At 40.4% G+C, this 72089-nt stretch overlaps 1 pseudogene; it reads left to right on the forward strand.

The window, feature by feature from the left end:
- The first annotated feature begins 36410 nt into the window (after nt 1–36410).
- LOC131276230 (ubiquitin-conjugating enzyme E2 Q1-like) lies at nt 36411–49864 on the forward strand (annotated as a pseudogene).
- Nucleotides 49865–72089: the final 22225 nt, after the last annotated feature.

The following is a 72089-nucleotide window of genomic DNA, read 5'->3' on the forward strand; positions in this document are numbered from 1 at the left end:
AAAGTATTAATACATCCTACATGTAAATAGTTTTACAATAAAGCAAGAAAAAACGATAACTGCTACTCTCCATAAAAATGCAAAGCACTGACTGCAAGAGGCAGTTTGAAAAGTCAGAACACAACTGACAATAACCATAAAAAATATTCAAACTCAGTATGAATCAAATAAGAGAACAATGAAAATTGTTTTACACACCAAAATAATAAAGATGAAAATATATATTCAATGTTGTCAAAGATCCAACAAGTTAGGTGCACATGTGTAACATAGGGCAGTTTTGCAGTACTGATCAAAAGCCTTAAAAAAAAAAAAATGCATCACATTTACCCACTAATTCTATCACTAGGAATCAAGCCTAAAGAAATATTAAAGGGTATGTAAAATATTTAAATTAAAGTATGCTTATCACAGTATTCAACAATAAAAGTTAAATAAATAATGGAAAAGGAATAGTCTTTGAGCCATTTAAAAAGATGCCCTCATTGAATTCTAAATGGCATTAAAGGAAGTCCATGCTCATAAAGGAGGAAGGTTTGACCCCAGGATTCAAGGAAAGTGCTACTCTTCTGTCCACTTCCCACCTTGATCATATCCTTGCTCTCACTCCTGGAGAGTTGTTAATTGGTTGAATAAAATTCCTGGAGTCTTACCAAGTATATGTAAAGAACATCATACTTGGATCTTTTTACTTTGTGCTTTCATCCCAAATTGCAGGACTTGTAAGTGGAGCCAGGGCTCGTGGTGTCTGTCCAGCTCACAGCTTTCCTTTGTTCACACAAGCATCTTAACTGTGTCTCATTGTTTCAGGTTTGGCAACTGATTGGGGTTAAGATGGGATTTAGCCAAGGTCCACAGAGAAAATGTGGCATTGGTGTGGGAAAAGTGGCCATGGGGACTGACGGGTGCGGGGAATGGGAGGAAGAGATGAGATGTGGAGGCGTTTTCTGGACTTGGAGTTGTCCTGGGTGGTGCTTCAGGGACAATTACCGGACATTGTAGATCCTCCCAGGGCCCACTGGATGGAACGTGGGAGAGTATGGGCCATGATGTGGACCATTGACCATGAGGTGCAGCGATGCCCAGAGATATACTTACCAAATGCAATGGATATGTCATGATGATAGGAGAGAGTGTTGCTGGGGGGGGAGTGGTGGGGTGGGGGTGGTGGGATTGAATGGGACCTCATATTTTTTTAATGTAATATTTTTACAAAATGAATTTTTAAAAATTAAAAAAAAAAAAAGATGGGATTTAGGGTTGGAAAAAGAGGATCTGCTAGAATCTCAGGGATAAGCCATGTGTATAGTTTACCATGCATTTGCTCAGATAAAAATATAAAGTCTGTCCCATTTAGCCCTGTCTCTTTTGTGTATATTTTAGCAACATCTCCCAGGAGAAGTGGTTGTGGCAGATTGAGGTTCATGCTTCCTTTTTTTTTAATTAGAGAAGTTGTATATTCACAGATACATCATCATGCCTTCTTACATTAACATTCAGGATATATTGATAATTAGAAAAAAAGATATTCCAAAACAGTAAGAACTGCAACCATCTATATCAATATGACATAATTATTAGGATAAAGAATTAAGACCCCCTGGGTCAAGATGACAGTTTTTTTGCTCTAATGATTCTCTGCCCAAGAGAGTTAAGACTATAAACCAATAAATAGCTATACTATTTGCTTCTGAAAATCAATTTTTTCTGAGACAAACTTTACTCACTTATGCAGACATGTTACTTATCAAACAACAGTTTACTTATCAAGACTCGCTTCAAGACCCGCACCATTCTGCAACTACCTATTATATCATAAACTCTGCCAAATCCACCTGTTCCCAACTTTGCAAGGCCCACCCTAAATATCATACAGTTCACCTTTAGAAAATTAACTTAAAAAAATAAAGCACTTAGCACAAGCAAAGAAGTAATGCCTGACAAACTACCATTTGATTAGGCCTATTCATTCCCTTCGGTTTGCCCAGCTTCCTTAAATGTACATTGTGCAGAATAAGAAAGCTGCACTCCAAAGCAGTGAATAAACTAGTGAAAACCACCAGGCCTATTAAAAATAGCCAGTATTTTAAATTTTAGACAGCCTCTGATTATTAGAGGCATATTTATATTCTGTTGATTTAACAGGGAAACAAAACAAACCTCCTCTCTATTAAGAATTTGTAACTCTGAAATGTACTTCTGCAGTATGTCACATCTTTCCAGAACTGTAAAAGCTGAAGAGTTTCTTTGTTGCTACTATCTGTAAATGAGTTGGAGTTTGTTTAGTTAGGATGTGGCCATTTTATACATATTCAGAAATAAAGCCATCTTATAACATGACTGTAGAATATTTTTAATCACCTCATGGCCTGTAGTCAGCCTTCCAATAAAGAGAATCATTAAATTAGTGTCATGGGAGAAGAAATAAAAGAGGCTTGGGAATGTGGTTCTTGAATGTCATTTCTAAATAGCTTAATTACTGGGGTTGCTTTTTATTCATAAAGGTATACTACAGTCAATATCAGGATTAAATTGTTCTACCTGACCTTACCATTTGAGAGGTGAGTATCCACAATTCATTCATCTGTTATTCAAGCTACCATGTTGAGATTACTCCTATGGGTACAATATGGATAATGAGATTCATCCTCGAACTAGTGACAACCAGTCTGAAGAAATCAATTTAAATTCAGACCTACCACTAGGAAAATCTATTTTAAATTGAGCTATATATAAAATTTTCACTTACTTCAAATTAGTTGCCAATCTGTGTATATAAAGTGCCAAAAACTAAATATTAGCAATAAAAACATATGATATGTCCATAAACACATTAAAAATAATATAAAAGTGTCTAATTCTAATAAATAGTTGTGAGTACTAAATAACAAAAATAATATCATTTATCCCAGGCCTTAAACCCCATAAATACTTTTCCTAATTTCTCCCTTTGAGCCACAGTCAAGTGTGCTAAAGTGATATCTCCCTTACTGCACTGAGTTCTAGTAAACTTAGCTCTGCTTTATTAACAGGTTGTTTTATGACATCTCAGAAGTTCAACAAGAGTATATATGTTATAACTACATTTGTGAAGAGAATTTGAATATATGGAAGTATAAATCAAGATTATGTCAGATGATGGCATTTTAGGTGGGATTATTTTCATCTTTCTGTGATCTGTATTTTCATATGTTCCACAATAAGAATTATTCCTTTTATAAGAAAAGTTTAATATTTTAATGCACACTTTTTTTTTTAAAGATTTATTTTATTTAGTTCTCTCCCCTTCCCCCTGTTGTCTGCTCTCTGTCCATTAGCTGTGTGTTTGTTCTTCTGTATCCACTTGCATTATCTGGTGGCACTGGGAAACTGGGTCTCTTTTTTGTTGCATCATCTTGCTGCGTCAGCTCTCCATGTGTGTGGTGCCACTCCTGGGCGTGTGGCTCTTTTTTCGTGCAGGGCGGCTCTCCTTGCCCGGTGCACTCCTTGAGTGTGGAGCACCCCTACGCAGGGGACACCCCTGTGTGGCACGGCACTCCTTGCATGCGTCAGCACTGCTAGTGGGCCAGCTCACCACATGGGCCAGGAGGCCCTGGGTATCAAGCCCTGGACCTCCTATATGGTAGGTGGATGCTTTCTCAGTTGAGCCACATCCACTTCCCTTACTGCACTTTTTAAAGTAACTTCCTGAGTCAATTATTTAAACCCATCAGCAAGAATTGTCATTGATGCTGAATCCATTAAACTACTGAAACAGCTTTGGTTAAATTAGTGAAGAAGAAAGAGGAAAACACTTGAAAATTATGATTTCCTGAGATAATTTTTTAAAAACCCTCAGAATTCAACTAGCTTTGGGTTACCTTGGGATTATATTTTGGAATAAAGTTGACTCAGTTTTGGGAGTAAGGCCTGTTGCTATTACATAAGGGTTTCTCTGAAATCATGAAAATTGAGTGACATGAGGATCTGCAGCCTCCCTCTCTTCCTTTCAAGACTGAAATTAAAACTACCAACATAAACAAAGAGTGGGAATATATTTTTACTGAAACTACACGCACATAGAAACAAGCAAAACATTGGAAAACAATGTCCTAATTTGAGTTGTTGTTATACTGTTTCACAACCAGATATACTTAAACAATAACCCAAAGTAATATATGGCTCCTAGAAGGTAACAGTCACACACTGACAATTTAACCCTTAATTTCCGATGATGCTTACTGCCAGGTTTGTGTTTGTATTTTTTTTTATTTTGGAGTGGAAGGGGATAGTATTGGTGTTCCTGAGTTTTTCCCTCCTTTTTTGGAAGGGGTTTGTTTTTGGCTGTTTTTTAAGTATTTTTTAAATGCATCATTTGTATTTAGAATTAATATTTTTTCCCTACTTTTAACCAAGTAACAAAATTTAGTCTTTTAAAAAAGAATTAGCAGTTGCTACTCTCTATAATGTGTTACTAACAACTCTATCCATATTCTTGCATCAATGCCAAGCTATACTGTGTTGATAATAGAGGTGTATGGAAAAAGTGTGCCAAATATATGCTATGGACCATGATTGGTGGTAATAGTCTGATGATATTAACTCATAATCAAATATTCCACCATGGAGTTGTATGAGAAATCCGCACATCTGTATGATTGTTTTGCAAGTTCACAACATATGTAACAAAAATATGTAACATATGTAACAAAAATTTTTTAAAAAATAGTATGGGTTGAGGGAAATATCCACCAAATGTAAGATAAGGAATATAGTTGGTAATAATATTTTGATGATGCACTTCCATAGTTTGTAACAAATGTTTCACACCAATGCAAAGAGTTGGTGGAGGGGTGATGTATGAGACCCCTGTGTGATGTTATGTATGTTTATTTTGTAAGTTCGCAATCTTTACTATACACTTATTGTTTATGTATGTTCAGGTATGAATTATATACTTCAATAAAAATTAAAAAAAAAAAAAAAGAATTAGCAGATATAGTTCAAGTGTTTGAATGCCTGCTTCCCATGTACGAGGTCCTGGGTTCACTACCCCATACTGCCTAAAAATAAACAAACAAATGAAAAAAACAACTCTCATTGAAGAGTGGGTATAGCTCAGTGATTGAGCAACTGCTTCTCATGTGTGAGGTCCTAGATTCAATCCCTGGTAGAAAAAAAATTTTTTTACTAAGTTTACTAGGACATTTTCCCGGTAAGCAAAGGAGTACTTCTGAGTTTCTTATTGACACAGAGTAAAAAGTCTGATTTCTTAGAGGCTATTGAGATTGATATAACATATCATTATTCTTTTAAAATATCAAACCCCTCTAAAGACTCCCAGGGCTTTGACTCTTTGGAATCAAGATGCCCGCAAATACCCAAGCACACAAGACAGCCTGGCAATCTGCTGACATGCCTTTTAGACTTTCCTTTACAATGAACAATTTAACTTTAGGTAAGTAAGATGCATATTTGGGACTCAAGGATATTGGATTCCTGGGGTAAATTTTAAATTATTTAAATGTAATCATGACACTAAAGATGTGTCTTTACATATTTTTAAAAAGTCATTAAAAATTTACCATAGAAAAATTGATCTTTATCCAATAAAACCAACCTTCTATGACTAAATAAAGAATAAACTAAAGAGAAAAAATTTTTTAAAGGAAAAATACCAAACTTCTGAGAAAAATGCAAATATTTATTAAAAATCTCTACAATATTCATTGCATCTAATCCAGTAATTCTATTTCTAATGGTCTCATTTAAAGAAAATGATTAAAAATACTTTTAAAATTTTTTACAAATTATTTTATTGAAATATATAACTTTTTAAACTAAAAAGAAATTTTAAACTGTTAACTAAAAGTGATAATCTCTGAAAGGTTTCTTTTCCCTTAATAATTTTCTCTATTTTCCAAATTCTCCTCATTGAGCATTTATCAATTTTATAATCAGAAAATATAAATTGGGGAGAAAATGGGAAGAATTTTAAGAAAATAAAACCATACATACAGGGGCCTGCAATCTAATTCTTCCCACTCTTTGTTCTGCCAATTTATCTTTAGAACATATTGGAACTTTGATATGTTAAATTTAAATTTAAAAGCATAAACAGAATCTCCAGCCTTATGATTCAAAGAATTATAAATCGTAGTATGAGCAGGCACATTCTGTCGCATAGGAAAAAGAGGCAGAAAAAGCCAAATTATATGCAGAACCATATCATGCCAAAATATAGAAGACTTTCTCATAATTCATGCTAAGCTATGTTGAATATGTTCAACCTTACGTATTTCAGGCTTATGTATTTTAGTTTCATAAGCCATCTTTTACTTTTTAAGAAAAGTACAAAAATGTAATACAGCTACTTTTAACAAGGCAGTGCTGTGAACTCGGGAAAAGCTTTATTATCCCACTCAAGATTATTCTTGAGATCAAAGTTCGTTATTATCCTTTCTAAGATGACACCTATCAGTCCCATAGTCCTCTTGTTCAATAACTTCTATTTAAAATTTTCTTTGCTTCCAAATCAAAAGAAATATTAAGGTACATGATGTGTCTCTGAAGATCTAAGACTCCAAATGCTTTGGGCCTTTAGAAGTGCAACTATAGAGAAACCACAAAGGACTATAAAAAAGGATGAAATATTAGCTGTGGCCTTTGTATAGATTATAGCCAAAGGAGTGTACTTGGCTTGAGGGACTCAATGATTTATTACTATTCAACTAACCTCCAATGAAAATATCACAGTATCTCTGAAACAGACTTAAGAAATATCTCTAGGTGTCAATGACAAGAAAGAAGGAGAGACTGGCTTAGCATATAGACTGAGTTTATCATTGTCAATAATACTATAAAAGCATAGTATAAAATATTCTCAAGTCCCTTCTGGCTAGTAGGAGAGACCAGGATGTAAGCTCATAAGCTCATAAGGTCTTGATTTACTGCCACCATTTTCAACACATTGGCTCACTTGCTCATAATAAAGTTGAAATCATGATACTCCTTTTATATTTAGAAATAGTCATTCTACTTTCATGGTTTCTGGTTCAGGCTATGTGGTAGGAATGCAAATGTAGAGAAGGTAACAATGACAAATTGCTGATACACGAAATCCTCTACTGATAGAGAATAGTAAATGCTTTTATGCTGGTGATATAGGAAAAATCCCAACCGGTGATGAAAATTACATCATAACTACTTTTTTAGGAATATAGCTTACTGTTCCTGATAAGACTTAACATGTGCTTTCTGGCTCTTCATTTGGTAGTTTATACTGCTTAATTTTGGGATGTAGCACTAATAATTAACATCTCTTTCAGATTCATTGGCAAATGAAACTGAATTAATAATGGCAAGACATAAGGGATTGATTTTTACTTCTCTGTGATATTTCTGTTGAAGTACATATTACCAAAACAACTACACTGAAGCATCCTACCACAGTCTTTTCTTCATTCCAGCCACATTCACTGAACTTGTACTTATAGAGCATCTATTATGGTTAAGGTCTTTTTGTAGGCCCTGAAGACACAAGAATAAAGCAGAGAGGAAGGAGATTTTGAGTTTAGACTACCCAGATACATGTATTAAAATTTTAAGATTATTATAATTTAAAACAACTACTGAGATGTCATAATGATTCATTGAACTAATTAAGATTTTAAAACATTCTGAACATAAAGAAAATTCACCTTCAGGGAAGCGGACTTCACTCAGTGGTTAGGGTATCCATCTACCACATAGGAGGCCCACAGTTCAAACCCCAGGCCTTCTTGACCCGTGTGGAGCTGGCCCATGTGCAGTGCTGATGCACATGGAGTGCCCTGCCACGCAGGGGTGTCCCCCGCATAGGGGAGCCCCACGCGCAAGGAGTGCACCCCGTAAGGACAGCCGCCCAGCACGAAAGAAAGTGCAGCCTGCCCAAGAATGGTGCCGCCCACACGGAGAGCTGACAACAAGATGACGCAACAAAAAGAAACACAGATTCCCATGCTGCTGACAACAACAGAAGCAGACAAAGAAGATGCAGCAAATAGTCACAGAGAACAGACAACCAGGGCGGGGGGCTGTGGGGAAGGGAGAGAAATAAATAAATAAATAAAATCTAAAAAAAAAAAAATACACCTTCAGTCAATACCAAAAAAATGTTTTATTTCATATCACTGCATGTTAAATTCAAAGAAAAGGGAACTAAAAAACCCGTCGCTCTGGATTTAAGAATAACATTTTCTACTGTTAGGTAACTATAAGAAGAGCATAAGTAATATTATCATAGATGCTGCCAAACAAATCATGGTTTTTTTGCCACTTCATAGAAATTTTCTCTACATATTAATGTCTTAAACTACAGACAAAAGAGGTGATTTTTTCCCCCAAGTCATCACCTTTACTTCTATTTCCTCCAAATAGAAAACAATCGCTAAAATGGTAAGAATGAAAACAAGCATTAATTTGCAGAGAGCTGTTTATTACCATCACAGCTGGAAAACTAATAAATTTTGAAGACATTTTCCACTCTAGGTCAACCCAAAGGGTAGTGTCTATATCTTCATTTAACAGAAAATAAGTCTCAAAGAAAGAGATTAATAGCTACATCCTTGTCATTCATAATCAAGGGCAAACTGGATAACTGCTTGCTTCTACCATTTCAATAATTCATAGGATTCTCCTGCAAAAGTTGCATCATTTAAATCTCTGATAATAAAGTGTCTTTACAGTTGAACTCACAGGAGTCAGTTTAAAAGTAACTTTGATATTTCACAAGGTAAGTTATAGCCAATTTGAATGAGCAGAAGCATCATTCAACTACAAGTTCAGCCCTGGCCAAAAGTAAGAAAAGAGGGACTGTTGCCTGTGAGGTCTTCTCATTTTGCCTCTGTGCCTTCAGTCACTTTTGTGCTTCCTCCACCTTTCAGCTGCCTGGAGCCCCTGGCCATCCTCTGGATAGAAAATGCCTGTACTACAGAGTTAACTCCTGTTTCCCTGGTTCTATTAAGGGCCCAAATTATTAGGGGGGCAGGAAGCTATTTAAGCTGATTCCTACTAAAATGTGACTGACTAATACCTACCTTCCTCTGTTTTTACTCTGCCAGGGATGTTTGCATTTTAAGAGCAAATAGTTGTTAAGGCTTAGTAATCAGTCTTTTATTGTGGCAATTCAGGAAGTATAAAAAAGAAAAATAAAAGAATTCAAGCAGTTAGTGTAGGCAGACAATAATGAACTGGAAGACTTCTTAAGCAGCCTCTCACTCCAACAGGGTTGGTCCTATTCAAGGCTAATAAATAAGTGCAGTTAATCACTCCTTCTATTTCTTTGGCACTGTATGAATACCTCTGTCACTTTACTTACCAATTGGAAAGTAATTCATTTATTCATTCCACACACAAATGTTTGTTGAATGCATATTTTGTTCCATATTAGGCCCTAAAGATGTAGTGGTGAAAGCATAGTGTTGCTGCCTTAGTTACGCTTGCATTCTGGTGACAAAAACCATATGATATAAAAGTAGATAAATAAGCAAACAAAATGATATCTATGATAAAAAGGTCTATGAGGAAATAAACAAGGTGCTGAGAGAGGGTGTGCCTGGGAGGAGCTGCTCGAGAAAAAGTGGTCAGGGAAGCTCTCTGAAGAGCTGACATTGATCTAGACCCAAAGGGTGAGAATGAGCCAAACTGCTGGAGAAAGAGCATTTCAGGCAAAGGAAACAGTATGTGCAATGGCCCTACCATTAGAAGGGACTTGGCATATTCCAAGAACACAAGGGAGACCAGTGTACTGGAGCATCACAAGTGAGACATGAAATTGCAGAGAGAGTTAAGAGCCAAACCTTGGAAATCTGTACCAATGGAGAGGTTTAAAGAGATGGGAGAAGAGGGGCCCTGTCTTATTTTGACAGAGCTGCTATCATAAATACCACAAAGTCGTTTGGATTTAACAACAGGAATTTATTGGCTAATGGTTCTGAGAGTAGGAGAAGTTATAAATCAAGATATCAGCCAGGCTTGCTTCGTTCCCAAAGACTACAGTCTATTCTTCATACTGCAGAAAAAGTGATCTTTTAAAGGCAAAAGTCAGATCACAGTCATGATCTCTTTCTCGTGGTCTATGAGACTCTATTGAACTGACCCCTGCCCATCTTCTGACTTATCTCCTACTGGCTTCCTTCTCCCTTGGAACACTCAAAACTCTTTCCTGCCTCAGAGTTTTTCCATTAGCCAGCCTCTCTACCCCAAACCTGGACTGCTCTTCTCCTAAATCTTTACTTGGCTGCTCTCTTCTCATCATTCAATCCTCAACTCAACCATCACATCCACATGTAGTCCTTCCCTGACCACCCCCACTAAATTTCACCCTGCCCCTTTCTGTCACTCTCAAACTCAGCTATTTTCAAACTCTCTGGTCTCAGGACCCCTTTGCACTCTTAAAATTTATTGAGAACTCAAATGTTTTAAGTGTGTTACCTCAATCAATACTTAGAATTTAAGACAGGTATTTTAAAATTACATGTCTACGGGGGCATTTTAAATAATAATTAACTCATGCATATAAAAAGTAAGAATATATTTTTATGTAAAATAAATTTCCCAAAATAAAATAAAAATTGAGTGATAAAAGGGCACTGTTTTACATTTTTGCAAATCCCTTCAATGTCTGCCATAATTGGAAAGACATGGATTCTCATATGTTCTTCTACAACCAATCTAATGTAAAATGTTGCTTTACTTAAAGTATATTAAGAAAATACCGCTTCAGGGAAGCGGACTTGGCCCAGTGGATAGGGCGTCCATCTACCATATGGTAGGTCTGCAGTTCAAACCCTGGGCCTCCTTGACCCGTGTGGAGCTGGCCCATGCTCAATGCTGATGCACACAAGTGCCCTGTCACCACGCAGGGGAGCCCCACATGCAAGGAGTGCACCCCGTAAGGAGAGGCGCCCAGCGCAAAAGAAAGTGCAGCCTGCCCAGGAGTGGTGCTGCACACACGGAGAGCTGACACAAGATGATGCAATAAACAGAAACACAGATTCCTGTGCCTCTGACAACAACAGAAGCAGACAAAGAAGAATACACAGCAAATAGACACAGAGAACAGACAAAAAACTGGGGGGAAGAAAGGGAGTGTAGGGGAGAGAAATTTTAAAAAAAGAAAGAAAATACAGCTTCACACAGATAGGTAATTGGAAAAAGGGAGGAATTATTTTAATAGCTTTTTCAAATAATTGTGGATATTCTTTCATACTATACCAAAATTCAACAAGTGGAAGTTTCTGAAAGGTTAACTACAACGTGGAACTTAAAAACATATCAATAAACTTTTCTGGTACATGAAAATCCATTGGTCTACTTTGCACTTTGAATGAATCGTTTATGCATGCATGCTTTTGTAACATTATACATTGGTCCTTTAAAACTACTAGTTCATTGACTTATGCAGATCTTCTAAATTTTGTTATATTTTATTATGATAATATCACCACGAATCTTATCATAAAATCCTTTAAGTATTGGAAAGCTGTCACACTCATGGTAATGGATAAAAGTTTCCCAAAATTGAATTTTTTTCCTCAAGATCTCTAGTTTTACCCTTGACAACAGACAGTGTCTATCTTGAAGAGACAGGTTCGATTTGCTCATATTTGAGAAAATGCCTACTAAATTCTTGAATCTTAATAACCACACTTTGTCAGTTTTCTTTCAAGAAAAAATTTTTAACTGGGTAGTTCAGCTCACAACTTAAACAATTTCACTTTTTTTTTGCTCAAGACAACTATCTTATTTTGGAGCACACCAGAATTTCTTTCTACATATGTCTTGTTTAATCAAAGAGAATATTAAAATATATGTATTCAAGGGTCAATATTTAATAAAATTATAATTTTACTGCTTCATCAGTGAGGTGAAACCAGATAGTTTTTCTTGCTAGTGTCCAGAGGTGAAGAATACAATAGCTACTAGCATGTTTGTTTCAATTGCCTTGATTTGTGCTAAGGCATAGCAGTTTTAACCACCATTGCCTTTTTATCACCTTCATCACAAAAGCCTACAGAGTACAAAAGGTAAATTGCATCTTAGTATAATTAGGAAAACAGTTTTGACCTCACAGACCTGCTTAAAGTTCTCAGAGACCTTCAGCAGACCATGGACCACACTTTTAGAAATGTTGTACTAGATTTTAAGAGACTACAGAGACATTCTGGGGAATCTATAAAATTATATTCTTGGGAAATTAAAGAAATAGTATGGATGTTAGATGATATTATGGAATTAATGTTAATTTTATTAGATGTGGTAATGGTATTTTGTTATGTAGGAAATTGCCATTATGTAAGACAATTGGTTATTGTCCTTATTGATTTCATTGGCTATGTAGGAGATAAATACTAAAGTATGTAGGTGTAAAGCGTCATGATGTCTTACAACTTACTTTCAGGTAGTACAGAAAACAATTAGATATGTCTGTCTGTGGGGGAAGGGAAGTGAGTAAGAAGGTGCAAGGGAGGGAGAAAAGGAAGGCAGGAAGGGAAGAAGGAAGGCAGAAGGGATGGAGGAAATCTGGTCAATGTTACAAATATTGAATCTGGGTGGAGATTTTTTGGTGTTTGTTGTACTTTTCTTTCAACTTTTATGCATCTTTAAATTTTTTCATAATAAAAAAGTAAGGAAAACAAATCAAGTCCATAGTTAGGCTTGCAGCATCCATTAGAAACTCAAAAGGGTTTGAATACCATAACATTTTTTTTAAAAAGACTTTAAATTATATACATTTTGCCCAGAAATATATAGTAAAAATATACCAAATGGCTCAGGAGACTTGAATCTCTGGACTGTCATGTGCCAGCTGGATCCTGGGCCTCAGCAGAGTTGCAACACCTACTCTCAGGTTCATTTACTTACCCAGGTCAGCTAACAGGGAGGTGAAGATGATCACCCACCACACTAGGGAACCAAGAGAGTCTACAGCTGTAAGCTGGAGAATCACATCCATCAGCCATGTGGAATGTAAACCCCTCTTGATTTAGAGGTGAAGTGTACATCACCATCCCAGGGTCCACAGGATGGAAGAATATAATATGGATTAGAGTGGACTTACTGGTATTCTACTATAGAATTATTGTGACTCTAGCAATGGAAGAAATTGTATCACTGATATATAGACAGTGGCCACAGGAGTTGCTGAGGGCAGGGAGAGGGAAGAAGAGGTATGATATGGGGGCATTTTCAGGACTTGAAGTTGTCCTGAATGATATTGCAGGGACAGATGCAGGACATTATATATCCTGCCATAACCCACTGAATGGACTGGGAAAGAATGTAAACTATAATGTAAACTATAATTCATGTGGTATAGTAGTGCTCCAAAATCTATTCATCAAATGCAATGAATGTGCCACACTGATCAAAGAGGTTGTTGATGTGGGAGGAGTGGGGAGGGGAGGAGGGGGGTATATGGGAATCTCTTATATTTTTTTAATGTAACATTTTATGTAATCTATGTATTTTTTTTAAAAAGACAATAAAAATAGATAAATATTTTTTAAAAGAAAGACAAAAATATTTATTTATATACTAAATGTTGATCCAATGCCAGAGTGTGTACAGACTTTGTGAAATGTATCCATGAAGCACCATTTTAAAAATAACTAAAAATATCAGTAAGACAGGCCCAAAATAGATCAAGTTACATAAGGGAATTTAGTATGGGACAGTCATTTCAAATTATTGGAAAACATGCATTATTAATAAATGGAACAGGCCTATCACAAACTGTAAAAGGACTAAAGCAGACAGAAAGCAAAAAGGGCCTCCACCCCGATTCCTTGCCTTCAACTCTTGCCCTTTTCCCTTTCCTTTTTTTTTTTTTTTTTTTGCAACCTCCTCCCCCAACCTTCAACTGTCCCAACCCCTAGACCAGCAGACAAATGGCAATGCTTACAAAAATGGTTCTCCAAAGTACTGTTCTGATAATTATCAGGAGGAGATTGGGTGAACCCTAATAACATAAAAACCCAAATCAATCTTCAACCATCTCAACTATAATTTCACCACATGTAGAAATGAAAACTGCTACTGAGCCAAACCACCAGTTATATATACCTCTTTTCTCCTCACCTCACCTCGCCATTTAAAACTCCAACCCTGCTATAACTCAGAGAGTTACCTAATCTTCAGATAGTTCATGATGCACATCTGCTAAATAACACCTTTTACTGCTATTTGAGTCATTTAAACTATTTTCTTTGGACAAGTTCATGGAATAAGACTGATTTCCCTTGAGTAACTGTCACTGGGTTTTTGTAAACTTTGCCATTATAGTTCAAGTGAAGTAGTGTATATCCCCTTATGGAAGTCAAAGTTTTTCCACAAAATTATCTCTTAGAAAAGAGGAAACCCCCCCTTTTTACATATGGCTTTTAAAGCTTAATTTGCAGGCTGCTATCTTAATCACCTCATGTTGAATGACAGAGTATTATGTGAAGAAATTAGCTTGAAATTACCTCAATCACTGTTAGCTTTGGATTCTTAAAAAGATCACGTGACAGAGTTTTATTAAAGTCACTAACCAAAAGCAACAAACAAATACAAAGCAGATTTAATGCATAATTATCCCTGGGAACATAACTCTAATAATCATTACCTTTGGATGTAGTTGGAGGCAAGCCTTTTGAAGACCACTTTAAAAAACTGTACAGAATTTCTGTTTCTAGAATATTGCTGTACTAGTCATTAGGACTAACTCCAGCACTAAAAACAACTAACAATCTTGAAATTTAAAAATGTTTTAAATATTGAAAGCATCAATCTGCTGACAAGAAAATAAGGAATACTCACACTGTACTAACTGAAGGCAATAACACAAAGAGATAAAATGAGTATGAATAGCATTTCTGCCCTGAAACACTTACTGAAACGAGCAAATATGAACGGCAGTTTTCATGACTCCAAGAATAAAGGGAGCCGAAGCTGTACCCAGGGCTCACACAAAATGGAGAATCTGATAACAGGATCCTCTTATCAGTTGGTTTTACACTAGTTGTAAGAGTAAACAGCAATAGATCTTCAACATTATTAGCCATTAGAGAAATGCAGATCAAAACCACAATAAGAAAGCCCCTTCATACCCACAGGGAATACTATTACTTAAAAACAACACAAAAAAAACAGAAAATAAAAAATGTTGGCAAGGGTGCAGAGAAATATGAACCAAGTTTGGAAGTTCCTCAGAAAGTCAAACAGAATTACCATATGACTTGGGAAACCCATTTCTAGAATTGAAAACAGGGTCTCAAACAGATATTTGTACACCAATATTCATAGAAGCATTATTTACAATAGCCAAAAGTTAGAAACCATCCAAGTACCCATCAAAAGATGAATGGATAAACAAAAGGTAGTATAACTATACACTAGAATAGTATTCAGTCACAAAAAGAAATCAAGTGCTGATACATTCTAAAACATATATTGATGAGTGGAATAAAGTAAACTTATAGCATGTCTGATAGGGTCTTTTTATATAATTTGGTTATGAATGTAAATATTTACATAGGGAGATACCTGGAAGTATCCCCATAAAATGTTAACAGTAGTTACCCCTTGTGATATAATTTCAGGTGATTTTTCACATTTCTTACTGTACTTTTCTATATTACAACTTTTTCAATGATCCTACCTCAGTTTATAAAAATGATAAATCTTCTTTTAAAAGAAAGTCACATAGCTTTCAGATATCACACAACCATAATTTCTCAATGTTAGCAGAGCATTATGTCATGGTAAATATCCCTGACCTTAATTTCAGTGTATATTTGTGTTTACAACATCAAAGAGAATAGAGGAAAAGAAAACTATTTAAATGCATGAGATTTTGGCCCAGTGTAGCTCAGTGTGAATATGCTGAGTCTCTTCAAACTATTATTAATATAGCTATTCTTCTGTGCTCACTTCCTGATTTATTGGAAAATATAGACTACATACTGTACTAGATGTCATGGCCATTTCAACCATGCATATATCCTGATCCTTGCTGCAATGTCATGCTCCCAAACATGCAATTAAAGGCAAGATGGGAATGTGTTCTCTGAGGGAATTCACATGTTACAAAGTTCCAAAGAGAAGATCACTTTCAACCCCACTGAGCAAAGGCATTTAAGGAGGTAGTGGTGTCTGAGCAAGCTTGGGAAGGACAGGGAAAATCAGGACAGTAAGACGGACACAGGAATGATGTTCCCCTTCTCCAGCAGAGGAGGAATAAAACCCAGTTCACATATAAAGATGTACAAAAAATGCACATTTATTTTCTCTAACAACTTTTTATTCCAAGCCTCCACACTGTGGACTAATAGAAAATACTTAATGTCAGCCCGACCATTTCCCAAAGTTACCCTAAGTGCCAAGACACTAGGAGGTGGGGAAGAAGGTCGAGGAGGAGGAGAGCAGTCCACACAGGTGGGTTGCTACTGCAATGTCCTTTACCTTTGGAGACATAGTCCCTTCCGTTTTTATAGCTCTTCCCAAATTTCATTCAACAATTAAGGCACAGAAGTCTTTCATGAGGCTTCAGGGTTCCCAGCCTGCCTAAATGTAATAGACAGCAACTTCCTCTCTGGGGTCTGCAGCCGCCCAGATGGTACTGGCAGTGAGCAGGCCCCAAGACCCTCTTCGGATGGGACCCATAGGCCTCAGTCCCTTTCCTCTTCCTACCCTAAAGAAAGTTCTTTCTAGTCTGGGGCTGCGTATAGCCTTGATATCTCTCTAGCTTCTGGTCAAGCACTTGGTGTAGTTCCACAAATATTTGGGATTTTGAAACACAAAGGTCAGAGACCTTCATAACATGTACCCATTTCTTACACGCCACAACCCTCCTCTAAGGCAATGAGCCAAAAATTGACTGCTTGTCTGAGTAGGGAGAGAAAAAAAAGGAAAGTACACAGTGAGAAAAAACATGGAAAAATGTTTCAAATATGTTGTCAATCAAAATGTTTATAAGGCTTTCAGTCAATTCCTTGTACCTAAAGTAAAACTAAAGCTCAGCTATATATCAAGAAAGCCTTCCCCTGAGTGATTACCCTGAACGCCCTCGTCTTGCCCCCATGGAAAGGTCACAGGCAAGAGAATGACTTCCACACTACTCAGTCATCTGAAAGCACAAGAGAAACAGCAAGTTGCTCACCAATCAGTCTTGACTTCAAGTTATATTACTTTTACAGTTATAGGGGAAGTGAGTTCAAAAAATCAGTAAATCACATTCTCTAGGAAGACTCAGATTAAGTCATTTGCAGGAAGCAGACTTGGCTCGATGGATAGAGCATCCACCTACCACATGGGAGGTCCACTGTTCAAACCCAGGGCCTCCTTGACCCGTGTGGAGCTGGCCCAGGAGCAGTGCTGATGCGCACAAGGAGTGCCCTGCCACGCAGGGGTGTCCCCTGTGTAGGGGAGCCCCACGTGCAAGGAGTGCGCCCCATAAGGAGAGCAGCCCAGCACAAAAAAAGTTCAGCCTGTCCAGAGTGGCACCGCACACACAGAGAGCTGATGCAGCAAGATGACACAACAAAAAAGAGACACAGATTCCTGGTGCCGCTGACAAGAATAGAAGTAGACACAGAACACACAGTGAAGGGACACAGAGAACAGACAAGGTGGGAGGGGGGGCACGGATTTGGGGAGGGGAATAAAAAATAAATCTTTTTTTAAAAAAGTCATTTGCTCTAAGAACACTGGCTACATTAGTATTAAATCATTTACTCACAGTGTAGCCAGGGGTCCTAGAAGTAGGATCTCCTGCTGTGACCCTTGAACAAATTGAGCAGGAAAGGGATCACCCTCCTTGAAAGGTGCTTTCTAGTATAGCGAATGCACCATTAGTGCCACCTAGTGGTGGCATTGAAAAAACTCCTGAGGTTTGGTTCTCAGTCAAGACATCTGAGCAATAAAGATCCAGGAAAGAGCACTCCCCATACATATTTTCACCTTCCTCCAACTCCTGAATTACCCACATTTCAAATAGTGATAGGGAGAGCTGTTTTATGGAAAATGCTGCAGCTCGGCAGACTGGAAATAGGACCAAGTCTGATTTTCACCATGATCAAGTCTTAGAACCCACCTTCCCCTAAGTTTCCTCTTCTTTTAATTTTTGTACAGTTTATTCTTTACTTTCATTTCATTCCTAAAATTAATAAATGTTCACTATGTCCCTTTCAGTATCTAAACTTATCTATCACGATAATCTCCTGCCCTTCCTCACCAAATACTAACAAGATCACAGATAAGGAAGAGAGCAAGCTGGGCCCACATTCCTGTGACTAGACCCCAGGCAGTTTCTTTGTTAGCAGGGCTCAAGTGCGTTCTCCTCCACACTACTTGGCTAGAAGAATATGGAGAACGGGGTAGAGTAGAGTCAATCATCACCGAACTTTATTGCTGGGAGGATACCTATGACTTCTTTGATGAGGAAACTTGAGTCCCAAAGAAGTTTTTATATATCCAGTTTAACAAATCTGATTAGTGCACATGTGAAACCAGAATCCATGTGTTTTAATTTCCAGTCCAGTATCCTTTCCATGAAATGCCATAGTACCTAACTTCCCTCTGGAACATCTTCAGTCTAAAGCAGATTGTTTTAGCAGAATGAGAACATGGTTCAAAAAAAATTGCTGTAAGTCTTGGCCCAAGTACTAAACTTAAGTACGCAGTATGGGGATAACATTTAATTTGTAATCAACAAAGCTTGCCTCCTAATGAGGTTTTCATCATTAGGCAATGTTTTACACTGCTTTTTGCTCCTATAGTTATTGGACCATACACCACTGAATTGTATTTGTGATTGTTTTGGTTTTTTTAGTTTCATAGAGTACTCAGCACCCACAAGTGTTCCCACATTTTTCCCACTTCTGTCCTGTTCCCAACCATCCTGGTTTGGACTATTCCATCATTTTGTTGTCAGGAGCTTAGAAATTATCATCTTAGTTGTATTTTTCATAATAGGTCATTCTTCTTGCTTCAGCGGGAAAATTCTCCCAATACAATTACTGCCTTGTATCTTGCAGATGGCATAATTACAAATTCTCTCCTACACAGAGAAACCATTAAAAAAAAAGGAAAAAAACACAAAATTTTGTCAACCACTTTATATTATACACACAAAGCTAAGGCGAAATCTCAGAAATATCTGACTAATATATATTTTCTTTTATTCATTATTCATCCTCCTCTAATAGAAGAATTATATTTTCACGTATTTTTAATCTGACTTCCTATAATGTGGGTGTCTTTCCAATGTATGAGAATAGAACTGATTTCATGATTGTCTTAATTAGAAATAGTAAAAAAAAATTTTAAACCTAGTTGTCCCTTTCCTCTTAATTTTAATTTCTTTTTTAATTTCTAGTTGCTCTTCATCTAAGTTAACGAATGCTTAACTTACTATTTTCACCTCAGGTAAAGCTCATTCAAACTTCTCTTCTTTATTTTCTGTATCAAGTTACACAATCAGAAGAACAAAGAGTTCAAAAGAAAAAAAGCTCAGTTCAACATTCCAATCTCTAAAACCTTTGGAAAATTGAATGCTTTTCCTATGCTCTCTGTAACCATGAGTGCATAACCTTTCACACCAGGGTGAAGGGTGAAAATTTATGAGTCACAATCTTGACACTTGTGAAGCTAATGAGAGCAAGCATCCACGCTGATGTAAGCTAGTGGTCATGGTATTTTCCTATAGGAAAAAGCCAAGAGTCATCATTAAATTTCAAATGTTATAGCTGGAGACTTAATAGCCTCACCCCAAATAATTTTTATTTCTCTGCCTAAATACAGTTTTCTCGAATTCTCTATGCTGAGAAGAAAAATTGCTGATTTGCCAAATGGGACTTAAACCTTCCTTCCCTGTTCTAGTAAACAGGTTGCCAGGCTATGTGCTGCTCACCCCCTTAAGGAATTCTGGGCACAATTTATTTCACTCAAAGTCCCTCATCATCACCTTGCTACAGCCCCACCCCAGGCAATGAAGTGATGACCAGCCAAGTCATGAATTCGTAACTCTTCTATAATTGAGGTCACATTAAAGAATGAGAAAATATTTGGCTAGAAAAATAAACCAGCTTTCTATGTATCCTGTTCTTTGCAGAACATACTTTTTGCTCCCAGATTAAACTGAAAATATGCTGTTTTCTTGATGATCACACAGAGTCAAAAGCAACTTTAAAGGCATTTCTTGGCATTCTTTGCCTCATCATCACCATCCCACCTCCATCACCATCCCCTATCCCCAACCAACCCCATTACCATGTAAAAATCCAAAAAATTCCATTGGGGTGCTTATGTAAAAATATTTCATATGGTGAAATTTATTGAATTCCAAGTTCCTATCCAGTTCCCACGTAGACAAAAACAGCTTCCAGGAAAGACCACAAATTAGGAAGTCAACATTTAGAAATTTCTCAGAAACAGAGGTGCATTATGAAAGAAATTGACAGTGTTACTAGTTTTGATCTCTGTCGCCATGGCAAATGAGTTGCTTCTAAATCAATGGTAGTGGAGGAGGAAGCTGGACATGAAATTTCCTGTGCATTTAATTCACCCATGGAATCAGAGTATTGAGTACAGCTGATAACAAGAGGCAAGGAAAAAGATACATATGGTTCCAAACCAAGAACACTACCTCTGGTTTCTGGTAAAAAGGGCATTGTGAGATATCTTTTCACACAGAATCAGAAGCCAGTTTGAATGCAAAGTAAAAATGTTTTCAAAAGAAAGATGCTTTAGGCTGTATCTAGGCAATCTTCACAGGTAGCATATGTTTGCAGTTAATGTAATCTAGCCAGACATAGAGCCCTGTCTCACCAGACAAGTATCTGGTCTGATGACTCAAGTACTGAGCTAGCAGTGAACATCTTTGCTGAAAGTAGAGAAAGCTTGGGGAAAAGATAGCCTCCTCTGGACAGAAAAGGAAAGAACATCAAAAGAATTGTATCATTACTGAGCCAGTTGCCTAGGACTCAATCTCTGCAGAAGTTTTCCTTACCTTTTCATTTATCTTCGTTTTTTACTTCCCCTCTACGTTTTTGACATTTCCTCTTTTCTTTGAACATTTATCTCAGGATATTCAAATGCCTCAAAGTACTATGATTGGGAAATGGATTTCGTTCAATGGACAGAGCTTCCACCTACCACATAGGAAGTCCAGGGTTCAAACCCAGGGCCCCTGACCTGTGTGACGAGCTGGCCCACATGCAGTGCTGATGCACGCAAGGAGTGCCGTGCCACGCAGGGGTGTTCCCAGTGTAGGGGAGCCCCATGAGCAAGGAGTGCACCCCATAAGGAGAGCCACCCAGTGCGAAAGAAAGTGCAGCCTGCCCAGGAATGGCGCCGCACACACAGAGAGCTGACACAACAAGATGATGCAACAAAAAGAAACACAGATTCCCGGTGCCGCTGATAAGGATAGAAGCGGTCACAGAAGAACAGTGAATGGACACAGAAAGCAGACAACTGGGGGGTAGAAGGAAAGAGAAATAAATTTTAAAAATAAATCTTTAAAAAAATAACAAAAAAAACATTGGTCATATATGGACAAGTAAACAATAGTCAACATATGGATTAAATGGTGCCTAATAAACATTAATCTTTTTTATTTTTTTATCAAATAAATTAGCCTTGTTTTTCTTTGAACACAACTTTGCCTCACTGCCCCAATGGGCTTCAAATGATATCACATGGAATTGTTATTTTATGAAACAAACCAAAACCCAAACAAAAAACCCTAGTCTTTAATATGAGAGGAAGTCTAAGGATATAAATGAATAATATAGGTCATACCTAAAGGTATTCTTCTAAGCAATTCCTCAAGCAGAACCTCAGGGATGAGACACTTCCTTACAAGCCCATTACAAATCCTTCTCACAACTACTTCTGCCCATGCTCAAGTTCCAAGCACCACAGGGTAGATAAAACCTTGTCCCAAATCCCAATTTTGTGGTTTCTCCCTCTGATGTACCTGTTACCCCTTTCTAAGTCTCTCTGGTCCTTCAAGATTTGCCTGAGACACCTTCTTCTCCCAAACTCTCTATCTGACCCCCCAACTCTCCCTCCAGTCTGGGTTATATGTGACTCCATCTTAGCACTTACCGCAGTATAATAAGCATCTGTTTATTTCTCCTTCCCTTGCTAAAATGTGAGTTTCTTGAGGTCAAGTGTTTTAGTCTCTGTGTTCCTAATGTCAACCATGCTGCCTGGAACATAATAAATGCTCAATAAATAACTCTTTGTTGAACCTAGGAACCAAGAACATAATGATGGAGCTGTATATTCCCTCCAATGAAAGATTGGTTTGGGAATACCTGCTTTATTCATTAACTCCCTAAAGAACTAGATACATCACTATAAGAAGTTGGCTTCCCTTCAAACTTTCAATCATTTTCAGCAACTCCCATAGCTTAGTTATACCTCTCACAATATCTTGTCTGGTCAGAAGAGCCAAAATTGTATAGGATGCTACCTGCAGTCTCTCTCTAGAAGAAGTTAGCAACAGGGTAGTTATCACCGGTTATCTGTGAATTTCTCAAATCCTCCAAGTCATTTTCTCTCAGCCTTGGCTTCTAAACTCTGAAAATCCTAAGAAGAAAGGTTATTTGACATGCAGACAAAACTGTCATTTCTGCTCTTCAGTCATTCATCTTAGTTGAAAGAATAATGTTTCAAGAAAACTGTTCCCTGGCCATTTGCTTTCATTTAACCGCATGTACCCTTATTGGTAAAGTTCTTGAATGAGTTCACAATACAACCTTTGAGCCCAAATCTGCACTTATGAAAACAGAGTCTTTATGCCCCTAAAAATTACATTCTATTACTTCTTTATTGAAAAAGGTATGCATTTATTGCCTTTGAAAATGCTACTGTATCATCTCTGTAAGGTTGTATCTTGAAATATCTGTCTCAACAAACTGGTACAGTTCTATGATCTCCAGTTTGCATCACCAAGATAAGCTGCTCATGAGCTGAAATAGCAGTCATCGTTTCTACATCTGTTCCACAGCACTCCAGAGATGCCATGGGCCCAAGGTAAGTTTGTTTTTAACTGAAATGCCTGGAGGAAATCAAGCCTAGAAATCTAGCTGTTCAGGGAAAATGTAGAACCCATCAGCATTTTCATGGGATAAGGTGAGTCAGTTGCCCAGATACAGAAAGATGCGTTTGTGAGAGAAAGAAGGGAAATTAAATCAAGTGCAAAGCAATTCTAAATCTGTGTAATGTTAAAAGCCTAAAACAATGAGTTAATCATTAAGAAGTCCTCTTTGTAAGGACTCTCACTCCCTGGCTGTGCTATAAAAGCATTCTTCCTGAAATCCTCTGCAAGCAAATCAAGAAAAGATGCCCCCAAACAGTAAAGAACATTATATTCAATTTCATGTGATGTGAACACCCAATTTTGTTAGCAGAATGCTCTGGGTTCTGGACTTCTAGTTTCCTGGCTATTACATAACAGAACTTAAGGACACACCACAAGGAAAGCAAGGGAATAAAGAAATGAGATAAGTACACACCTGAGGCACGGGTGCTGGCTACACTACAGGGTGAGAGGCAGTGAGGTCCCGGGGTAAGTCTTTTAAAGCCTTTCCTCCTCCCCTTTCCTAATGTTGAGGAGGAGCCCCAGCTGTTTGCTGTTCTGATTGGTTGCCCCACCAGTTAGCTCTCAGGGGACCAAGGAGAAGGCCTTTGGTTTGGAGTTATCCAGAACCAATAAGGAGGCCTTTTTGGAGTTATCAGGTGCTTTCCTTTGATCCCAGAAAGAGTTCAAAATGGGACATCATGACCAGGGTGTCAGGGTCTTTCCAGCTTTGTTCTTAACAGCAGCCTTCCCTCCAGGGGTTTCCGGGTGGGGTCTCATGGCCCTGTTCTCTGCCTGGTCCCAGCTGTCTTCCTTCTTTCTCTATGTTTACCTGTCTCCACTTCACCAGGCCATTACACCATGCAAAGTAAGAAAAAAAAAATTAAAGAGGAATCAGCCAGCTGACTCCTTAACCAAGGGTGACAAGTTCTCCAGACTGAAAGCTGTGGTTATTAGAACTACAGCTATCTATTATTATCCCTTCTCTGTGTTACTATGCTGTTCTTAACCGGAAGAGTTACTCTATCAGCATGAAAGCATCAGTCAAATTTCTGTTTGATCACAAGAGCACTGATTAATATGGACACAAGAGGAGTTCTGTTAAAACTTCAGGATCTTCCGCCAAACAGTTCAGGCACACAAAGTCAAGCTTGCTACTGCAGAAACCAGTATAAGCAGCTTGTTATTTTTAATTACATCCCCTCCACAGCTAGGTCCCTCCTTTGGAACAATAGATTTACTACTCAACAACTTTCAACAAGAGGGTATGCACACCGTCCAGTAGGGAGCCAAGAGGGTTCTCAATGCTTCCCGTGTTAGACTTGCTAACCAATTCACTGTGTCTAAAATGAAAATCAAAGTGCGCAGTGGGCATCGGATCTTAATTTTAGGCAAACAGCTCTAACCAGGCAACACAATGTATTTTGAATTTGAATGCACAGTTGCTGAGAACTTAAATTTCAAAGCCTATGTACTCTTAACAAAATGGGGTAGTTCAAAGTAAACTCTAAATGGTTTTGTCATGTTGATAGAACTTTTGCTCTTCTATTTTTCATTTGTTTTTAATGTTAGTATTGTGTAGGTTTAGAGCAGTGGTTCTCAACCAAGGATCAATTTTGCCCTGTAGGGAATGTTTGGCAATGCCTGGAGACATTTTTGGTTGTCACAACTGGGGCTGCTACTGACATCTAGTGGTTAGAAGCCAGGGATGTCACTAAATATACTGCAATGAACAGAACAACCCCCTCAACAAAAAATTATCTGACCCAAAATGTCAGTGTTGTCAAAGTTGAGAGGTTGAGGTTTAGAGGGAAAGAGAAATTTTAAAAATTTTACCCAAGTAATAATGCATGTAATAGCTTCAAAAGTTAAAAACACTGATAAAACTTTTCATAAAAATTAGCAATCCTCTTCTGTTTCTTTCCCCCTAGAATAATGTTTCATTATTTCATCTTCCTATCCTTTATTTCTAAACAATATACTTACACCACTAGTTCTTATTTCAGCAACGTTAGATATTATTGATATCTTAACTATCTTGTCATTTTCTTCCTGTTTTCCATTTCTCTATGGAAGATTTTTTCTGACTTCATTCCCAATCCCTTTGTCAAACTTTAATTTCAGTGTTTATACTTTAATTTTTATTCCCAGAGGACTTCTCTTGATCTCTTTTCTCTTATTGTCCCTTTTTTAGTAGCAACCTACCCTTGACTCACAGATAAAACATCTCATATCCCTCTAGGTTATAAACTATATTATTTTTGAAATTTTCTTTTATTCTCTGCTTTGTTTCTATTTCCTTTGAGATTTGTTGTTTGTTTATTATCGTCACTGTCTTTAAAATGGTAATATTAAATGTCTGGTGATCTTTTGTTGTCCTTGTATATTTATGTGTGAAATCAAAAGACTGTGCATGCACAGAAAGGGCTTGTCCACTAAGGACTTCACTGAGCATGATCTGGTGGCCACCAGCCATACGGATGCAGTTCCAACTGTCAGCCTCAGAATTAGTCAGGATAACCTGTGCCTAACAATCAATCCCAAAATTTCGTGGCTTAACATGCTGGGGCTCCAATTTAAGCATAGTCCACTGTAGGTCAGGTGGCCGTGCAGGGCCACTGTGCTCCTTGAGGTGACTCAACCTTCTAGACCATCTCCAGGTTGCACCTCCTTCATACCCACTCACAGTTTCCATGGTCACCACTGGAGGATGACCTGTGTCACTTCCCTTTACAGCCCATTGGCCAGAAACGGTCCCATGATTCCATCTATTAATACAAAGGGGTACAGGGCATATGGATATTTTGTGAGGGATGATTCAGCCTCTCCATTGGCCTGGCTGACACGTGCAGATCTTTAAAAACGTGAAACATGCAGACATGGTGTTTTGAATCTTAGGAGAGTTTGGAACATTCAACAGAAATATATTATATCTGTCTTAACTCCCACCTAATTTGTCAAGTCTGTTTCAGTTTGCTAAAGGCTGCTAGGAGCAATGTACCAGAAGTGGGTTGGCTTTTAAAATGGAATTTATTAGCTTAAAAGCTTACAGTTCTGAGGCTGTGAAAGTGCCCAAATCAAGACATCATCAGAGATGCTGTCTCACTGAAGGTCAGCTGCAGGCGATCCTGGACTCCTTCCAAGGGGTAAGGCACATGGAGTCATCTGCTTCTCTTCCTGGTCCCTTTGTTTCAGCTTCTGGCTGCTCCATCTGTGGATTCCTCTCCTGGGTTCCTCTCTGAGCTCCTTGGTTCCTTCTCTCCATCTCTGCATCTTTTTCTCTGTGTGTCTTTTTAGTCCTTCATTTATAAAGGACTCCAGCAAGTGGACCAAGGCCCACACCAGGTATGCCTCACTGAAGAAATCCAGTCAAAGACCCACCAACTGAATCCAATCCTATCAAATGCCCATACCCACAGGAGTGAATTCACTTCAAGAGCATGATCTTTTCTAGGATCCACAAAATCTTCAAACTGTCACTCTCCTTTTTCACTTCCTTAGGGTTTAGTCACAAAGAGGATAAAAGGAGAAGAATCCCATCCCTGTTTGTTTGTTTTTAATCTCTATTTTATCTCAATTAGTATTTCCATGCATGGAAATCTCTTTAGAAATTCAAATCAGAGCGGCAGACTTGGCCCAGTGGTTAGGCCATTCATCTACCACATGGGAGGTCCGTGGTTCAAACCCCGGGCCTCCTTGACCCATGTGCAGCTGGCCCCTGCAGTGCTGATGTGCGCAAGGAATGCCCTGCCACGCAGGGGTGTCCCCCGCGTAGGGGAGCCCCACGCGCAAGGAGTGCGCCCAGTAAGGAGAGCCGCCCAGCGTGAAAGAAAGTGCAGCCTGCCCAGGAATGGTGCTGCACACACGGAGAGCTGACACAACAAGATGACGCAACAAAAAGAGACACAGATTCCTGTGCTGCTGATAATGACAGAAGTGGACAAAGAAGATGTCACAAATAGACACTTAGACCAGACAACCGGGGTGGGGGGGAAGGGGAGAGAAATAAATAAATAAATCTAAAAAAAAAAAAAAGAAATTCAAATCAAAAGAAATGTGATTAGTGTTAACTGTGACCATCAAAGGAATTGTTTGTTAGGGAGGACAGGGAAACAATGTAAATGTTTAAGATTCCAAACATATATTTTTTTACTTCAATAACTACTTTTACAAAACACACTACCTTCAAAATGGAAGTCTAGGTGCCTATTCTAGTTATCTATTGGTTCTTAACACACCACCCCAAACTTTGTGGTCTAAACAATCATCTTTTTATTATGCTTATGGATATGTGGGTCAGGAATTTAGAAAGGAAAGGCTGGTTTGTGTTCCTTCATGCCTGGGGCCTCAGCTTGGGACACTTAAAAAGGGAGATTATTATTAAACAGCTGGGGCCTAGAACCCTCTAAAAGGACAATTGTGTACCTATGGAATCACAGCCTGGTTCTCAAAGGTGCACATTGCAAGAAAACAAGGCAGAAGTGCAAGTACTTTCATGACCTAGCTTTGGAGGTCCGAAAGCCTCGCTTTGCCATACTCCATTGGGGGGCAGTCACAAGTACTACTCAGTTTCAAAGAGAGAAGACATAAACTCCACCTTGAGATAGCGAAGTTATAGGAAAACAAGTGAGGCATGTGAGACAAGTTATTTTTGCTTAAAATAGAGGAGCAAGGTTTTACTATTGTAGTCCTGCCTAACAGCTCTAACGTAGAACTTAACTAATACAGAATTCCTTACCATTTATCAGTCTCACCTTGTCCTGCTGAATGGAAAATCTGAAGGCCTAGTCCTCAGAGAACAAACATTCAGCAATTCAGGAGAAATGCAAAGCCAAAACTTGCAAAAAGTGAACTGTATTGTGTAATGTGTAAATGCGATGTTATCCATCATCTTCTCACTCTGGCAATGTCTGGGAGAGGAAGGCATAAAGGGAGAGACAAATCTGTGTGTACCCCAAGTCTAAATGATGATCTGTTTCATCAAAGAAGGATCTGCTTTTTCGTATCACGCAATGTCTAAACACCACTAAAACAGGATAAGAAGAGGATTCCACAAACAGATTTCTGAGATGGAATTCAGATGCCAAATTATTCATTAAATTAACTCAAAAAAAAAATTGAGTTTCTAGAACATAACCAAAATTAAAACAGAAACAAGACACATCACCTGTGTGCAAGCTTCTATTCTAACAGGCAAAACTGTTATACATTGTTTCAAGTGCTATGTGAGTAAACAAGGGACCTCTTCCTGAGGGTTATTCAGGCAGGTTTTTTTAGCCAACATCCATTCTGACTGGGCCATTCTCTTTTTTTATTAGTTGGTGCCCACACCGCAGTAAGTGATAAATATTTGCAATAGGACCCCTGGCACTATTATAATAGATAAGAGGGGCACCTGAGTGCCTGACCTATTTGGGGAACTGTAAGTAGTACAATAGAGCTGAAAAGCCTGGAATGCAAAGTGAGAAGGGACAAGGAAGAATAACTGGAGAAATAAACCGTGGTCAGATCACAGAAGATTTTCTATGATACTTTTTAGTAAATGGGGAGATATTGAAAGGATGTTAATCAGGAGAGAAAGCCAAACAGATTGATCTTTTAAAAATATTATTCTGTCTGCCTGTGAAAAAAGGATGATAAGCAGACACTAGTAGAGAATTTCCAGAACTGAGGCAATAGAAAGCCAATGACATGTTAAGGATAAAGGAAAATAAATGAATTTAAGATATTAAAAAGGTGGGATTTAAAGGATCTGTGATTATTGGATATGAGTAAGGCAGAGGGGGAGGGAAGATGGTTTCAAGGATGACACTCAGACTTCCAGTTTGGTAGCTGGGAGGATATTAGAACAGGCGCTGCCAAAGCCACAACCCTGGCTGACCTATGGCCACTGGCAACTGCAAGGCAGGAAAATAGCAGTGTCATCTCAGTGCCAGCTGAGCCAGCCAGGGGTGACAGGACATCCTCAGGGCAGGGCTCAGGTCTGGCTTGAATGGGGAGAAGATACAAAGAAGGTAGAGCATATAGGCAGGGAAATGTTCTCTTTCCCCCTCTATAATTACTGTTTTAACTCTAAACACCTGGAGAATATTACTACTGTAAACCAGCAGTGTTGAGTGAAGGACATGGAGGTTTCTTTAAGGCATTAGGAGGAAAGGGCAAAATGTGGTGAGATTAAACCCAGATGGGAATCCTAAATTTCTCAGGAGGGACAGAAAGTAGGTCCTAGGCTTTATGCTCCTCCCCCCACCTTCACTCCCACCCCCCCCAAAGTGAGGGAAGGTACTTCATGGAGCAAGACTTCCAGAGAGCCTAGGGGTTGGCATGTCATGCTGTTGTGACCAGGAAATTAAGATTTTTATAGCCCCATTCCTTTCAGCAAGTGAAATTCTAAAATTAAAAAAGCCTTGAGTGGGATTGCAAAAGTTAAACCATAATAGAGAGTTTAGGGAAGGCTGAGCAAAAAAAATTCTTTCAAGTCTTGAAGAAATGCCAATATAAGGGTTCCTATACCATGTTGCCCAGGAATTATTTCCTCTGGGTCATCTCCCAGTTCTGGAGCAGTTGGAGATGCCCCCACATGCCATGGAATAGCACCTGATATCTCTCTTGTTCTACAAGGTTCCTTCAAAATTATCTAATATGAAGTTCCTGTTTCTTAAATAATTTTTACTTATATTTCAGTTCCAAATTACTTTATTTAATATCTAAAAAATCTTCCCAGAGATTTTGCCAATATTAGAAGTGGTCACTAGAAGACCTATTTTCAGTCTCTCCAAAATTCCTGCTAAAGTCATTCATTGAATAGTTTCTTCCAACTTCACTTTCCTACAGAGATTTTGTTTAATTTCTTGCTTTTAATATTTTCAGGACAAGTACTATTACAATTGATTAAAATGACCGTATCTCAATGATAACTTTAGAGTTTTTCTGTCCTTGAGTTGCTAAGATGTGTCTCAACTTTGGACAAGAAAAGTAATATTTCAAAAGAAAGCCACTGCATGGTATTAAAATATAAAAATTATCTAGGAATATTGTGATGATTAGGCTATTGTGTCAACTCAGCCAGGTAACTGTGCCCAGTTGTTTGGTCAAGCAAGCACTGAAGTAACTGTAATACAAGGGTATTTATGGACTTTAGTCACCAATGACTTTACTGCAGGGGTAAAACATAGATAGCTGGTTATAATTACATCAATCAGGGAGATTGTCATATGCAATGAGTGAGGCTTTATCAAATCAGTTGAATCCCTTAAAAGGGGAAGTGATTCTAGCATTGACAGAGAATTTCCCAGCTCATCTTTGGACAGCCAACATTGCCCAGAACTCGTCAAAAGTCTTCATTGGACTTTCATCAGAGCTCCTAGTTGCAGCCTGCCTGCAGAACCTGGACTTGTGCATCCCCACAGCTGCAAAAGAGACTCTGATAAATCTCTTACTATCGAAGGATATCCCTTGTTGATTTTGTTAACCTAGAGAACCCTGACTAATACAGCTTGGTACTGGAAGTGGTTCTTGAGGAACAGTCTTAAACATGGAGTGTCTGAAGTGGTTCTCAGAGTTTTGCAATTGTCTCTCTACCTTAATTGGACTCAAGAGTATTAACTCCCTTTCCAATAATGAAGAGGTTGCTAACAGTCCATGGCATGAGTTGGTAATCAAGATACGCAAAACATCATCTTCTGGATACCCCTACTTCCGTGCTTATAAGAAGCAAAGATCTTGGTGAGAGTGTTTTCAACACCTTAACAGAGTTTTGTGGAGTCAAATAATATAATGATGTTGGCTGGCTCCTCCTTGATTCTCTGGATACTGTTACAAAAGAAAGAGATGAGTTAAAGGCTTCAAATTTGAAACTGAAACACCAAATGGATGATGCAAAAGTTTCTATATGTGCTATGAAAGAAAATTTTGTCTCCTGTAGGCACAGGCTCAAAATATCTGAGAACCAAACTCAGACTCTTGTTGTAGGGAGTTACAATGGAAACTAAAATCTCAACCCCGCAGGGTTTCTGCAGTTAAAATGAAGGCATTGATTGGAAAAGAGTGGAATCCAGAGAATTGGCATGGAGACATATGGAACAATGATGATATTGATGGAGACATTGGAACCCTGAATTCTGCTGAGACTTTACCAGATAAGCCTGTGATGACCTGCCCTGTCCAGATTACACCTTGTCAGCCTTGTATCATCCAGCCTCCAGCCTGCCCCAGGGAGTCTGGACCTCCTCCCAGCCCTGAGGAATGTACCAGCCAAACTCCAGCATGGACAGTCAAGCCTCCAGTCTGCCCTGAGGAAACTGCCTTCCAACTCCTGAAGAGATTAATCCTGTCTCACCAGAAGAAAATGCAAGGGAATGCCCTGAGGTCAGTAGTTTATAAGGCATTTCTAATCCTTCTCCTTACCTACCCCTGCCACCCCACTTGTCTTCAAGACCTATTACTAGATTAAAATCACAACAAGCCCCCAAAGGTGAAATACAAAGTGTGACCCATGAGGAAGTAAGGTATGCTCAGAAAGAACCGCATGAGTTTTCCAACTTAAATAGACAGAAATCAGGGAATATGTGTGGGAATGGATACTAAGGATATGGGATAATGGTGGAAGGAATATAAAGTTGGATCAGGCTGAATTTATTGATATGAGCCCATTAAGCAGAAATTCTGGATTCAACACTGTAGCTCGAGGGGTTAGAAAGGGCTCTTCCCCCCAGGGCCCACTGGATGGAACATGAGAGAGTCTGGGCTATGATGTGGACCATTGACTATGGGGTGCAGTGATGCTCAGAGATGAACTTACCAGGATGTGTAATGATGTGTCATGATGTGTACATGGATGTGTCATGATGATGGGAGAGAGTGTTGCTGTGGGGGGAGTGGGGGGCGGGGGCGGTGGGGTTGAATGGGACCTCATATTTTTCATAATATAATTAAAAAAAATAAATATTTTTTTTAAAAAAACTTAAAGCAATAAAAAAAAAAAAAAAAGAAAGAAAGGGCTCTAACAGTTTGTTTGGGTGGCTGATTGAAACATGGGCCAAAAGATTGCCTAGCATGTCTGAGGTTAGACACCCAATTTTCCCTAGTACACAGTAGAAAAGGGATTTCAAAGGCTTAGGGAGATTGGAATGCCAGAATGGATTTACCATTTGAGAGCCACTCCCTCACCCCAGGAATGTCCAGAGAAAAAACCTTTAACCAGGACTGTGAGGAATAAATTTGTAAGACAAATTCCATCTTCCCTGAAGAGCTCTGTGTTTGCTCTTCTGTAGTCCAGATATTACTGTAGGGAAGGCTGTGATGGAATTAGAATCCTTAAACATTATGGGGTGATTGGATGTTGGTCTGGTAAAAGTCAAGTATGGGCAGTTAATCACCAAAGTCAAGGTGGGCATGGCTACCACAATGAAAGGCAGATTCAAAAAAGCTCTCAAAAAAGTCTGAGTCATGTAGAGTTATGTCATTGGTTACTACATCATGGGGTACCTAGCAGTGAAATACATGGACAGTCTACTAAATTTCTTCAGGATCTGTATAAAGAGAAGAGTTCTGGGTTGAGTGAACAAAACCCTAACTTGAATTACAGATGCAGAGAATCACGGCCCCCAATCAATTCCCAGACTCAAGACAGTTTACAGACACAGAGACCCTTGAATGAGGAGGCCAGGTCTCCTTGGGGAAGGATCCTGTTAAACCAGCCAAAATGTATACTCAATCTTCCTCCCACCTTTCCCCAAGGAGATCTATCGCCTTTTACCAGAGTAACTGTGCAGTGGGGGAAAGGAAATGATCAGGCATTTCAGGGATTATTAGATACTGGCTCAGAAGCAACATTAATGCCAGAAGACCCAAAACATCACTGTGGTCCACCAGTCAGAGTAGGGGCTTATGGAGGTCAGGTAATTAATGGAATTTTAGCTCAAGTCCATCTCACAATTGGTCCAGTGTGTTCCCTGACCCATTCTTTGATTATTTCCCCAGTTCTAGAATAACTGGAATAGACATACTCAATAACTCAGTAACTGGCAAAATCCCTACATTGGATCCCTGACTTGTGGAGTGAAGGCTATAATGGTTGGAAAGGCCAAGAGGAAGCCACTAGAACTGCCCCCATCTATCAAAATAGTAAACCAAAAGCAATACTGGATTTGTGGAAGGATTGCAGAAATTACTGCCACCATAAAGGATTTGAAGGACGCAGAGGTGGTGATTCCCACCACATGCCCCTTCAGCTCTCCTATCTGGCCTGTACAGAAAACAGATGGATCTCAGAGGATGACAGTAGATTATTGTACACTTAACCAGGTGGTGGCTCCGATTGCAGCTGCTGTCCCAGATGTGGCATCATTGCTTAAGCAAATCAACACATCCCCTGGCACCTGATATGTAGTTGTTGATTTGGCAAATGATTTTTTCTCAATTGCTATTGATAAGGACCACCAGAAATAGTTTGCTTTCAGCTGGCAAGGCCAGCAGTATACCTTCACAGTCCTGCCTTAGGGTATATCAACTCTCCTGCCCTATGTCATAATATTGTCCACAGGGATCTTGATCATCTCTCACTCCCACAAGACATCACAGTAGTCCATTATATTGATGACATCATGTTGATAGGATCTAGTGAGCAAGAAGTAGCAAAGACTCTAGACTTATTAGTAAGGCATTTGCACGAGAGAGGATGAGAGACAAATCCAACTAAAATACAAGGTCCTTCCACCTCAGTGAAATTTCTAGGTGTCCAGTGGTTGTTCTAGGTGTCCAGGGGCATGTTAAGAAAGTACTTCTAAAGTGAAGGATAAGCTGTTGCATCTGGCTCCTCCTATGACCAAAAAAGAGGGACAACACTTAGTTGGTCTCTTTGGATTTTGGAGACAACACATTCCTTATTTGGGTGTGCTACTCTGGCCCATTTACTGGGTGACCAGAAAAGCTGCTAGTTTTGATTGGGGACTGGAACAAGAAGAGGCTCTGTCAGGTCCAGGCTGCTGTGCAAGCTGCACTACCACTTGGGCCATATGATCCAGCATATCCAATGGTGCTAGAAGTTTCTGTGACAAATAAAGGTGCTGTCTGGAGCCTTCAGCAGGCCCCTATAGGAGAATCACAATGCAGACCCTTCAGACTTTGGAGCAAAGCCCTGCCATCCTCTGCAAATAACTACTCCCCTTTTGAGAAACAGTTTTGGCCTGCTACTGGGCCTTAATAGAGACTGAATGCTTAACCATGGGCCATCAAGTTACCATGAGACCTGAGTTGCCTATCATGAGCTCGGTATTGTCTGACCCACCAAACCATAAACTTGTGCATGCACAGCAGCACTCCATAATAAAGTGGAAGTGGTATATATGAGATAGGGCTGGAGTGGGTCCTGAAGGCATGAGTAAGTTACATGAAGAAGTAGCCCAAATGCCTATGGTTACCACCCCTGCCATGTTACCTTCTCTTTCCCAGTCCACAGCTTTGGCCTCTTGGGGAGTCCCTTACAATGAGTTGACTGAGGAAGAGAATACTCAGGCCTGGTTTACAGATGGTTCTGCATGATATGCAGGTACCACCTGAAAGTGGACAGCTGCAGCACTGCAGCCCCTTTCTGGGACATCCCTGAAGGACAGCAGTGAGGGTAAATCCTCCCAGTGGGCAGAACTTCCAGAAATGCACCTGGTTGTTCATTTTGCTTGGAAGAAGAAATGGCCAGAGGTGCATTTGTACACTGATACATGGGCTGTTGCTAATGGTTTGACTGGATGGTCAGGGAGGGACTTGGAGGGAACATGATTGGAAAATTGGTGACAAAGAGGTCTGGGGAAGAGGTATTTGGATTGAACTTTCTCAATAGGCAAAAAAAACATGAAAACTTTTGTGTCCCATGTGAATGCTCACCTGAGGGTAACTTCAGCAGAGGAAGATTTTAATAATCAAGTGGATAAGATGACCCACTCTGTGGCTAATGTTCAGCCTCTTTCCCCACCCACTCCTGTCATTGCCCAGTAAGCTCATGAACAAAGTGGCCATCAAGGTAGGGGTGGGGATTGTGCATGTGCTCAGCAACGTGGACTTGCCCCTGCCAAGGCTGATGTGGCTACAGCCACTGCTGAATGCCCAATTTGCCAGCAGCAGAGACCCACACTGAGCCCCTGATATGGCACCATTCCTCAAGGTGACCAGCCTGCTACCTGGTGGCAGGTTGACTACATTAGACCACCTCCACCATGGAAAGGGCAGTGATTTGTTTTAACTGGAATGGACACATACTCTGGATATGGGTTTGCATTTCCTGTACACAATGCTTCTTCCAAAATTACCATCCTTGGACTTACTGAATGTCTTATCTACTGCCATGGCATTCCACACAGCATTGCTTCTGATCAAGGAAACCATTTCACAGAAAATGATGTGTGGGAATGGGCACATGCCCATGGAAATCATTTGTCTGACCATGTTCCCCATCACCCTGAAGCAGCTGGATTGATAGAACAGTGGAATGGCCTTTTAAAGTTTCAATTACGGTGCCAACTAGGTGGCAATACCTTGCATGGCTGGGGCAATGTTCTCCAGGAGGCTGTGTATGCTCTAAATCAGCATCCACTCTATGGTGCTGTTTCTCCCATAACTAGGATCCATGGGTCCAGGAATCAAGGGATAGGAAATGGGAGTGGCACCACTCACTATTATCCCTAGTGACCCACTAGGAAAATTTTTGCTTCCTGTCCCTGCAACCTCAAACTCTGCTGATCTACAGGTTTTAGCCCCAAAAGGAGTGCTATCACCAGGGAACACAGCAATGATTCCATTGAACTGGAAGTTAAAACTGCCACCTGGCCACTTTGGGCTCCTCTTACCTCAAGTCTGCAGTCAAAGAAGGGAATGACTATACTGGCTGGGGTGACTGATCCTGACTATCAAGGGAAAATAGGACTGTATCTACATAATGGGGGTAAAGAAGAGTTTACCTGGAATACAGGAGATCCTCTTAGGGCATCTCCTAGTACTGCCATGTCCTATGATTAAAGTCAATGAAAAATTGCAACAACACAATCCAAGCAGGACTAACAATGGCCCAGAATCTTCAGGAATGAAAGTTTGGGTCACCCCACCAGGCAAAGAACCACGGCCAGCTGAATTGCTTGCTGAGGGTAATGGAAACATGGAATGGGTAGTGGAATAAGGTAATGATAAATATGAACTTCAACCACATGACCAGTTTCTCCGAACTGGCGGGGGCGAGTTCTAGGACCTGTGGGAAGGAGCGGGGGTAGGGGACGAGAAGAATGGAGGCAAGACAGGATTCTGATCAAGCCTCGTTTATTGGGGGTAGAACATGGGAATATATACTGAGGAAGGGAACGTGTCCACAGGTGATAGGTTGGTCTTGCGTGTGGCAGACGTCCAGGAAGGGAATTGGCTGAAAGTTCACACCGGGTATGCAGAGTTTCGCGCCTTGCGCATGCGTGGTGCTGTGGTTACCAGAGTTGTGGCGGGAAGGGGAGAACAAAGAAACAAGGAGGAAGAAGGAGAAAATGGCAGGGCAGGGTTGTGAAATCCGCCATGTCGTTGGAGGCTGTAAATAGGTTTTACAGCGGGTGGCTCCCCACCACCAGTTACAGAAATGAGGACTATAATGGTCATGAATCTTTCTTCCTTGTTTCATTATGATGACTGTATATGTAGACAAAACGAATTTCTTTGTCTTCTTCCCCAAATTTTTCCCTTATCATATAAAAAGTTGTATCCATTTCATGTCATAATATTTGAGGATGTCAAGTTTCAGAGTGAATATTACCCAAGAACTTGCACCCTATTCTGTATGGAATTAATGAGTTTCCAGTTGTATGCAGGACAGTTGAACATTGTTAGGCAGAAATATATATATATACATGTCTGTTATTGTTTTTGCTTAGAGACTAAGTATGGTTTAAGGTAATGTGTATGGTTGCTGGGTTGATAAGGGGTGGAGTGCGATGGTTAGGCTATTGTGTCAACTTGGCCAGGTAATTGTGCCCAGTTGTTTGGTCAAGCAAGCACTACTACTGGGCTAACTGTACTACAAGGGCATTTATGGACGTTCATCACCATTGACTTTACTGCAGTGGTAAATCATAGATAGTTGATTATAATTACATCAATCAGGGAACTTGTCATCAGCAATGAGTGACGCTTAACCTGATCAGTTGAATCCCTTAAAAGGGGAAGTGATTCCAGCATTAAGAGAGTATTTTACAGCTCATCTTTGGACAGGCAACATCTCTCAAAACTCACCAAGAATCTTTATTGGACTTTCATTGGAGCTCCTTGTTGCCTGCAGAACCTGGATTTGTGCATCCCCCCAGCTGTGTGAGAGACTGATAAATCTCTTACTATCAACGGATATCCCTAGTTGATTCTGTTTCCCTAGAGAACCCTGACAAATACAAATATGTATCAGTTGATGGAATTGTAAGATTGGCAGTGTTTGGTACCCTGACTCAGTTGTTCTTGGTTTCTCCTCTGATTTCAGCTATGGATGAGTGGACCCCTCCACGACTGACTAGGACATTACATTGACAGTGTCTTACCTCAAATCTATATGCCATGCCCTTGGCTTTCTGCCCCAGGAGGTTCAGCTCCACAGGTTACATGTACATCCAGAAGTGTAGGGCACATAACACTCCCAAAGGTAACTTTGGGCTGGTGGGAATGGGGCTGATGGATCAATGCTCCCTCCCCCTTCTTTGGCAGGAAATTCTCTCAGCAGGTTGCAGCAGAATGGAGCCCCACTGCCCTCAGCAATAACCTCAATAATGTTCCCTTATAATGGCTCTTTCTCCTTTCCTGTCCCACTCTCCTTCGGCTTTCCTCCCTGCTTCCAGAGATGACCACCCAAAATAAAACACCTGCACTCAAGTCTTTGTCTCAGGCTCTGCTTTCCAGTGGAACCTAAACTAAGATAGATATTATCTAATCAAACCCTTCCATTTTAAAGACCACCCAAAATAAAACACCTGCACTCAAGTCTTTGTCTCAGGCTCTGCTTTCCGGTGGAACCTAAACTAAGATAGATATTATCTAATCAAACCCTTCCATTTTAAAGATAAGGAAACATCTTGTACAAGAGTACAATAGTAGTTACAACAAAAACTAGATATCAAATCTCCTCTCTCAGAACAGAGCATTTTATTTTACCACCTAGGGCCCCATGGAACATTGAACAGTGTAAGACAATACTTAAGGGCTGAACTGTGGTGGAGCAGAGCTTCAGGACAGCTGGCATTCAGAAGGGATAGCCACCAGTGCATACCAGTGCAGGTGGGAAAGTCTTCATAGAGGAAGAGTCCTTAAATTGAGCCTTAAATAATTCCATAAGCAGAGGTAGGGTATGGCAAGAAAAGGAAAAGATGAATGCAAGTATTAAAGTCAAAATGAGCATTATATATTCTTATGATATCTAATACCTTAGCAGGCAGGCAATATTGCGATGTAGAAGTAATGTTGAGTAGGTAAGATAGTGCCAGGTTATGAAACTTTGAAAGCCAAGCAAAATAATTTAAAGATCAGCCAATCAACACCCTTCATTCACACATGAATCTACCCACCAACACTCAACTGGGAACTGGTAGAAGTATCCAGAACCCCTGTCTCCGAATTTTTAAATCCTGTGGTCCTTTTTTCACAATTCTACTCTTTCCAAGGTTAGAATGACACATTTCAAAAACTCAGGATACTTTGTCTATCCTTTTAATGTAATACTCATGGAATAAAATACAAACTACTTAGCCTATATTTTTGGACACTTGGCCACCTGGGCACTGCTTATCCCTCCAGATTTACTCAACTCATTCCACTTAGAACCTACTCCCCAGAAGTAGTCCTCATGGTCACCCAGCTTCACCCTCATACTTACCCCAGGGAAAGTTCCTTCCTTCCTTAAGGTTATGCCATTCTGTTGTGCCACATCATCCCTCTTCTTGCTCATATTTACTGAACTTCTGCTTATTCACTCTCATTAATTGAGAGCTATGTCCTGAGCCTCCAGGATCTTTTTCCTTCCATTCCTGCTCAGATTGCACACTACCTTAACACCCAGGCGGTTGAACCATGTAATACCATGACCTCACATCTTCACGACCTCCTGGATTTGGACTATTGTATCTCCACTTCAGTTACAGCCCAGACCTTGTCATAAATGAGAACCACACCAACTCTAAAATTTTAAATTCAAAAAAATCTCTAAATAACATCTCATATTCTTCCTTCTTTCACTTATTTCCTGTATTAGTACATTCAGTCATCTACAATGTTTCAGGGACTGGAGAAACAAAGGTCCTTGGCCCAAGGAGCTGGTTGCCTAGTGGTAACAACTAACCAAGAAACTACTGGAGCGGACCGCATCGGCGGCGGCGGAGCCCCGAGCGGAGGCCGGAGGCGCCCGGCCCGCCGGCCCGGAGCGGAGCGCAGCGGAGGACGCAGCAGCCGCAGCCGCAGGGGCAGCAGCAGCCGGGCCGGGGCAGCAGCTGGGGGCCAGGGGGCGGCGCCGGGGCCCTGCCTGAGGCGGGAGCTGAAGCTGCTCGAGTCCGTCTTCCACCGCGGCCACGAGCGCTTCCGCATTGCCAGCGCCTGCCTGGACGAGCTGAGCTGCGAGTTCCTGCTGGCTGGGGCCGGAGGGGCCGGGCCGGGGCGGGAGCTGCGCCCGCACCGCATCTCCCCCCGCGGGGTTCGGTGCCTGGGGATCCCGTCAGCATCCACTGCAACATCACGGAGTCATACCCTGCTGTACCCCCCATCTGGTCGGTGGAGTCTGATGACCCTAACTTGGCTGCTGTATTGGAGAGGCTGGTGGACATAAAAAAAAAAAAAGGGGAATACCCTGCTATTACAGCATCTGAAGAGGATCATCTCCGACCTGTGTAAACTCTATAACCTCCCTCAGCATCCAGATGTGGAGATGCTGGATCAGCCCTTGCCAGCAGAGTAGTGTACACAGGAAGATGTGTCTTCAGAAGATGAAGATGAGGAGATGCCTGAGGACACGGAAGACCTGGATCACTATGAAATGAAAGAAGAAGAACCAGCTGAGGGCAAGAAGTCTGAAGATGATGGCATCGGAAAAGAAAACTTGGCCATACTAAAGAAAATTAAAAAGAACCAGAGGCAAGATTACTTAAATGGTGTGGTGTTGTGGGAAGCTGCCTCTGGCATTAGTATTGTATCGGCCATCTTGTTACCAAACGCCATCTTAGATACTAACCCAGTTAGGTTTCTATTCCCCCATCCTCACTGAAGTAAGTTAAGTTTCTATTTCTCTTTACGCCACTCCCCCAGGCTCCGATTGGGCACTCCCTAAAGCGCGCGAAAGTTTTTCCGGGGACGTTGCCAAACAACCATCTGCGCATGCGTGTGGCGCGAAAACTGAAAATCTAGTTACTTAATCATTTACCAACACATGCGCTGTGGTCAGTAGTACTACCTTCTTCCTTCCTAGTTATAAGTACCCCTGACCGACCCTCAATAAACGAGACTTGATCAGAATCCTGTCTTGTCTCCATTCTTCGTGTCTCTTGTCCCCGTCTCTGTGTCGTCTGCTTTGTTTCTAGATTCCCCGAACTTGGTTGGATAAGAGATGTCCTGTTGTGTTGGCCTGGCCCGCGGGCGGGCCAGGTCAAGTGGCAACCACGAAGGGATGAATCAAATCAAGCAATGATATAGAAAACGCCGATTGATGGGCCCAAAAGAAGATATTTGAAGAGACACCGCCATGATCCTGCGGTCAGGATCTCAGAGTACAAAGAGACACCGCCAGGAGCCTGCTGTGCGGTTAGGATCTCGGTAAGTGATCGGAGAAAGTATGGGACAAGCAATGAGTGAGCATAAAGTGTTTGTAGAAGGTCTACGTGAGGCTTTAAAGGCACGAGGAGTAAAGGTTAAAGTTAAACAGCTCCTAGAATTCTTTGATTTCCTAAAAGAAGTTTGTCCCTGGTTTCCACAGGAAGGGAGCATAGATGAACAGTGGTGGAAGAGAGTGGGAGACGCCCTACAGGATTTCTATAAAACTTTTGGTCCTGAAAGAATCCCTATAACTGCCTTCAACTGTTGAAACCTTATCAATGATATAGTTTGTGTCCACCATAGAGATGCAGTCGTGGCAAATGTAATTACAAAGGGTGAAGAGATTCTGTCACAGGGCCGGATTCCCCCTGGATCCAGTCCTTCTACCACCCTTAGCCTGCCTCCTATCCATTCAGATTCAGTTTCTATTAAGATAGAAAGTGAGGAGGAAATACCCCTATTTCAAAATAATGAGGCCAAGCCCAAAATAGATAGGAGAAATAAAAATAGGCGCAGAAAGAAAACTGGCGCAAGCTCAAGCTCCGAAACCTCTGATTCTGACCCCGAGTCAGAGTCAGTGAAACTCACTGCCATTGACTACCCGCCACCATATGCTCCCTCCCCCTCCGCGCCACCGCCCAATCGCCCTACCGGTGCTGGCAATTTTGAAAGTCAGGATAACCAAAGAGTCATAGCAAAGATAGAGAAAACAAAAGAGCAAATTCACTTATAGAGGGAACGTTTACAACTCCTAAAGGAGCTAGAGCAGCTAAAAGCATTAAAACATCATAAATGCAGGAAGGCAGTTAACCACAATCCTTTTATTGACTTTTTGCCCAGCTGTAGTTCCCCATCAGGGCCACCCATGCTTAAACCGTCACCTAAATACCCTCCTAACGCTTCTCCGTCCCACCCCCCTGTAATTACCTCTGCGTACCCGGTTACCGAAAAAAGAAATGATGATGATGAGCAAGTTCGGGTATACTCCACTTTCCCGTTTAAAAATTTAAAAGAGCTTAAATCCATCACCTCTACTTATGGGCCCACTGCTCCGTATACTATTACCATCTTGAAGCACATTGCCAATGGCTGGCTTACACCTCATAATTGGCGTACCCTTGCTCACTCTGCTCTCAGTGTGGGAGATTACCTATTATGGAAATCTGAGTACGCCAAGTTCTGTGCCAATACAGCCAGGCGTAATGCTCAGGCCGGCAACAGGTGGAATATAGATATGCTTACAGGGTCAAATGATTATAGATATAATGTAAACCAATGTAGGTATAACCCTGGCCTCTTTGCCCAAATTCAAACCGCTGCCCTTAAGGCTTGGAAAAGGTTGCCTACCAAAAAGAATGACGCCTCTTCCCTCACTAATGTTAAGCAAAAGCCAGAGGAGCCCTTTTCAGATTTTGTAGGCAGATTGTGCACGGCTGCAGAAAGGCTGTTTGGCGATACCAATACAGAAACAGACTATGTAAAGCAAATTGCCTTTGAAAATGCAAATACGACTTGTCAGGCCACAATTAGACCTTATAGAAAAAAGGAGGGCTTGTCTGGTTACATCAGGCTTTGTTCTGAAATTGGCCCCACCTACCAACAAGGCCTTGCTATGGCTGCCGCCTTAAAAGAGGTTTTACAGCTGCAACAAAAAAGAGTTTGTTTTAAGTATGGTGATCCCAGCCATTTCGCCCGAGAATGTCCCACCCCTGGTGCTAACCAAAAGGCCAGTGGTACCCCCAGAATTTGCCCACGCTGCCACTGTGGCTGGCACTAGGCTAGTGACGGTCCGTCCCAAACCGACATACAAGGTCAGCCTCTCCCTTCCCAGCAGGGAAATGGGAGGCGGGGCCAGCCCCAGGCCCTGAAATCCAAACAAACTTATGGGGCAATCAACTTCATTCCCCGAACGCCAATCCCTTTCACAACTCTGTAGAGCCACACCCAGGAGCCCAAGATTGGACCTCTGTGCCTCCTCCCACACAGTATTAACACCTCAAATGGGAGTCCAGGCCCTGCCCACCGGCATGTTTGGCCCCATGCCAAAAAACACCTTCGGCCTAATAATTGGACGAGGCAGTTCCCTGATCAGTGGCCTCCATATTTCTCCTGGGGTCATTGATAATGATTTCACCGGTGAGATAAAGGTAATGGCTTCAGCCCCACACAATATTATCTCTCTTCCTGCAGGGCAACCTATCGCCCAGTTATTAATACTCCCTCTAGTACAAACTGACAATACAGTAAAAGGTGGTAACCATAGCGATAGGGGATTTGGTTCTTCTGATGTATTCTGGGCTCAAGCCATTTCACCTGGCAAACCAATGTTGTCTCTACTCTTAGACGGAAAAAATTTTGCTGGACTCAAACACAGGGGCAGATGTAACTATTATAAAAAAGAAAGACTGGCCCCAATCCTGGCCCCTTGTCCCAATGCTTACACATTTGACTAGTATAGGGCAAACTACTAACCCCAAAATAAGTTCAAAACTGCTTACCTGGAGAGACAGTGAGGGCAACCAAGGTTCAGTGCAGCCTTACATCATAGCTAACCTCCCTATCAACCTCTGGGGATGGGACATACTTTCCCAGATGCAACTTATTATGTGCAGTCCAAATAGCGTGATTACAGCTCAAATGCTCTCACAGGGTTTCAAGCCAGGAAAGCGTTTAGGAAGATTTGAATCGGGCATCCCCCAGCCGTTATCGATAAAGGGACAATGTGATAAGAAAGGTTTAGGAAATTTAGCCTAGAGGTCATTGATTCTCCTGTACCCCATGCAGACCCCATCCTTTGGTATTCAGAGGAACCTGTGTGGGTCAATCAATGGCCTTTGTCAGCAGACAAACTGCAGGCTGCCCAACAGTTAGTACAGGAACAGTTGGCAGCCAGACATGTTACAGAAAGCAATCACCCTGGAATACACCTATTTTTGTCATTAAGAAAAAATCCGGAAAATGGCGATGGCGCCAAGATCTGAGAGCCATTAATAAAACCATGGTCCCCATGGAGGCCCTGCAACCTGGACTTCCTTCCCCTGTAGCCATTCCCCTTGGGTATTATAAAATCATTATAGACCTACAGGACTGTTTCTTTTCCATCCCATTACATCCAACAGACCAAAAGCGTTTTGCGTTTAGTCTCCCCTCCATAAACTTTAAAGAACCTATGAAGAGATATCAATGGAAAGTCTTACCCCAAGGTATGACAAATAGTCCTACCTTATGTCAAAAATTTGTGGCTACTGCCATAAGGGAGCTAAGAGCTACATGAAGGGATCTTTATATTATTCACTACATGAATGACATCTTGATGGCTGGTAAAAATGGACAAGATGTCCTAAAATGTTACCATGATATAGAGAGGGCCTTAAAGGCACACAGGCTTCAAATTGCCCTGGATAAAGTACAATTACAAGACCCTTACACTTACCTAGGCTTTCATATGACAGGAAGTAAAATAACCACTCAAAAGGCCAATATCAGGCTAGATAAATTAAAAACCCTAAATGACTTCCAAAAACTCTTAAATGATATAAATTGGCTCCGCCCTTATTTAAAACTAACTACAGGAGATTTAAAACCCTTATTTGACATACTACAAGGGAACTCTAACCCCAACTCTCCTAAGAGTATTACTCAGGAAGGACGCCAAGCCCTTAAGATGGCTAAACAAGCTATACAGTCACAATTTGTCACTACCGTAGATTATAGCCAACCCTTGGTTTTTGTCATATGTAAAACTTCTCTTACTCCCACGGCGGTATTCTGGCAAACAGCCCCTATAATGTGGGTGCATTTACCTGCGTCACCCACTAAAGTAATTTATCCTTACTACCAAGCTGTCACAGATATTGTCTGCCTGGGCAGAGAACAAGGCAAACATTATTTTGGTAAAGAACCCGATGCTATTATTCAGCCATATACTAAAGAACAAATTAGTTGGCTGTTGCAAACAACTGACAGCTAGCCTATTGCTTGTGCATCTTATGCCGGGCAAATAAACAATCATTACCCCAATAATAAGCTATTACAATTTTTAAGTACCCATAACTTCATTTTTCCCTTAACCACCTCTCTCCAACCCATTACTGGAGCCCTGTCAGTATTCACCAACGGGTCCTCCTCGGGAATGGCTGCTTACATCTTTAATGGCAAAACTGTCCAGTTTCAAATGCATTCGAAATCTGCACAGCTTACAGAACTACAAGCTGTTATAGCTGTGTTCTCTGTGTTCCAAAGTTCCTCTTTTAACCTTTTCACAGATAGCTCGTATATAGCTCAGTCAATCCCTTTGCTCAAAACGGCAGCTCAAATAAAAAATGCCTCAGAGGCGGCTATTTTATTCAATCAGTTGCAATCTCTTATTCATAAAAGAAATCACCCCTTTTATATTGGCCACCTTAGAGCTCATTCCAATCTTCCGGGTCCCCTTACCCAAGAAAACCATTTGGCTAATCAAGCCACTCGGCTATTATGCTATGTTAACCAAGGCATGCATAACAACTCAAATAACCTTAACAAGGCTGTCAAAGCCCACCAGTTACATCATATTAATGCACATACTTTAAGACTTATGTTCAGAATTACCAGAGAACAAGCTCAACAAATTGTTAAAGAATGTCCTTCCTGTGTAACCCTTTTACCTACACCTCATCTAGGAGTAAATCCCCGTGGCCTAATGCCCTCTGGCAAATGGATGTAACCCATATTCCCGAGTTTGGTAACTTAAAATATGTGCATGTCACAGTCGACACCTTTAGCGGCCTTATCTATGCCACCCCACAAACAGGAGAAGCAGGAAAACACGCCGTAGCTCATGTGTTAGCTGCCACGTCAGTGTTAGAGACCCCACAACACATAAAAACCGACAATGGCCCCGAATATACTGACCATGTTTTCTCCACCTTTTGCCAACAGTTAAGTATTAAACACACCACAGGAATTCCATACAACCCCCAAGGACAAGGTATAGTCAAAAGAGCACATCTGTCTTTAAAAAATACCATTCAAAAGATAAAAAAGGGGGAATGGTATCCCACAAGAGGAGCACCAAAAAATCTAATATCTCATTCTCTCTTCATATTAAATTTTCTAAATTTAGACCAGCAAAGGCATTCAGCAGCCAAACGCTTCTAGCATTCTAACACTGACACAAAGCATGCCACAGTCCTGTGGAAAGACCCAATGGATAACACCTGGCATGAACCTAACCCAGTTCTGATATGGGGCCGAGGATCCTTCTGTGTATATTCAAAGAAACTAGACACAGCCAGATGGTTGCCTGAACGTCTGGTCAAACAAATAGATAACAATAATCCATCCAGGGCAGAAAACTCTCCCTGAGATTAGCACTCTTTTTCACCCACAGGTACATTTACCAGCCTTTATGCAGCCATGCAGCATCCCTGGAATCCTCCTTTGCTGTGGAGCCATCATCACAGGAATCCCCCTGCTCTACGCCAGAACACCTGATGATTAGACCACGCTAGAGAGACTCCTGCTTATTATCCTTTTCATAATGTATACATTCTTTCTTGTTACAGTGTCCTGTTTTTGGTAACTTGGCGTTGTCATTATACATCCTATTGTGGTAGGGACCATTTTCCTACTATCCACCTTCACCTGCACTCAAGCCTCCATTTCCACCACAAGCAAAAAATACCAGAAAGAATTATATCTCCAAACCTTTACAGTGCACGCCTTCTTTAAAAACAAAGGTGGACACAACCAAAGTACCACCTTAGCCACTGGCTATTGTAGCCCTTCAGAATGTCAAACTGCAGTCACTATGTCTTTTAAAGAAACAGCTTTAACCCTAGATACCTCGGTAGATACTGTTTATGATGCCTACATGTGTTTTCCTCATTTACAAACCAAAAACTATTGCAACCAGTATGATTATGGAAAGACTTACGGAGGGTGCCCATACTGGTCTTGCTTCCTGAATGATGAACACACATGTTATGTTTCATTGCATCCACCCTCCAATCCAAAGTGTGTTTTTTATCATTCTCGTACTAATGGCACCATGTAGATCCGCATATCGGACCCATGGGATGATAGGTAGCAAAAAGGAGTCCACAGAGCAGTCTATCCTGATGATAGATACTCCCAGCCTTTTGTGAAAGTGTCCATTTTTAGAACATATGCTCTTTATAATGTCACCTGGAACCTATCGGAAGTGGCTAAGGAAATACATAATCAGGAACAAAAATTAACACAAATGTTTGATTCCCAGTCCACAGCTCACCCCCTCTTAACCTGGGTTGATATCATTCAAAATACACTTTACATCCTTAATAACACATCTCGGCTGAATCTCACAAGTTGTTTCCTCTGCGTAGCCTTAAGCCGCCCACTATTAGCTGCTACCCCCTTGTGGCTTAATGACACTCCTTCATATAATCTATCACTAGCAACCCCAAACATTGGCAAAACAATCCCTTTGGCACCCTCCAAAACAAACGTTACCTGTATCCACGTACTTAATGCTACCAATTATACTTCTCCCATAGCCTGTACCCTCAACATAACCATTAATCAGAGTTGTTCCCAAGAACCCTACCTGTACTGGTGCAATCATACCACCTACCGGTGCATCAATGCATCTGTACCTTCCCCCTGCATTCCCGTCCTCTTAATACCTCAGCTTTCCTACTACTCCCTTGGTGAATTTGAACAATTCTTTGGCCATTGCTGGCAAAGAGCTGTCCTACTACCCATTCTAATAGGAACAGCCCTTGCAGGCACCGCCACCGCTATAGGACTCAGTGCGGGTGCTCTCGCTCATTCCGTCCTTCAAGGACAACATTTTGAAAACCTATGGCAGGTTAATCTGCAATCCACAGCAGAATCGTTAGAGTCCCTACAGAGACAACTAACTTCACTGGCCCTAGTTGTACTCCAGAACCGGCGTCCCATAGACCTTTAAACGGCTGATAAGGGAGGAACCTGCCTGTTCCTACAAGAGGAATGTTGCTATTATGTAAATGAGCCTAGCATCATAGAGCAAAATGTCAAAAGACTTAAAGACCTACAAAACGAACTTTTGACCCTACTCCCTCTCACCCCTTTTCAGCTTGGTTCACCTCTCCCGTCATAACCTGGCTTGCACCTTTAATCAGCCCCTTTATCATAATCATTATAATCTGTGCTTTTGCACCCTGTCTTCTTAAGTTCTTACAGAAATGTATGGAAGCCATATCAGCTTATGCAGTATACATCACCCAGCTGCGGCAATATCGGCCACTCAAACAACAGGAAGACATCACCTAGAAACAGCATGCTTATACTTCTCCCCAGCCCTGTTGTTCCCCCTCTTGGGACCCCTGCTTGGCTTACTAATACCTCTATCACTAGGACCTATTCTCTTTAATAAGATTATGGCCTTTTTAAAGCAACAACTGAATGCCATAAAAATGCAGCCCATCCAGGTCCATTATTATAGACTGGACATGGCCAACTACGACAAGGAGTCTAACCACTACTTGCAAATGGATCCAGCCGGTAGGCCTAATCCCAGACCATGAATATCTCGTCACTATCTTCTGAGGCACTGGACTGGTTAGTCAATAACGGGCAACTAGTCAAGGCATTCTCACAATAGCAACCGCCTAAAACAGAAACGTGGCCTTTCGCTGCCACAATTCTCAATGACGGGTAAGGTTTAATGCAGTCATCTGTTTGCCAGCCCTAACCTAAGACAGGCACAGTCCCCCCAAAATGGGCCGCCTTGTCAGTCTTCCTTTTCTGCTGAAAATATTAAAGAAAAGGGGGACCTGTGGGAAGCTGCCTCTGGCACTAGTATTGTATCGGCCATCTTGTTACCAAACGCCATCTTAGATACTAACCCAGTTAGGTTTCTATTCCCCCATCCTCACTGAAGTAAGTTAAGTTTCTATTTCTCTTTACGCCACTCCCCCGGGCTCTGATTGGGCACTCCCTAAAGCGCACGAAAGTTTTTCCGCGGACGTTGCCAAACAACCATCTGCGCATGTGTGTGGCGCGAAAACCGAAAATCTAGTTACTTAATCATTTACCAACACATGCGCTGTGGTCAGTACGTACTACCTTCTTCCTTCCTAGTTATAAATACCCCTGACCGACCCTCAATAAACGAGACTTGATCAGAATCCTGTCTTGTCTCCATTCTTCATGTCTCTTGTCCCCGTCTCTGTGTCGTCTGCTTTGTTTCTAGATTCCCCGAACTTGGTCAGACAAGAAACGTCCTGTTGTGTTGGCCTGGCCCGCAGGCAGGCAGAGTCATGGTGTCTGACTCGGTGCAGGCCACTGACGGGCTGATGAAGGAGCTCAGGGATATATACCAATCACAGAGTTTCAAAGGTGGCAACTATGCAGTCGAACTCGTGAATGACAGTCTGTATGATTTAAATGTCAAACTCTTCAAAGTTGACAGGACAGTGCTTTGCACAATGATCTCCAGATCCTCAAAGAAAAAGAAGGAGCTGACTTCATCTTACTTAACTTTTCCTTTAAAGATAACTTTCCCTTTGACCCACCATTTGTCTGGGTTGTGTCTCCAGTCCTCTCTGGAGGGTATGTTCTGGGCAGAGGCACCATCTGCATGGAACTTCTCACCAAACAGGGCTGGAGCAGTGCCTACTCAATAGAGTCCGTGATTATGCAGATCAGTGCCACATTGGTGAAGGGAAAAGCATGAGTGCAGTTTGGAGCCAACAAATCTCAATACAGTCTGACAAGAGCACAACAGTCCTACAAGTCCTTGGTGCAGATCCATGAAAAAAACGGCTGGTACACACCCCCAAAGGAAGATGGCTAACCCTGGAGTGTCCTCCCCATCCTCCTTCCCCAGGTACCACTGGACCAATTATCTTTGAATGCTGTATTTGGATCTCACGCTGCCTCTGTGGTTCCCTCCCTCATTTTTCCTGGACGTGATAGCTCTGCCTATTGCAGGACAATGATGGCTATTCTAAAATGTTAAGGAAAAAAACACAGAACTGTTTCAAGTAGTCAAGACTGACTTACTGTGAAATGGACTTGGCCCAGTGGTTAGGGCATCCATCTACCACATGGGAGGTCCCCAGTTCAAACCCTGGGCCTCCCTGACCTGTGTGGAGCTGGCCCATGCGCAGCGCTGGTGCGCGCAAGGAGTGCCACCCCATGCAGGGGTGTCCCCCCGTGTAGGGGAGCCCCACGCGCAAGGAGTGCGCCCTGTAAGGAGAGCTGCCCAGTGTGAAAGAAAGTGCAGCCTGCCCAGGAATGGCACTGCCCACATTTCCCCTGCCGCTGAGGACAACAGAAGCGGACAAAGAAACAAGATGCAGCAAATAGACACAGAGAACAGACAACGGGGGCGGGGGGAATTAAATAAATAAATAAATCTTTAAAAAAAAAGAAAAAAAAAAGACTGACTTACAGACCAACCAACCACCTTGCTGGAACCCTTGCTTAGCAGGCATTCTTATAAAAGAAACTTTCGAGCCTCCTTATATTGCTGGCAACTCAGCTGTGCTCCAGAGTAGAGCCTCCTTACCTATGCTATGGATTTTTAATTTATTTTCTCTTATTTCATGTACACTACTTTTTTTGGTTACAGTGTATGATGGATGTGTATGAAAAAAATGTATCTTTGGGAAAACAATTACAGTTTGTTAATTTGAAAAAAAAAAAAAGAAACTACTGGAATTAGCTATGATAGCAAAGGAACAAGATGCTATTGGAGCTTATATGAGGTATACCCACCCCAGACTGGGGATCAAATGGCTTCTCAGGGAGTAATATCTAAGAAAGGCCCTCACAAAGATTCTCTAGCTATTTGGTTCCCCCATTTTGCTCTCCTCCATCACCATTCCTCCATGGATTTACTTCCTTCCCTTTCTAGCCTAAGCTCCATAGTGCAATCCTTTAACTTCTCTCTTCTCAGTGCCCTCAATATATATTAGTCCCCTAATCTTTCTCCCACAGTTACCCTGCAAATCCTAGACCTTGCATAAACTCAAAAATCATCCTTCCCTGATCTAACACCTGGGCTTCTGAAAGCTTTTTGAGAAAACCACAAAATTATGCAGACTGGTGCCTCTGTATTTTGGGTCCCCCATCTCCACTGGACCCTCATACCCCCAGCAATCTGTATATGTGACCCTTGTCCTAGTCAAATCCTCTCTGGTTCCAACCATAAGTATTTCCAAAACTCCTCTTTTTATAACTTCACTATTTTACTACCATCGCACACATGCCAAATCTGAATGGCTCTTTTCAGTCTTCCATGACCCCTTTGGAGCATTTAGACACTGAGGATTTCTACCATTTTCTTTATGTTGCAGTGACAGGTGCAAGCCATTGTGTATTTTGTCATAATTTACAAAATTGTATGGGACAAAGTGTAAACTATAATGTAAACTGTAGTCCATGGTTAGTAGCAATTCTTCAATATAGGTTCATCAATTGTAACAAATGTATCACACTAATAAAGGATGTTGTTAATGTGGGAAAATGTGGGAGGGGGAGAGAGTGGGATATATAGGAATCCTTTATATTTTTTATGTAACATTTATGTAATCTAAAGCTTCTTTAAAAATTAAAAAAAATTTTAATTAAAAAAAACTCCCTTTTGATTTTACTTCTAAGATATCACTCTTTCCTGGATCTCTGCTGGGTACATGACCATTCCATCTCAGTACCTTTTAAGCTCTTATTCCTCCAGGTATTCCTAAATTATTGGTATATTTCACAGTTTTAGCTTTGAGTCCCTTCTCTTCTCTATTTACGTACTACCAGAGATACCTCATCTAATCTTATGACTGTGACTACACCCTCAACCCAGACATTGCCCTGACTCCAAGTCAACAGCCAACAGATTTGGCTGCCTGAATATTCATAAGCATTCTAGACTCAATATTTGTAAAATTAAATTTACTATCATTATTTCTTCCCAACCCATTTTCAATTCTGCTTGTTCTTTCATATCATTCACTTAGAATTTTTAATCTCTAATCACTCAAACAATAAAGATAAAGCTAAGGATTATAGTAAGTTCTTCCCTTTTCTTCACCTCCACATTCAATGATAACAAATTTTGTTTATTCTACTCCCAAAACATTTTTTCTTATGTATCGCCTGTAAAACTGATCATACTATTCTCTACATCCTAGGCATACAGAATCCTGGATATTACCTCCAAATCCAGTCTATTTCTTTTCCCCACGGCCTTTCTCAATTTGTTTTCTTAACTGAAATGCCCCGTCCTTCTTTTCCCTCAACCTATTTTTTGGGGCTCACTGTTATTCAAGTATTTTTTTCTTACTCTAACTACCCACACCCACCAAACCTTTATCTCCCTTCTGAATCCCATAGATACTCTTAACAAGGCACCTTTAACACACTATTGATTTGTGTGTTTGCATGGCCATATCTATCCCAGATTATTAAACCAAAAATTCCCTCCAGAAAGAAACCATTTTAAAATTTGCTTTGTATCCCTAGAACCTAGCACAATGTCTGGCTCAGTATATGTTTATTGGATGAATTAATGAATTAATTATTTCAGAACAAAAAGTTCCTGTAATACATCATTTTGTGCAGCAGAGTAGACATTGATAATGTGGGCTTTGCAATCATATAAGCATGGGTTTAAGTCCTTAGTTTAATAATGAATAAATTGTTTATCCTTGACAAGTTAGCCTCTCAAAATGACATTTTCCATATCAATAAGCAGGGATTATACTACTGCCTCATGAAGTTCTTGTGAGGATTAAGTGGGGAAATGTATGAAAAGAACCCAGGAGATGACCCAGCATCCAATAAGTTTTTAATACATGTTAGTTATCCTCTCCCTTTGCCCATATTGTCCCCTTCCTTTAATTTTTAACCTACCTAACACTTTGTCTTCTCTTTTTTTATCACCCCCCTTCCACACAGATAGATGTCTTATTTGTCTCCTCATTGTTTGCTCACATTCTCCAGGAGGAACCAGGTACCAAACCCAAGACCTCTCACATGGGAAGCAAGTGTTCAATAACCTTAGCCATGTCCACTCCCCACAGGCTGCAGCATCTGTTTGACTGTGACATCTGCTAATTTAGGAATCTGTTGCAGCAGGTGTGGCATCTAGCTTGTTGCAGCAGGTGCCGTATCTGCTCAACTTTTTTAGGAGGCACCGGATCTGAACCTTGGATGTCTGTGGGGTAGGTGCCCAACTGGTTGACCCACATCCACATCCCCCTTGTCTTCTTTTAAAACTCAAGTAGGCTGTTGCCTCTTTCTGAGTTCCCCACCCTGTGGTTTACATGGTATTCTTCTTTTCCATTGTTCTCAAAGCACCTTATACTATTTCCTCCTCAGTACAGACCATACAGGAAAAAATATCTCTTTCCTTATCCAACTCTTGCATTAGACTGTGATTTCCATAAGAAAAGAGGCTAAGGATTTTATACCCAGACCCTAGCAAAATACATAGCAAGTACTTTGTATTCAACAAATACCTAATTCAATCAATGCCAGATTGAATTAAATGGTCTAAATAGAGCACAAAGAGACTAAATGGCTAGCTATGATATTTCACTTAGGTCATTACGGAAAGATTGTGTCTAAATCCCTTATGATCAAGTAAACTTTTCCATATGTTTGCAGCTCTACCTTTCCCCTAAGTAAACAAAGAAGGATAACTCAACATGAAGTAGAATGAAGCTTGATAGCAAATTCTTTTAGTCCTAAATGCTATTTCCCCCCCCCAGGCATTCTTGTTATTTTAAATTTTTATTGCTTTATTTTCCATTCGGCTTAACACAAGGGAATTAAGACTATGAACCTTGTCTTAATTTCCACACATCACTACAATGAAACCTGCAGAAAACAGCACATTTTAGTTGTATAATGGAAAGTTTAACTTGTATTTGACAAAGAAAAATTCTTCCCTGAAAACAGCATGGAATCCTGAGATAATGGCTTAAAATATTTATTTATAATTGTGAAAGCAGACAGACTCTTAATCATGGCATGGCTTAATTATAGCAGGGTAGGCATAATTAGCACTATTGTAATATATTACCAATTTGTAAGATGAATTTTCTTGTCTTGGTTTTCAAAATCGAAAGAGATCTACACATTATTGTATGAATTCTCGGTTTAAATTATTATTCTCTGGAACCTGTCTGTTGATAACTAAATATTAAAATTTTTATTTCTTTCTCTACATATTCATTTTAATATTTTAGAGTTAAAAACAGAAAAGCTTAAGAATGTCAATCTATTAGTCACTTTAATTTGCATTATTCATTGGGTATCACCTTTCACTATATCTACAGTTTTTAAATTTATTTCAAACAGCTCTCAATACATGTTATACTTGTCATTGTTATGTGAGTAGAAATCAACATTATAGTTATATGCCTGAGGCATGGTGAGGTATAGTGATAAAGGCAGAGAAATGCCTTACATATTATACAAGCTAATACCTGGAAAAATACCTTCACAATTCATTCCAATTCTTCAAAAGAAAGTATTATTCTGTTTTGCTGAACAATGCCCTGCTTTTTTTTTTTTCAGCTTAATTTTCAAAATTCTTTTTTTTTATGTACCAGGGCCAAGGATTGAACCAGGACCACATATGTAAGAAGCTGGCGCTCAACCACTGAGCCACATCATTTCCCCTGAGTTGGTTTTTTCATTTATTTGCTTGTTGTTTGTTTTTTTGTTGTTGTTTTTAGGAGGCACTGGAAACCAAACCCAAGACCTCCTATTTTAGAAGTAGGCACCCAACAGCTTGAGCCATATCTGCTCCCTAAAATTCATTTTTAAAGTGGTGTAATTTTATTTTAGCCATCATTCTTTAAAAAAGAAATCATGGAAGCAAAATGTCACTATTTTTAATGTCATCTACATCCAGTAGTTGTTTACCTTCATCATTTTGTAAAGTGTATTCTGTTAATTAGCTCTAGGGCCTTACTATATTGCTGAAGAAAGGTAGCTTTTTAAAATTCCTTTTCCAAGACCTTGAATAAAATGGGGGAAAGGTAAAGACAAATGAGTTTATATGGCTAAGAGACTTCAAAGTGAGTTGAGAGGTCATCAGAGAAGTAATGCTCATGCACATCTCAGCAGGATCTCATAGACAGCCAAAGTCAATACTACCCCAAATAGTGGGGCTCCTGAGGGCTCTGGAGACACCCAGGTCCTACGGTCATGGCATGAAGCTCCGGAGTTCAGTGCCTTACCAGTGAGCCCTACTATGGAGTTTGTGTTCCTGAGTGTGACAGAATCGGACTCAGATGTGACTTCTCACACATGCCTTTTCTGTCCCTTGTGTTTGAACCTATAGTTGGTGCTGGACTTGGTAGGTGTATGTCCAAGAGACTTGAATCTCTGGTCTCTCCATGTGCCATCTGGATCCTGAGCCTCAACAGAGTTGCAACACCTACTCTGCAGTTCATTGGACTCACCCAGGACAACTAACAAGGAGATGAGGATGGACAACTACCACACAAAGAAACCAAGAGAGTCCACAACTGTAAGCAAGAGAGTCCCATCCATCAGCCGTATGGGATTGAAGTCCCCTCTCAATTACAGGTGGAGTGGGCACCACCATCCCAGAATCCTCAGGACTGGGGAATGAAATATAGACTACAGTGGACTTACTGGTATTCTACTATAGACTTATCATGATTCTAGCAATGGAAAAAATTATATCATTGATATGGAAACATTGGGCATTGGAGGCGCCGAAGTCAGGGAGAGGGAAAAAGATGTGTAATGTGGGGGCATTTTCAGGACTTGGAATTGACCTGAATGACATTGCAATGACAGGTACAGGCCATTATATATCCTGCCATAACCTACAGAATTGAGTGGGAGAGAGTATAAACTACAGTGTGAACTATAATCCATGCTTAGTGGCAACGCTCCAGAATGTGCTCATCAATTGCAATGAATGTACCACACTAATGAAAAAAGTTGTTAATGTGAGGAAAAGTGGGAGGTGTAGGGATTGGGACATATGGGAATCCCTTATATTTTTTATGTAACATTTTATGTCATCTAAGTATCTTTTAAAAATAAATTAAAAATACATTTAGAAAAATAAGAAACAAAATAAAATTCCTTTTCCAATATCCCAGGCAGTCATCCTTCCTTTTTAAAAAACCTAGTTTGAAAAGAAGAATTTGCGATTGTTTTCAGGGGCCAGAAAATTTTCTGTAAAACTAAAGAGAGGATTAAAACAAATTTCAGAATTACCTAAGTGCCAGTATATCTAAGGCAAATGGGCTCAAGGAGCTAAATTCTCCTAAAAGTTGACTCAGGTCTCCAACTATAGGGGCTGATATATTAAATAATCTGTACACTTAAGCCTTCAGGAATTCCATATATAAGTCTGGTGCTCTGAGATCATTTTCTGAAAACAGAGATGTGATCACCTCATTCAGGTGGAGTCTGAATTCCCAGCCTGCCTCTTTTCAGAACCACTCATGAGCTTCCCATCAGTTGTCCAGATTGGCCTGATGTACAGACTCATCATAGATGTCTCTAAGATCAGTATTAAGAGATGAGTGCCTCTGCCAGGACTTCAAGAATACAGCCTCCATGAGTCAGCAGTAAAATCATTTGCTCCTATGGATAGCCCTGTAGAACCAAAGGGGGAGAAAAGTGATTTAAGAAATCCCACTTGAAATTAATTACAGAAATTAAACAATTTTCAGAGATTAAACCAGTCAGATACTTTATTTTCCCAGGGCAATATGCTATGGCCTATCCTAATACCTCGGTATATCTTCATGGAGTAATCCTCACAATTTATTGTAAAAAAAAAAAAAAATCCATTTTGAATCTCGAAGTATAAATATTCAATTAAATAGTAAATATTTTCATTTGAAGACATTGAAATCTACAATAATGGTCTTTCCTTTATCTAATCTCTTCCCAGGTTATCTGATAGCTTCTTCTTGACATAACATTGGAAGTCTAGCTTAGATGAGTGAAGGAAAACATCACTTAAAGTTGACATAGTCATATCACTGACCTTGAGCTGCCTTTGAAGAAAATGTATTGGCTTACTGAGGCAGTCAAGTGGAAAGCAGGAACCATCATTTTCTAAAGGTTTTCAAGGTAAAACTCCTCAGGGACAATCTTTTGTCAGTGTCTAAGGCTGTATTAACTGTCTTAATTCACTATGATTAAAGATTTTTAAAACTCTGGGGCACCAAGTTTCTCTAATGTTGTCTTATATGAACCTTGTAAGTGAGGTGTTCCTCAGATGTATATTTCTAACCTACACACAGACCACATCAAAAATGGTAACAGATAATTATATATCATGTCAGTTAGCATAAAAGATTTTTCCAGGTAAGGACCCTCATTCAATTAAATAGAAATGTCAATATCGCACCCAAAATAAATATCTCATCACATAGTGAATTTTTTCTGCATCAATAAGTGATGTCTCATTCTTCCTGTTTCCACAAGTGACTTTTACAAGACCCACTAATGATTCATTTTGTCAAACTTGGATTTAAATTGCAGCATTTAAAAATCACTTTACTTCTTAACTGCTAGGGACTAGAAAATATGAAATAGAGAAAACAAATATGAACGCATATGGAATGTCAAAACTCTGCATAGTCTTAAAGATAATGAATTCAACTTCCAGCATCCAATGCAAATTATTTAAAATCTGGTGGACTGCTATTATCTAAGGTGAATAGGACAAAGGCTTCTAACTTTAATAAAACGTAGGATCCATCACAAACTTTGACCACAAAAGTTATGAAACTAGCAGAAAAAAATGGATTAAGCCTTATTAGTCAAGCAGGGATTTCATCTAGTTCCAACCAGGGTGTCGGATCTGTCTTCCCTCGACCTCAGTAGAATAGTCAGAGAGATTTATACCCTCTCAGGTAGGGACTACTGCCCAAACCAGCAGGAAGTAACTACTGAAGAATGACCATCGCCCCTAAGCACCCCCTAAAAATAAGGGCATGAACTCTCTGAGGGAGGAATTGAAACAGGTTAGTATAGTGAAAGGAGGAAGGTGGCTGGCCCAGCAGACAATGTGGCTGGCAGACAACATGGCCGACAGACAACATGGCCTCACGACCCTGCCAAGACCTTGACCTCGAACTTGAGGTCCCAGTTGGGACTCTTTCCAGGGCTGATGGGAGACCCTGGATATTCCAAACAGTCCTCACCATTGCCCCCACCACTGGCAAGATAGCCAATAACAGCAGCTAGGGCCCCTCCCCTTAACATTAGCAAAGGGGAGAATAATTAATAGTTTAAAAGGTGACCACACAAGCCAATGCACTCCTCTGTCTGCCTAGAGAAGTTTGCACCAAATCTTGGTGCATATTTCCTTTTCTTCCATTTCTCAGCAAGCTCTGTTCTTTTCCCCCATTTCCCAATATATTATTTTTACTGGCCTAACTTAAAAAAAAAAACAAGTGTATTGAAATGCCACAGTCTTTCTCTGTGGGATGGGAGAATGAAAACCTAAAACCTCCTGTCCTCAGAATTGATGCCAAGCATGAATGCACTGTCATGTACTACTCAGTCTTCCACTGTAGTTTCACTTACCCTTAAAGATCGTTCATTTCATACCCAAAAGCACACAGGTAAAGGGACATACATGTCTCTTACCTCTAGGTTCTCCCTAAGTATGTGACCAAAATGCAACTCAAACTCTTATTTATTTCTCTCAGCCTTTAGAATAAAATCATAGCATCATGACAAACAGCCAAAATTATTCAGACACCAAAGTATCACCCACTATTACTACTGCCTCAAAGGATTTGCTCCAAAAGCATACACTAACTTTAGAGAGGAAAGGATATGTTGCCCTTGGGCAGAAATCAGGTGATGTGTATATCAGATGATAATATAAAACCTTCAGAAGCTATCAAGTTTGAAAAACAAAGACAGAAGAAAGTTTTTACAAGGAAATAATGCCCTCATCCCACAAGTCTCCTTCCCTTAACAAAAGTTAACTCGAGCTAGTGAAACAATTATAAATTAGAATTTCGATGATACAAGTTAAATAAAAGTGACCTCTAAAGTTTGTATATTTCATTCTAGATATAGAATTCACCAATTAAATTATTTTTCTTCTTCCAGAACAGGAATAATGCATTTAATTTTACACGGTTGATATGTGTTTATGATAACTTTAAAAAGAATACCACAGGAGGCCTTTATTCATGGAAAATAATTTTGTTCCAGAGAATATACTGATCATTAGACTTTTTTCCTTACATCTTTCTATGTTTATCTTACTTAGTGATTTATCTCACCTATCTATTAATAATGTAAAACTTCTTTGATGTCAATTAAAAAAAGACATGAATTAATCCACAAGGGAAAGAAATGAATACATATATATGTGATCTTTAGGGTGTTGATAGGTGGTCGTTAATCATTATAGAAAGGTTAAAGCAGTACAACCCCCAGTAAAAATCTGCAACATATTCTTTAGCACAAAGTCTGTGACAAATGAAAAATCCATTCTATTTCTGCCCTCATTAATAAAATGCATGAACTTATATCTCTGAAAAATGTTATGGCTAAACCTCTAATGACTGACTTTCTGTACTGTACATAAAGGGAAAAGTTAAAAAGTGGAGGCTTGGGAGAAGATGACCTTGAGAAGTTCATTTATTAGATTATCTCCCTTTTAAAGAAGGTTTGTAGTGAAGAAAGTGAAGACCTATGCTAAATGAATGTCTTTCCCTTTGTGCAAAGCCTATATAACAAATGACTTTCATCAATAAAATTATAATCCCTATCCAATACAAGATGTGAGGGACAATTTCTTTATATCTTTTACTAGCTAGTGAAAGGTAAAATGGAAATTAACATGCTTGCATCACTTAGCTATTGCTGGGTAACAAACCAAAACAAAATTCAGTGGCTTAATAATACCATTTATTTAGTTCACACGTCTGTGCTTTGCTAAAGGTCAGTTTTTCCCAGATGGATTTGCTATGCATTTGTTGGCATGATTTATGCAACTTGAGGTTTTCTAGGGACTCTGCTCTAGGTTGGCCTTGGCCGGGCAGCTAGCTAGGGCAACGCTGCTCTAAGTGTCTCTCAGCTTCCTCCTAAGACCAGCAGGCTTGGCTGGGCATGTTCTTCTCATGGTGATGGCAGAATTACTTGAGAGCAAGGGAAAATTTGTAAATGCTTTTCAAGCCTCTGCTTACATCATTTCTACTAGTATCCCACTGGTCAAAGCAAGTCACATAACCAAACAGACTCAAAGGACAAGGAAATATACTCCGCCTCTTGATGGGAGGAATGGTGAAGAATTGGAGTCATTAAGGCAATAGGAGCCATGCCATAGACAATAAGTGGCATTAATGCAAAATCTACACAGCAAACTAGCAAACATAGGAAAAAACTACAAGTGAAGCAAATTTCCTCTTGCCTTATTCATAACAGCTGCCCAAGACTTAGTAGTCTGTATATGTATATCTCCTGGGTAAAAATTGATCTAAGCTAATTTAGTCATTTACAATTACCCAGTTCTCTGGTAAAGTGCCCCCAACCATTTGAGGAGGTGAAAGCTCTATGATTTCTCCTCCACGACCTGATTACCAGGTGATATGCTATAATGAAAGCAAGCTTTTGGATTGAATTCTGCTATATATAAAAACAACCATTAACCATCACGGTCCCAAAATAGTTATATAAGCTTTTTTCAAGCTTGGTGAAGTCCACACTCCCTTTATCTGTTAAGTAATCTGATAAGTACTATGCATAAAAGGTTCGTTCCAAAATGGGCACAACAATATTCCAAAATGGGCATGATATTCTTAAGGCATGATATTCAAAAACATGTCTTCAAAATATTCCCTCTTCTCTTGAATTTTCCCACCAAAATTATCTGCCATCCTTTCCAAATTTTCTAATTCTCATCATTCTGAAGGCATTGTCAGGCAGCCCTCCAGCATATCGAGAAACAGAGTTTTCAGGAGCACAAGAGCAAATAAAACTCCAGGCTTAGGACACTATTAGCACTATTCTGTAGGAGTGAGGTTTTTTCCAAAATCCCTACTCCCTGTTTTCACAAGGAAGGTAGTGAATATGTAGTTCGTTCTTCCAGCCATCAACATATCCTGAACACCATTCATATCATCAGTCAGTAATTATTTCTTACATCTCTTAGGTTAACTAATGAACCTTTAGACTTAGATAGTGATATTTGAATGGTGTGCCATAACAACCTCTGAAATATGTAGTCCTCATTAAAGGACTTCAGTAACCAACAATCCCTGGGGTGTGACTTCTGAACAGGATACCTCTGATGTTAACTAACAGCCCCTAGCTGTTTATAACACAAAGTCAACTTAAATACACATACCTCACACTATTTGTACTGAAGTATTTTAAAGTAAATTACAGATTATATAATTTCCACACACTACAAAATGTAAAGGACAGACTTGAAAAGAAAGTCTGGAAGTACACAATTTGTATACTATTCAACAAAACGCTCCGAATGCTGCTCCTCTTTATTTTTCAACCCTGTCTCAATTTTAAGATAGGCTTTCTGTTCTTTCCAACTGTAGTTCTATTCATCATGTTCATTTGATAAACTCTTAAAATTTACTAATTATAAATACCATCTTCCTTTCTCCAGAGAGCCTCATTCTTCCGTTCCTTAAAATCTTGCATCTATAGTCTGAAACTGATAGCTAAGGTCCATTCTTAATTCTCAAACTCAGAAATATCTCTCTGCAGTGTTTGATATTGTTAACTACTATATCCTTTGGAGCACTATGTCCTACAGAATTCTAACTCCCTACAATGGTTCTTGAACTAGTTCCGCTACCTTCTGCTTCCCCTTATCTCCCACCCCATGCTCATGTAGACCTCAGCACCTTTGCACATCTTTGAGGGATAATTTCTCCATCCAGTCACATTAATAAAGAGTTCATCTATCACTACAATCCTGGTGACAATTAAATTTGTTTCTCCAACAATAACTAGAACTAAACTTCAAAAACATGTCTTCAGAACATCCCCTCTTTGGGAAACAGTTGTGGCTCGACTAATAGAGTGTCCGCCTACCATATGGAGGGTCCAGGATTCAATACCCAGGGCCTCCTGACCCATGTGGTGAGCTGGCCCACACTCAGTGCTGCCGTGCTCAAGGAGTGCCATGCCATGCAGGGGTGTCCCCGTGTAGGGGTGCCCCACACACAAGGAGTGCACCCCATAAGGAGAACCAGCCCACATTAAAAAAAAAAGAAAACATCTCTCTTCTCTTGAATTTTCCCACCAAATTATCTGCCATATTTTCCAAATTTTCTAATTCTCATCATTCTTCGTTGTTTTCGTAGTCACTATCCCTCGCTCTCAAAATACACATTTAACAACTATTAGCTGAATACACACTTCTTATCAGGTACTGCTTTAGAAGCTAGCGATACAGCAATCAATAAGATAGACAGCTTATCAGGTTTGGAGACCTTCCTTCACAGAGGTTTCCTAGTTTCTACATGTCCTTCAAAGTGCCTTTCTATACCCAGAAAGCCATCCTTTCTAATTCTACACTTTCATGGTTTTTATAACTCACTCTAATTTTATGTACCTTATCATGTGGTCCTTGATTTTAGTAATTTTTGTAGCTAATACACACACAAATAATCCACTCATATATATGTATGCATATTTAATTTATACATTAAATAATATAAATAATATGAAAAAGGTATATGGAAAAGTTCCTAACTATACCATAAATTACTTAAGGTTTATGTATTTCTATTTTATACCCTAGCATAATTCTTAGCACATAGTAAAAGAATAAACATTTTTAATGAATGAATAAATGAGAATACCACTGGAAAATGAATATTTGTACACAAATGGAATAAAGAAAAAAATCTATATAATTCCTTATTGCATTAATAATATTTAACTCCTATTAAACACTTACATGTGCCAAGCATTATTTTAAGTGCTTAACATTAATTGGTGCAAAAAAATCTTTAGAGGTAGGTACTATTATTATCCCCTTTTTTATATGAAAAAACTAAGACTGAAACAAATTAGATGACTACTCAACACCAGTACATAGTGGAGTCAGAATTCAAATCTAAATATATTTGATTCCAAATCCCACCTTCTTATCTATTCTGCCATACTGCTTTCATAATTCTTAGTCTACAGACTTAGACTCTTGGCATTATAGGATACCTCTGTCCTGATAACCTTCCTAAGTGTCTGCATATGAATGTTATAGTGAAAGCTCAAGTGTCAATAGAAGAGAACAACCCGGGGAGCAGATTTGGCTCAACTGATGGAGCATCTGTCTACCACATGGGAGGTCAGGATTCAAACCCAGGGCCTCCTGACCCATGTGGTGAGCTGGCCCATGCACAGAACTGATGTGCACAAGGAGTGCCATGCCATGCAGGGGTGTTCCCTGCATAGGGGATCCCCACATGCAAAGAGGAAGTCCCAAAAGGAGAGCTGCCCCACACAAAAAATGTGCAGCCTGCCCAGGAGTGATGCCGCACACACGGAGAGCTGATGCAGCAAGATGAAGGAACAAAAAGAGACGCATATATCCAGTGCCACTGACAAGAATACAGGCAGACACAGAAAGCAGACAACTGAGGGGGCGTGGGGAAGGGGAGAGAAATAAATAAAAAATGAAAAAAAAAGAAGAGCAAAACCCCTACACAGTTCATAAATTAAACTTCTGCTAATATATCAGCTTTGTAAAGGATGACCTCATAATTTAGCATTTAAATCAAGACACTAGGGAATAGAAGGTGTGCATCTTAAAACAAAAAATGCTCATTGTCGCACCATTTCTGAGTGTTATGAATCCAGGAAAGGCTTACCTGGATAGTTCTGCCTCAGGGTCTATCATAAAGTTGCAGTCAAGATAGGCCAGAGCCACTGTGGAAAACAGTTCCTTAGAAGTTAAGTATAGAACTACCAGGGAAGTGGACTTGGCTCAACAGATAGATCGTCTGCCTACCACATGGGAGGTCCAGGATTCAAACCCAAGGCCTCCTGACCTGTGTGGAGCTGGCCCATGAACAGTGCTGATGCATGCAAGGAGTGCCGTGCCATGCAGGGGTGTCCCCCACATAGGGGAACCCCACGCGCAAAGAGTGCACACCATAAGGAGAGCCGCCCAGTGCAAAAGAAAGTTTATCCTGCCCAGGAGTGATGCTGCACACACAGAGAGCTGACCCAGCAAGATGATACAACAAAAAGAGACACAGATTCCCCATGCCACTAACAAGAATAGAAGTAAACACAAATAAATCTTTAAAAAAAAAAAAGGAAATACCACATGACCCATTTCTACGTATATACAAAAGAATTTCAACAGGGACTCAAACAGATATTTGCACAATGATGTTCATAGCAGCCTTATTCACAATTGCCAAAAAATGGAAGCAAACCAAGTTTCATCAACATAAAAATAGATAAAATGTGGTCTATACATACAATGGAATATCATTCAACTGTAAAAAGGAATGAAGTTCTGAAGCATATGACAACATGGATGAATCTTGAAGAAATTATGATCTATGAAATAAGTGAGACGCAGAAGGAAAAATATTACATGAGATCACTGGTATGATATAAATTAGAAAAAGCAAATTCATAGAGTCTAAAACAAGAATACAGACTATCAGGGGTGGGGTGGGAATAGAGAATGGGGAGTTAATGCTTAATTGGTACAGAGTTTCTGTTTGGGGTGTTGGAAAAGTTTGGTAAGACATGGCGGTGATGGTAGCACAAAACTGTGAATGTAATTAAAGCCACTGGATTACATATTTGAATGTGGTTAAAAAGGGATATTTTCATTTCTGTATGTGTTATTAGAATAATTTTTTAAATCCATAGTACTGTACAACACAAACAGTTAACCTTACTGTAAACTAGGGACTGTAGTTAGTAGTATAATTATAATGTTGTTTTCATCAGCTGTAACAAAGGTACTATATAAATGTAAAGTATTAATAGGGAAATCTGTGTTTGTGAGGGCTGGGATATATGGGGAAGTTTGTATTTTGTGCGTGACTTTTTGGTCAACCTACAACTTCCCTAATTAAAAAGTAAAAGTAAAAAAGAGAGCAAGAGAGAGACCAGGACTGCAATCATTTGAAGGCTTGAGTGGGCTGGAGGATTTGCTTCCACCCTGACTTATATGGCTATTGGCAAGAGGCTTCAGTTCCTCACATGAGCCTCTCCGTAAGGCTGTTCCATACATGGCAGCAGGCTTTCCCTAGAGTCAATGATCTGAGAGAGAGAGACAGGGATAGAGACAGAGAGTCAGAGAGAGAGAGAGAGAGAGAGAGAGGTGGAACCACAGTGTCTCATAATCTAATCACAGGAGTGGCATACTATAACTTCTGCATTATTCTCCTGGCACCACAGACAAACCCCAGTAAGCTGTGGAAGGTTGTAAATACCAGGAGGCAGGGCTCATTATGGGGCCATCTTGGAGGCTGGCTACCACGGGTGCTATTAATAATTATGCCAGGCTAACAGGAATAAACCAAGACAGTTCTGGAAAACTAAAGATTTATGGTCACCCTACATTTACTGCATTCCTTAGTTTATATTCATCACACTCAGGTAGTAATTTCCTACTTCTAAAATTATTTAGTTCTATGACAAGTCCCTAGAAATACATAATAAGAATAACTGCTATCTTGCTCATCCCCACCAAAGCGCTCCTATTTTATGGCTGTGGAAGCTCCCATGAGTCAACAGCTGGTGGCTTCTGGACCTGATCTCCTCCCTCCCACTAAAGATACTGGCCCTCTGGACCTCTGTATTGGTATAAAGGAATTATATTTAGTGCCCAGTGATCCTGCCTGGCCTAGTCATAAGTTTCCCTTCTAAGCAACCACCTCGGTTAGCCTTGTCATTGGCATAATCACAATTAGCAAGGTCTGCACCTCTATTTAGTCTGGGATGATAAGGGCCCCTGCCATCTCTTCCCTTTTGTGACTCGGCACATGTATTCTCTTATGGCTTAGATAAGCTGCCCTCGTCTTCTCCAAAAGGCCCTTGCCACTTTTGCTTTTCGAGCCTTATGGTTTGAAACCTCCACTCCCCAGCATCCATGGGAAAATCCTACCCCACCCCTCTGGGTCACAATAAAGGCAAGAGCCTGAGACCCACATGTGCTCTTCCCCTCTCCCTCCACAAACCCTCAAAGGAGCTCTGGTTAGGTAAGACAGTTACTTGAATATTGTTTTTCTGAGTGGAGTCCTGTCAACTATTTTTTTCCTGCATCTATTCCCCTCCAGTTCAGGGACCACTACTGATTTACCCTAAGTTAAGTCAATTTACTACTAAACTTTTCTAGCTGTGATTTAGAAATATGCATTCAGGTGCACAGAACACCCACCATGAATGAAATTTGCATGTATCTTTAACTTAAACCTTTAAGTTTCTACTAGAATTATTCTTGCTCCTTTCTCATTTTTGCAATATGCACGCAAAACCTTATTTAATGGAGAAGAAAATTGCAAATCTCTTTATTTAGAAGAGGTCATAAACTAGATACTTGCAGCAGAGAAAATGTTTTATGTGTTTATAAACTGCATAAATGAAGAGTATGCAATCCTATTGGGAAGAAAGTACAAACTGACCTTATTCCTTAAATTGTGTTTTCTATACAAAATGAAAGAGTTATTTTTAAGGTCTGTTCTAAATTGCCCAGTTTTTCTGTCTAGATTTCCTGACTTTATAGTAATATAGATTTGTCCTTAGACCGAATTTCTGATCATATATACAAATCCAATATAATTAACTGCTGCTAATCAAACATAGTCCATTTAATTCTTTACTACTGCCTTGTGTTTTGGCATTTCCTTCCCACTTGCATGTTACAAGTATGGCATTCATGTAATAAATATTTATGGAGTACATGTTATATGCTACTAAAAAGACAAAAAGACAATCCTTTCTCTGAAGACAAATGTAATTTCTAAAACTTTTGAGTATTTTATTTTGAATAAAATAAAACCCAGTGGGTTTTTTAAACAACTCAAAATACACAACAGAGGCAGAGAAGGGGGGAGGTAAGATGGCAGAATAGGAAGCTCCAGGACTCAGGTTGTCCTCCAGGGTGGGAAGTAAACAGCCAAGGGAAGGGATGCAAATTAGAATTACAGGGAAGCGTTTGCTAAAGGGTGCCTCTACCTCAAGAAGGGGGTCAGGGTGTGCCAACACTGTTAGGGGCTTTTGATTAGCAAATGCAGTTTGCTGGGTTCCAGATCTGAGCCATAGTTTTAACCCACCCCAGACAAACTCAACTGACAGCCTCATTTTCAACCATGCCCATGACAGGGACAGAGTCAGTTGAGACTTAAAAGCACTGTACAAACTTAGGGCTGCTGGAAATTTTTGCTGAAGATCACCGTCTGCAGATCAGGCCCGGAAAACGCAGATTTGGGAAGCCATCAAGGAGAAGCTTGAAGTCCTTCTTGGTCTCCTTCCCAGGGCACTTTGGACCCCCCTTCATGGGGACCTAGCCCTGTTTTGCCTCGAAAATACTGACATGGGAAAAGAGTAAGTTGAACCAAGTGTCAAAGAGCCTGGGCACAAAGGTGATCAACAAGAAAATTCTAGGCAAGAGAGAAACTGAACTCCAGAGTAAATTCATCAAGAAAATCAGATGCCTAGACATCAGCAAAAACTTAATGGTCCAGTAAAAGGAAAAATTAAAACTTGAGGAGACACAGAATTTGAAACAACTAATCAAAGATGTTCAAACAAATTCCTAAATAAATTCAAGGAGATGAAGGAAAACGTGACTAAAGAGATAAAGAATATTAAGATGACATTGTGTAAGCACAAAGAAGAATTTGAAAATATAACCAGAAATAGCAGAAATTACAAGGATGAATGGCACCATAGGAGAGATTAAAAATATATTAGAAGAATACAACAGCAAATTTGAACAGTCAGAAGAAGGGACTCAAAGCTAGAAGACAGGGCAACTGAACTCTTATAGGCAGAAGAACAGAAACAGAAAACAGAAAAATTGAGCAGGGTCTCAGAGACTTGAATGACAGCATGAAGCATACATATATGCATGTCATGGTAGTCCCAGAAGGAAAAAAGAAAAGGGTCAGAAAATACTTGAGAAAATAATGGTTAAAAATTTCCCAACTGTTAAGAAGGAAAGGGGAAACGGACTTTGGCCCAGTGGTTAGGGCGTCCGTCTACCACATGGGAGGTCCGCGGTTCAAGCCCCGGGCCTCCTTGACCCGTGTGGAGCTGGCCCATGCGCAGTGCTGATGCGTGCAAGGAGTGCTGTGCCACACAGGGGTGTCCCCCGCGTAGGGGAGCCCCACGCGCAAGGAGTGCACCCATAAGGAGAGCCGCCCAGCGCGAAGGAGGGAGCAGCCTGCCGAGGAATGGCACCGACCACACTTCCCGTGCCGCTGGCAACAACAGTAGCGGACAAAGAAACAAGACACAGCAAAAAGACACAGAAAACAGACAACCGGGGGAGGGGAGGGGAATTAAATAAATAAAAATAAATCTTTAAAAAAAAAAAAAAGAAGGAAATAAATATTTATGTTCAAGAAGCACAACAGGGAAGCAGACTTGGTTAGGGCATCCATCTACCACATGGGAGGTCTGTGGTTCAAACCCTGGGCTTCCTTGACCCATGTGGAGCTGGCCCATGCCACACAGAGGTGTCCCCTGCATAGGGGAGCCCACGCGCAAAAAGTGCGCCCCGTTAGGAGAGCCACCCAGTGCAAAAGGAAGTGCAGGCTGCCCAGGAATGGCACCGCACACACACAGAGCTGACACAACAAAATGACACAACAAAAAGAAACACAGATTCCCGTGCCTCTGACAACAACAGAAGTGGGCAAAGAAGAACACGCAGCAAATAGACACAGAGAGCAGACAACTGAGGCGGGGGCGGCGGAAAAGGGGGGGAAGGGGAGAGAAATAAATAAATCTTTAAAAAAAAAAAAGGAAGCACAATATAGTCCAAACAGAGTAAATCCTGAAAGAACTACTCCAAAACACTACTAATCAGAATGTCAGATACCAAAGTTAAGGAGAGAATCTTGAGAGGAGCAAGAGAAAAGCGATTCATCACATACAAGGAAAACACTATAAGGCTAAGTATCAATTTCTCTTTACTTAAGATAATCAAAGAGAAACATTGTCAAGCAAAAATTCTTTATCCAGCAAAATTGTTCTTAAAACAAGAGGGAAAGTTCAAAATATTCATGGATAAAGAGAAACTGAGAGTTGCCCTATAATAAATACTAAAGGAAGTTCTGCAGGCTGAAAGGAAAAGACAGGAGAAAGGTTAGGAGGAGAGTGTAGAAATGAAGATTATCAGTAAGGGCAACGAAGGAGTAAAAACAGAGACAAAAATAAGACATGACATATAAAACCAAAGGATAAAATGTTTGAAATAAGTACAGCCTATACAGTAATATCATTGAATGTTAATGGATTAAACTCCCCAATCAAAGGAAACGGATTGGAAGAATAGATAAACAGTATGATCAATCTATATGCTGTCTATAAGAGACTCACCTCAAACCCAAGGACACAAAAAGTGAAAAGTTGGAAAAAGGTATTTCACACAAACCATAATCAAAACAGAGCAGTTTAAATTACAAAATAAGCTTTGAATGCAAAACTGTTATAAGATAAAGAGGGACATATACATTAATAAAAGGGGCAATCCACCAAGAAGAAATAATCATAAATATTTATGCCCCTAATCTGGATGCCCCCAAATACATGAGGCAAGCACTGACAAAACTGAAGAGAGAAATAGATGTCTCTACAATAGTAGATGGAGACTTTAATATACCACTCTCATTATTAAATAGAACATCTAAAAAGAGAATCAATAAGGAAACACAGAACTTGAATTATATTAAAAAATGAACTAAATCTAACAGATATATACAGACCATTACACTCCAAAAGTACAGTATATACACTTTTCTCAAGTGCATATGGTTCATTCTCCAGGATAAACCAAATGTTGGGTCACAAATCAAGCCTTAGTAAATACTAAAAGATCGAAATTATACAAAGCACTTTCTCTGACCATAATGGAATGAATCTGGATATCAATAACAGGCAGAGAACTGGAGAATTCAAAAATATATGGAGGTTGGGAAGTGGACATGGCCCAACTGATAGAGTGTCCACCTACCATATGGAGGGTACAGGGTTCTATACCCAGGGCATCCTGGCCCATGTAGTGAACTGGCCCACACACAGTACTGTCATGCACAAGGAGTGCCGTGCCATTCAGGGGCACCTCCGCATAGGGGAGCCCCATACACAAGGAGTGTGCCCCGCAAGGACAGCTGCCCCACATGAAAAAAGTGCATCCCACCCAGGAGTGGCACCACACACATGGAGACTTGACACAGCAAGATAATGCAACAAAAAAGAGACGCAGGTTTTCAGTGCTGCTGGATAATGAAAGTGGATGCAGAACAACACACAGCAACTGGACAAAGAGAGCAGAAAATGGGTGGGGGGGGGAAATAAATAAAAATAAATCTTTTTAAAAATAATAATAATATATATATGGAGGTTAAACAACACACTCTTAAAACATCAGTGGGTCAAAGAAAAAATAGCAAGAGAAATCAATAAAGGGGAGGAGGCAAGATGGCGGCTGAGTGAACTTCCCGGTTACTAGCTCCTAGAGGGAATCGGCTGGGAGGCGTCGGAGACTCTTTGGGACCGGGCTGTTTCGGGATTTTTCCTGGTCCCAAGGTGTTTGGACATCGATTTGGAGGGAAGGTAACAGAGAGGATCCATCTGTGAAATATACACGGAGATCCCAGCTACGTGTGGAGGATTCCCTCCTTGGGTAGGCAGAGCCGAGGCAGCTAGCACCGCGCTGAGCCCCGGCGGGCGGCGGCCAGGGTAGCCTAGCTGGGCCGCGGTGGGCAGCAGGCGGGGGATCTGAGCCACGCCGCGGTGGGCAGCGGGCCGGAAAGCCGAGACGCGCTGCGCCGCGGCGGGCGGCGGGCAGGAGAGCCGAGCCCAGCCGAGCCCAGCCAAACCCAGCCGAGCCGCGGCAGGTGGCGGGCGGGGAAGCCGAGCCCAGCCGAGCCCAGCCGAGCCGCGGCAGGCGAGGGAGCCGAGCCCAGACGAGCTCGGCCAAGCCCAGCCACGCCCAGCCGCGCCGTGCCGGGCAGGAGAGCCGAGCTGCGCTGCACCGCGGTGGGCGGCGGGCGGGAAAGCCGAGCCCAGCCGAGCCCAGCCGAGCCGCGACGGGTGGGGGACCCGAGCCCAGCCGAGCCTAGCCAAGCCCAGCCGAGCCGCGGAGGGTGGGGGACCAGAGCTCAGCCGAGCCCAGCCAAGCCCAGCCGAGCCTGGCGGCGGGGTTTCTGTTCTTTGGGGTTTTTTTTGGTTTTTTTTGTTTTTTTTTTTTTTATTTTTTATTTTATTATATTTTTGTTGCTGTTGTTTTTTTTAATCCTCTCTTTCCTGTCCCCAATATTCTTCTTATACTATTTTATCTTAACAATACAATAGGTCCTACAGGAAATACCTCACATTTGCTGGGTTTCCTCACCCTCCACTGCCTCATTTCTCTGTGAATAGATTTAGCCTATCTACACTATCCCCTTTCCCCTACAACTTGATATCCTCCACCATCTGCTATCTCTCCTATATTTCATCTCCCTTTCTTTGATCCACAAAGTGTCTAACTCTTCATTTCTAATACCTTTGTTTAGTTTTCCATCTGGTATTCATCCCTGAAACTATTACCTTTCTTTTCTCTTTCCCTCTCTCACGAAAACAATAGCCTCTTAGTACGTACCACATTCCTCCCATATTCAGTCATCTACCTCATTATAGGTACTTTCCTACTACTATAACTCTACACAATTTAACCTCCATCCTCCCAGAACTCATATTGTTGCTTTGTTAACATATATCACCAATACTACTTCACACTTTTTCCTCCCTTACACAATTGCCTTTCCCCAGCACTAATACTTTCCTTTAAAGTGAGCTTAACTAGCAATAAGAAATTGGAATAAGAAGAACAAAGTGACAAAGAGAAGATATAACACTTACGCAAAAACAACAGCTAATTAATCTCCAAGACTAGACAAAGAAGCTAAGGAACTGATTAAACCCGTCAAGAAAAAATGTTGACAAGACAGCAACAAAAATCTACAAACCAAACCAGTAATCAGGAAAACATGGCTGAATCCAATCA

The sequence above is a fragment of the Dasypus novemcinctus genome, chromosome 3 (genome assembly GCF_030445035.2).
Source record: "Dasypus novemcinctus isolate mDasNov1 chromosome 3, mDasNov1.1.hap2, whole genome shotgun sequence".
NCBI classification, from domain to species: Eukaryota; Metazoa; Chordata; class Mammalia; order Cingulata; family Dasypodidae; genus Dasypus; species Dasypus novemcinctus.